Genomic DNA, 72,089 nt, shown 5'->3' with positions numbered 1-72,089 from the left:
GTCCTTCACAACCGCTCCTTCCTGTTCAGCCCACTTCCTCTCTTCTGGGGTATAGTGAGGTTTAACTTCTCCTGGAACTACCTCTGGTATGAGGGCTGCTATAAATCCTCCCACAGGCTTTTGGGCTGCCTCTCGGGCTGCTTTATCAGCAGCATGATTTCCTCTGGTTATTGGATCCCTTCCTCGTCCATGACCTTTGCAGTGCATTACAGCAATCTGTTCTGGAGCCCATACTGCTTCCAACAGGATTTCTACTTCAGGTCCATATTTCAAGGCCTTCCCGTGGGCTCCTATTAGACCTCTTTCTTTCCATAGAGCTCCATGTGCATGCAGGGTTAAGAAGGCATATTTAGAATCAGTATAGATGTTTGCCTTACATCCGGCTGCCAATTGCAGAGCTCTAGTTAAACCTATAAGTTCAGCTTTTTGTGCTGAGGTGCCAGCAGGCAAAGCTTCAGCTTCCACAACTTCCTCATTGGTGACCACAGCATATCCTGCTCGTCTGGCACCTTCATGCAGGTAACTGCTACCATCAGTATAATATACAACATCTGGATTTTTCAATGGTTCATCTTTCAGATCGGGTCTACTGGAATAAACTTCATCCATTATTTGGAGACAATCATGTGATTCTTCATCATCTACCTCTGGTAGGGGCAGCAAAGTTGCTGGATTGAGCATATTCACTACTCGTAGATGAATCCTGGGATTTTCACACAATAGGCCTTGGTATCTAGCCATCCTTGGGTTCGTTAGCCAATAACTACCCTTATATTCCATGAGTGTCAGAACAGCATGAGGTACATTCACATACATCGTCTGGCCGAAGGTAAATTTATCAGCTTCTTTGACAAGGCTTGCAGTGGCCGCTACTGCCCTTAGGCATGGAGGCCATCCTTTTGCTACTGAGTCCAATTGTTTTGACAAATAAGCTACTGGACGATTCCAACTTCCTAATCTCTGGGTCAGGACTGCTGCTGCAATCCCATTCTGTTCATGTACATACAGCTGAAAGGGTTTTTCCGAATTAGGCAGTCCAAGGGCTGGGGCCTCCATAAGTCGTTGTTTGATAACTAAAAAGGCTTGTTGCTGCTCAGGTCCCCATACGAATGGGTACTTTTCTGCACCTCGAGTGCTTTCATGTAAGGGCTTGGCCAGACTGCTGAAATCAGGTATCCATAGTCTACAAAACCCTGCTGTTCCCAGGAATCCTCTGAGTTGTTTCCTTGTGGTAGGTTCCTTGATAAGGCAAATAGCTTCTTTCCTCTCTGGTCTCAATGCTCGTTGTTGGTGTGAGATGTCAAAGCCCAAATATTTGACCTTTTCTAAACATAACTGTGCCTTTTTCTGGGAAACTCGGTAGCCAGCTTCCCAGAGCAAGTGGAGCAGTTCCTCTGTCCCTTCTTTACAAGTATCAAAATCCTTTGCTGCTAATATAAGGTCATCTACATATTGCAGAACCACCTTTTCTCCAGGTATTGAGGGGTAACTTGTTAGATCCTTCGCCAAGGCAGTGCCAAATAAAGTTGGGGAATTTTTGAATCCCTGGGGCAATCTCGTCCAGGTTAGCTGGCCTTTTGTTCCTGTTAAAGGGTCTTCCCACTGGAAGGCAAATATAGGTTGGCTCTGTGGTGCCAGCCGGCAACAGAAGAATGCATCTTTCAAGTCCAATACAGTAAAAAATGTTGCTTCTGGTGGGATCAAACTCAGCAGGGTATATGGGTTTGGTACATTTGGGTGCAAGGTCTCGATAGCCTGGTTTACGAGCCTCAAGTCCTGTACTGGCCTGTATTCATCTGTCCCAGGTTTCCGAACAGGCAAAAGGGGTGTGTTCCATTCTGATTGGCAGGGCTTAAGCAGACCATATTTTAATAGGCGGTCCAAATGTTTCTGGATGCCCTCTGCTGCTCGCCGGGGTAAAGGATATTGCTTTACAGATACAGGGGTAGCCATAGGTTTTAAGGTTACTACAATTGGAGCTATATTCTTAGCCATTCCTGGTGGGCTATTTTCGGCCCATACTCCTGGTGGCACCCGTAGGGTTCGGAGGAGCTTGTTTAACTCTGTATCCAATGTGGGTTGGACTTGCAGGGCTGACATTAGGCGCCATGATTGTTCCTTAGGTACTGAGAGGGAAATTATTCCTGCTGCCTTTGATGGCAGTTTCATTTCTGGACCTCGAGGAGTGAAGGTGATTTGGGCCTGCAATTTGGACAGCATATCTCTACCTAAGAGAGGTATTGGACACTCAGGTATATACAAAAACTGATGGGTTAAACGATGTCCCCCAATCTGGCATTCCAAAGGTTGGAGGAAAGACCTCTTAGCTGACTGACCAGTGGCACTTTTAATGACTACACTTTTGGATGCCTTTTTCTGCAATAGTTCTGGGAGTACTGAGTATTCAGCCCCAGTATCAATCATAAAGTCTATTAAATGGCTCCCTAATTGAATCGTGACCGTGGGCTCCTGGAAGCCTAACTTTATGGAGTCCGGTCGTTCCTAGTCTTGGGTAAAATCCTCCTCTGCCAGTCCAATGAAATTGTCCCTACTCCGTCCTTGTCCAGGTCTCTGATATCTTCCATCTCGGATCATTCCCCGTCCCCGTCCCTGGTTTCTTGGGCCGGAGCCTGGGCCTGGGCCTGGGCCTGGGCGTACTTCTTCCAACCTCAGGGGTTCAGGACACTCCCGCTTCCAATGACCCTCCTTCTTGCAATTTGCACATTGATTCCTTCCCAGTGGTGGATTCCTTCCCCGCCCTCTCCCTCCATTTAAGGGGCGGTAGTCTTGCTTCACTGCTGTGGCTAACATCACCATCTTTTCCTTCTGCCACTTCTTCTTCTCTTGCTTCTCAGCCTCATCCCTATTCCGATAAACTCGGCGTGCAATGGCCATAATTTGGCTCATCAGCATCCCTTCCCATCCTTCTGATTTCTGAATTTTCTTACGAATGTCAGAAGCGCACTGGGCCACAAAAGTAGCAGTAATCATTCTGCTGTTTTCAGGGGCTTCAGGGTCAAAAGGAGTCCATATACGATAGGCTTCCTGCAGCCTCTCTAAAAAGTCTCCTGGACTCTCATTTGGTTTCTGTTCTACTTCTGAGACTTTAGACATATTAGTGGGCTTCTGGCATGCCCTGCGGATACCTTGCACAAGCGTTTGGCGGTAGGTGGTAAGCCTGGCCAGGTGAATTACATTGTTTGGATCCCAATTAGGATCTTCCAAGGGAAAGTTGTCCCGGAGATGACGGTCAACATTTAAAATATTTCCCACTCTGGCCTGCTCACGCAAATATATCTGTGCCTTTTCAATTATGTCTCTCCTTTCCTCAGTGGTGAACAGAGTATTCAGGAGCTGGCGGCAATCTGTCCAAGTAGGACTATGAGTATTTATTATTGAAGTCACCAAGTCCATCATAGCCTGAGGTTTTTCTGCAAAAGATGGGGTGTGTGTTTTCCAATTCATCAGATCCGTAGTTGTGAATGGAATGTACTGGAGGGTTGAAGTTCGAGGTGGCCGTGGTCCGAGTTGCCCGTTAACCAGCACAGGCTCCTCAAGTGCATCAAATACTCTTCTGAGAGGGGCTACTACGTGATCTTTCTCTTCGCTTTGCTCTAGGGGCCTCAAATCATAGGGGATTGTATCTGTCCCAAGGCGTTCTTTTAGCAGCTTTATACGCCTGGCTGTATTGCTTGCTGACCGATTAAGGTCTCCCTGTAACTTCTGTAATAATTCTCTAGGACTTGGATGTACAGGGGTTTGGGGTAGGCAATCAGTTGTTCCACTAAAAGAGACTGTAGATGGAGTTCTACTGGGACTCACAGGTGGAATAACCACTTCTGCTTGGGCTTTATTATAGGCCTCCAATGCCTCCTGAAGATATTTATCATAATCTATCAAGGAATCAAGTTCTGTGACTCCAGCCCCATTATTCATTCCACTTTCTTGCCTTGGGGTTACAACTGGTGGAGTGTTTGGATTAGGCTCCCTTCGATGTGGAGCATAGGGTGGAGGTGGAAGCACCTCTTCCTCTGGTCCCTCAAAAATGGGTTTGAGTTTATTTGGCAATATTCCTTTCCTAGCTTCGGCTTTTACAGCCAATAATTTGCATCGTTTGACTTTGCATTCCCTTATCCATGGAGGATTTTTATTTAATGTGTTCAGCCAAGAATCTATATATGAAAATTGTTCTGGGCACCCTCCAGTTTCTTTGGCGATATTAGACCAAAGTTTGCTTACTAAATTTATATCAAAGGTTCCCTGAGATGGCCATTCAGTATTTTGTTTCGGCCACTCTAATTCACATAACGTTCTCAAGCGCTCTGGCGTCATTTTGACTCCATATGCCCCTGAGAAGGCTTTCTTAAAATTATTTAACATACATTCAAGAGGTGTATTTTCCCCCTTTGAACCCCCAACTCCCATTGTATGGCCCTGTGAAGTATCCACTCAGTCACTCACACACACGCTTCGTGAGATTCCTTGCCCGGGTGAAGTCGCCTTACCGGGAACCGAAGTACTACCCACTCCACACTCAGGTCAGCTACAAATTGTACTTTCTCACACATACAATGCGCTGGATACTTCACCATACTCTACCTCCCAACCTTTCCCTTTCCCTACACCAGATCACCATCTGATGTACCCAACCACCTAGCGTACTCAGTTCCCCTTTACTGAGACGCAGAAGTTTGATCAAGACTTCTCTTCCTCCCAATTAATTGGAGGGCCAAAAACCCCTTAGTGCACTTACCCTTAGTTGGTTGCCTGTTTATTTCTCTGGTTCCCCCCGGTCCGTCGCCGTCGGTGGGCAGGGTATCAGACAGACGAGACTTCTGCGTTCCCCTGGAAAAAAACTTTCCAGTGCGCGCTGGGTAAGCAGTGAGTGGTCCTCTCTCTTGTACCCTGCCCAGTAAGGCGAAGGGGCTGCGTTCCAGCAGACCACTTATCCGAGTCACAGGCACCATAAAATGTAGCACCCTGCTTGTGGTTAACGCTTAGCTGGAATGAAATATTCAACGCAGCAATAGAGAAATTAAAATAATAATTTATTTGTCAGACAAATAAATGAGAGGCACAGTGGTATATGGTTACCAAGCTCTGGCCTGGTCTCCTGCCATTATGGCCAGCACTTATATTCCCTCAGCCCAGCCCCCTTGCTCCTCCTTTGGCTGCCTCTGTCCAATCAGCCTGGTTGAATTTCCTATTGGCTGATTGCTAGAACCAATCATATAAGATACTCCCATTTCCTATTACCTTTTATGGGAGACAAAGAGCTATATTTCCTTCTATTTATAATTGGCAAACAAGTAGCCATTAACCTCTACAAGGCACCTTAATTAACGATCACCTTTGCCCCCTTACCATTAACCTCTACAAGGCACCTTAATTACCAGATAACCCTTTGCCCTAGACAAGGCGCCTTAACTAACATTTCACCTTTTGCCCTATTGCCCTATTCACTCCAGAACAGATGGTGGCTAATGGTTCTATTTTTATCTGAACAGAGATCTTGGGTTCACCAGCTATGAAAGATCGCCTTCTTTGGAGCCATATGTCAGGAGTGCTCTGATGGTTTCCTGCCTGGCAGGGGGCTGGGCTCAATGGCCCTTGTGGTCTATTCCAACTCTAGGATTCTATGATTCTATGAAATAAGAATCTAACATAAGAATCTAAATTTCTAAATCCTTTGCATAATTACATTTAAGCCAATATATTTAATACATAACATATATAGTTTTTTTTATAAGCAAAGACGTTCACAATAAGAAAAAACTTAAAAACACTTTCTTCAGAGAGAAGCCCCCCTTTCCCTAGCCAGCTGCTGTTTCCATTAGCTCTTGCCGTTTGTCCTATTTGTGGCACAATATTCTTACTATTTACCAGCTTACCATTGTGTTTTTGCAACTTGATTATTTGTAAGGTCAGTGACCTCGCTTCCCAGCCTTTTTATGACCGCAATAAACCAATAAACCAAAGGGGCCCTCTGCCTAAGAGGATGAACATCTGCCAAAATCTTAGCCAGCCTAGTTCCTGCCTGGCATGAAACATTTGTGAATTTAAGCTCATTTTTAGAATTATAGGAACCTGATCAAAATATAAGCCTTGATTATAATGCAGGCTCAGATGCCTCAATAGAGCGAAAAATACGGTACTTTTGTTGAGTTTTATTTGTTGTTTACGATTACTTTTGTTATGCTTGTAAACATGTAAACTCTTTTCGTCTTGTAAGTCTCCCTGAACAGGGCTTTAACTACGGAAAAGTGGCAGACAGATAATATGAAGATAGTAAATTCCATTGCTCAGGCCGGAGTTTCAGAACTTCATGTGCCAATCATTAGAGAAAAAGCAATGAATCATTGAATCATAGAACTGGCCTCAACCAGAGCGAGGGCTTTTTCGGCCGTGGCCCCGATCTGGTGGAACGCTCTGTCGCATGAGGCTAGGGCCCTCCAGGACTTGACATCTTTCCGCAGGGCCTGCAAGACGGAGCTGTTCCACCAGGCCTTTGGCCAAGGCAGAGTCTGACCCCCTCTCTCCTTCTGTAATCCTCATAGACCTCTAGCCCAATGGTTGCCATTAATTTGACTCTGAATTGATTTTAGAATGAATTGATTTTGGAATGTATTTCAATTAATTGTTTGTGATTTTATGTAAACTGTGTTACTTTTACTGTTGTTAGCGGCTTCAGCTGGGGAGGGCAGAATATAAATAAATTATTATTATTATTAGTTGGGAGGGACCCGAGGGTCATCTAGTCCACCCCCCTGCAATGCAGGAATCTCAAAGCATCCATGGCAAATGGCCGCCCAACCTCTGCTTAAAATCTACAATGGAGATGAGTCCACCACCTGCATTGGTCACCTGAGCGATCCTAACCAGTTAGAGATCTCGCTAAAACTGGGCATCTCTGAGCCTCTTTGCAATGCCCCCTCTCCCGCCCCGATCTGGCCACAGTGATCCATACGACGGTCATCTCCAGGCTTGATTACTGTAATTCACTCTACGCGGGGCTTCCCTTGAAGCTGACCCAGAAACTCCAGCGGGTGCAGAATGCTGCAGCGAGGCTCCTCACGGGATCTCTGCCATGGGAGCATATTCACCCAGTGCTTTTCAAGCTGCACTGGCTCCCGGTGGAGTACAGGGTCAGATTTAAGGTGCTGCTTTTGACCTTTAAAGCCCTTCACGGCCTAGGACCCTCGTACCTACGGGACCGCCTCTCCCGGTCTGCCCCACGGAGAGCCTCAAGGTCCATAAATAGCAACACCCTAGTGGTCCCGGGCCCTAAGGAAGTTAGATTGGCTTCAACCAGAGCCAGGGCCTTTTCAACACTGGCTCTGGGCTGGTGGAACGCTCTGTCTCATGAGACCAGGGCCCTGCAGGATCTGATTTCTTTCCGCAGGGCCTGTAAGACAGAGTTGTTCCACCTGGCCTTTGGCTTAGAGCCAATTTGATTCCCTCCCTCTCTTTCTTTTTTCTTTTCCTTCTCCTCCTGCGATGAGGCTACATTTTAATATTGTAATGTTTCAATATTTTAATACTGTATTTTAATTTTGTCTTTAAGTTGTAATCATTCAAATTGTTTTTATTATTGCTTGTAAGCCGCTCTGAGCCCGGCCTTGGCTGTGGAGGGCGGGGTATAAAGAAAAATTATTATTATTATTATTATGCCTCACTGAGGGGAGATTGTTGTCTGTAAGCACTATGAAAGCGCATTGCAATGTAGGTGCACTGAATCGGAAATTGCTTTCCAATCGGAATCAGATGCCTGTTGCAAATGTAAAGAAAAAGAAGGTACTTTATCCACATATGGTGGCTATGTAAGACAGTAAAAGCTTTCTGGGAAATGATTTAAAATGAGTTGGAAAAAAAGGATGAAGATAACTTTTGTGAAAAAAGCAGAAGCTTTGCTTTTAGGTATAATTGCTGGAGAAGCAGCTACTGAACGGGAAAAAAATATTTATGTATGCACCATGGTTCCTCAAATGATTTATACCCAAAGATGGAAGGAAGAAACAGTTCCGACAAAGGAAGATTGGCAATTAAAATTAACAGAATATGCAGAAACGGCGAAACTCACCGGAAGAATAAGAAATCAAGAAGAGAGACTTTTAAAAATAGAATGGGGAATATTTATTGGCTATTTGAAGACACATTGTACACAAATTGAAGCATTAGTGGGACTGATATAAAGATAAGGGAAAATTTGTAAACATACTTGAATTGGATATGCAGTAATAAAAAGATATGAAGTAAATAACCACAGAAAGGAGGGAAGTTGAGGGGAAGGTAAATTAGATTTGCACAGATTTTCTTTTTCTCGTTAAAATATTTGTAAAAATGGGAAATAAAAATAAAATTTTATATGTACCGTATATATAAAGAAAGAAACTGCTTTCCAAGTAGAAACAGACTGGGTGTTGGTCCAGGGATCAGAGTGATCCCCTGTGAGATCTCCCCTTTCAGCTCCAAGAACCACCCAGTCCCACAAAGCTCCTGGATCAAAAGAGAGCGGCTGGAATGCTTTCTGCTGTAAGTCTAACTCATCCTGCAAGCTGCCTGGAGCAACGCAGCAACTGCTTACTCTGCACTCTTCCCTCCTCGTTCCGCATCAGACCCTTGTATCCCCAGGGCGCGCGCAGAGGGTGATTCCACCCTCCTCCCAGGTGTTGCGCTCTCACACTCAGCCACCGGCTCCCAATGCGCCTAATTTGCAAAAGATGAAACAACAGAGAAATATCCCAAACCACGCCTGCTGCCTGACACCGCATTGCTCAGTTTTGCAAAATGGTTTTCTAAGGTGTCCTACCGAACATCAAAGCCACACAGATTCTGGCCCCAAAGGATCTTGAATCAGCGATGGGAGCGACTTCCCTGTGCAGAAATGTTGCAGCGTTTAGGAAAAAGGGGAAGAGAAATTTATAAGATTATTCACAGCATGGAGAAAGTGCATAGGGGGGGAAACTTCACTCCTAATGCTAAAGGTAAAGGGACCCCTGACCATTAGGTCCAGTTGTGACCGACTCCGGGGTTGCAGTGCTCATCTCACTTTACTGGCCGAGGGAGCCAGCGTACAGCTTCCGGGTCATGTGGCCAGCAGGACTAACCTGCTTCTGGCGAACCAGAGCAGCGCACAGAAATGCCGTTTACCTTCCCACCAGAGCGGTACCTATTTATCTACTTGCACTTTGACGTGCTTTCGAACTGCTAGGTTGGCAGGAGCAGGGACCAAGCAATGGGAGCTCACCCTGTTGCGTTGTGGGGATTCGAACCGCCGACCTTCTGATCGGCAAGTCCTAGGATCAGTGGTTTAACCCACAGCGCCACCCGCGTCCCTCCCTCCTAATGCTAAAACCTGTGAACGCACCAATGAAGCCAGATTCAGGTAGGTAGCCGTGTTGGTCTGACGCAGTCGAAATAAATAAAAAAATTGTCCAGTAGCACCTTTGTTGTTGTTTAGTCGTTTAGTCGTGTCCGACTCTTCGTGATCCCCTGGACCAGAGCACGCCAGGCCCTCCTGTCTTCCACTGCCTCCCGCAGTTTGGTCAAACTGGTAGCTTCGAGAACACTGTCCAACCATCTCGTCCTCTGTCGTCCCCTTCTCCTTGTGCCCTCCATCTCTCCCAGCACCAGGGTCTTTTCCAGGGAGTCTTCTCTTCTCATGAGGTGGCCAAAGTCTTGGAGCCTCAGCTTCAGGATCTGTCCTTCCAGTGAGCACTCAGGGCTGATTTCCCTCAGAATGGAGAGGTTTGATCTTCTTGCAGTCCATGGGACTCTCAAGAAAGTAAAATCTCTCCCTGCCTCCATGGACAAAGACAACAGGCATATAAAAGTAGCACCTTAGAGACCAACTAAGTTTGATAATCATAATCATAATAAAATTGTATCTATATCCTGCCCTCCCCAGCCAAAGCCGGGCTCAGAGCAGCTTACAACAGTAAAAATAACACTGTTTTCATAAAATCACAATCAATTAATTGAAATACATTCTAAAATCAATTCAATTCAGAGCCAAATTAATGGCATTGGGCTAGAGTTCTATGAGGATTGCCAAAGGAGGGAGTCAGGCTGTGCCTTGGCCAAAGGGCTGGTGGAACAGCTCTGTCTTGCAGGCCCTGCAGAAACATGTCAAGTCCTGCAGGGCCCTAGTCTCATGCGACAGAGCGTTCCACCAGATCGGGGCCATGACCAAAAAAGCCCTGCCTCTGGTTGAGGCCAGCCTAACCCCCCTGTGGCCCTGGATCTCCAAGATGTTTTTATTCGAGGACCGTAAGTTCCTCTGTGGGACATACCAGGAGAGGCGGTCCCGTAGGTATGAGGGTCCTAGGCCGTATAGGGCGTTAAAGGTTCTGGGTATAAGCTTTCGTGTGCATACACACTTCTTCAGAATGTGGGAAGATTCAGGACAAATTGCAGAATCTCAGAATCATAGAATTGTACGGTTGGAAGGGACCCCAGGGGGTCGTCCATTCTGACTCTCCTGCACTGCAGGAATCTCAGCTAAAGCATCCAAGACAGATGGCCATCCAACCTCTACTTAAGAACCTCCAAGGAAGGTTTCAAGGGAGACTATTCCACGGTCAGTCAACTCTTACTGTCAGAAGGTTTTTTCCTAATGTTGAATCGGAATCTCCGATCTTGTAACTTGAAGCCACGGGTTCGAGTCCTACCCTCCGGAGCAGGAGAAAACAAGCTTGCTCCATCTTCCATGTGACAGCCCTTCAGATATTCGAAGACAGCTCTCATATCCCTTCTCTTTCCAGGCTAAACATACCCAGCTCCTTCCACCCTTCCTCATTAGGCTTGGTTTCCAGACCCTAGATAAAAAAAAGCAATTTTTTTATGTTTCAAACTATGGAACTCACTGCCACAGGATGCTGGTATAGATGGGCTATTTGCCTGATCCAGCAGGCAGGCTCCCCTTAGGTTCTCATAGAGCATCCCAGTCCAGATGCAGTCTATTTTGGTTTCTCGGTTCTTAGGGGTATTTGGCCTCTGTGAGTATAGGACGCTGGGATAGATGGGCTGTTTGCCTGATCCAGGAGGCCTCATTTTAGGTTCTTAGGTTCTCCCTCCCACCCCCATCACACGGGAGAAGGTGCCTTTCAGAGGGGTGTCCTGATGCCCTGTGCCAGGGAGGCAAAATTCCCTCCAAAGATGGATGCCCTTTCTCCTCTCCATCCCACTAACTGGCAGTGTTAGGCAGCCTTGGCTTTCCCTTGGAGGATGTAGGTGTTTGCTCTAGGCTACGATGACAGGAGAAATAGTTTTGCAAGGTGAGGCCTGGGCGTAGTTGGGCGTGACGCAGAGGAAGTCAGCACACGGGGATTTGCTTGTGTATGTGTGCTGGAGAGGGAGAAAAATCCTATTCATTTTAATTATACCTGGGCTGGTAACTCGCTGTCTTCTCTTTTATATATTTTGATTATTAATCACTGGTTAACATCTCCTTTCTTGGCTAAGCCAGGGGAGATTTCACCTATAATTTTGCAGAGTCCGGGATTTACGAGAGGCACGTACAAAGGCTGGTAGCCAAGAATACCTGCCAGGAAGGGGCTGGCGTGCGGAACGGGCAGCGAAATTTTACTGGCAATTTGCAGGAGGTGCAAACTGGCAGCCCCAAGAACTTGCTGCCTTCAAGGGCAGATTGCAAATGAGCTTTCCCTAATCTGGTGCAACTTTCAGCTGTTTTGGACCACAATTCCCATCAGCCCAGGAGGGCATCCATTTGCGGTCGTATCCTGACCAGCAACAAGGAGCTTATACTAGTGAAGATCATGGCACTCACACTGAAAGCGAAATTGGGGAATATATATTGCAAACGAGCTTCTTTCCTGCAAGCCGCTTTCCCCCTTTCCCTGTCTAATGTGAAATCTTGAAGCGGGCTTTCTTTCAGAAAGCGGGGGACCATGTGAGACAACTTTGGTAGCTATAGTTCCAAAGCTGGAAAATTCCCCAAAATAAATAAAAAAAGGAACAGCAGCAAATTTCTAGACATGAATGCAAATCTCTTTGGTGCAGAATTCCCTAAATGTTTCAAACTTTTAAAAAAAGAAGACACGAGATATAATATATATATAATGAGTTTTAATCTGTTTTTAGCCTATTGTTATTTGAAGTTTTTGAACATTTTAAATAATTGTATTTTTTTCTTGTTAACTTTATCTGTTCTGTAAACTGCTTTTTAAAAAACAACAACATCCAAGTCAGGCTACAATAAGGCGTGACTGGTTTAGAGAGGTGCTGATACGATTTCTAATAAACTTTAAGAAGTGAAGTAAAGTAAAGTAAAGAAAAGAAAAGAAAAGATCGAGAGAGGGGAATCCTGTTTTCTACTTTGACATTTGGTTGGCCACTATGAGATACCTGGCTGGGTGGATTCCCTATGGTCTGATCCCATAGACCTTTTCTTATTAATGATGTCACCAGGCCAGAAGGCCAGATATGTGGTCATCACGATGACATCATCAACCCATATGACATCCCCCTCTAAGCATGATGGCTTCTCTTTAGGGCTGACAGTCTTATGGAGTCTCTGCACTGTTCAGACCCTTTTGAAGGAACTGTGATGACCGATTTACTCCTGCATTGCAGGGGGCTGGACTACAATTCTATGATTCTGTGTTTGGGCTGGGCTGGGCTGGATATTGCATTGCACCAGGAATGCTACTTCAAAAAAAGAGAAATGTGATCATTAGCATCATCAGCATCAGATCCTTCCTAAAATAGGATGCTGGTGTGCGATAGCCAATAGGCACACCGCACCTCAACTTCCATTAGATCGCCTCAATGGAAGAGATGAGAAGAAGGACAATTTCTTTAGCTTTGCTGAAGGTCCAGCTCCTCTGAACTGGTCAACAGAGCAGCAGCAAATTGTTGCCCGAATTTGGATTCTGATTTTTCCTCTTCCCTCCCTGTCCCCTTTCCCTTGCATGCTGTGTCGTTCTTAGATGATAAGCCTGCAGATGGGGACTTGTTCTGATGGCATGTAAGCTGCTCCAGGAGCCTTTGGGGCTGAACGGTGGGGTACAAATATCCCAAATAAAGACATAAATTTCAGAGGAAACAATATTTTCAGTTCCTCTCAGCTTTCCTGCCCCATTCAAAGGCAGCACTGGGTGAGAATATAAGTATATAAGACACTCCAGTCCTCCTTACACAAGACCCACAGTAGTAGTGGCAGTTGTTGTTGTTGTTGTTGTTGTTGTTGTTGTTGTTGTTGTTTGTATACGGCCCTATATGCACAGTTGGGGTTCCGCACCAATGTAGTACAAAAGAAAAGCAGTTTGCAGCTGTCACTGAGGTGCAGGCAGTAAATGCTTCTTGATTAAGGGGAATAATTTTCAAGCACTCAAATTTGTGTTTGCAACATTCAGAATTAGGTTCTCCTAAGGCGCTGTGGTCTAAACCACAGAGCTGAGGGCTTACCGATCAGAAGGTCGGCGGTTCAAATCCCTGCAATGGGGTGAGCTCCCGTTGCTCGGTCCCAGCTCCTGCCAACCTAGCAGTTCGAAAGCACACCAGTGCAAGTAGATAAATAGGTACCACTCCGGAGGGAAGGTAAACAGTGTTTCCGTGCACTGCTCTGGTTCACCAGAAATGGCTTAGTCATGCTGGCTTTACGCCGGCTCCCTCGGCCAATAAAGCGAGATGAGGGCCACAACCCCAGAGTCGGTCAAGACTGGACCTGATGGTCAGGGGTCCCTTTACCTTTTAATGCCACACTATTATTTTGGCTGTGAGTTGTTGGTGGTGTTGATGGTGCTGTGTATTGAAGAGGGTTTCAAAATTCAGGCTGGTGAAGTTCTGAGTTAAGCTAAAGAATGAATGAATTGAAAACTGGATTTGCACTTTACGAAAACTCACCAGCAGGGCTTTCCGGTCAAATCGAACTTTAAGTAACACCGTTGGATGTTTAAGGCATCAAATGGACTACACCAACTAAATTCAGTTTTTGGTTCACATTTTTAAATCAACCCCACCCCTTACAAATTATGGACTTGTTAACATTTCTGACTGGAAAGGTTTTGGAAACCTGGCCCAAGTTCAGATTTGGTTAAAAGTTCCCTTTCCTTTTGGGTGAGAGCGAAGGGTTCTGCGTGGCTGAGCCAGGAGAACAGCCCAACTCTCCTCCTTGTGCTTTGACATCAGCGCCTGGTGAAGAATCCTTCATCTCCCTGTCACCAGCCTTTGCAAACAATGCTTAAGTCAACACAGACAGCAATGACAGCTAATATAAGCCACGGAGAGCAACTAAAATGGCTGAAACAACCAGCTTTCAAAAGTAACGAGGTTGTGACTCACAGGCTTCTTGGAACCAAAGCTTCCCTTTCTTTCTCTTTCTAAAGGCATACAAAAGAAAGTACTTATTCACACAGAACAACCTGTGGAACCTGTGGCCAGAAGATGGACAGCCTAGGGCTCATCCACATTATTCTTCTGCCTCCCGCCAGGGGGAAAAAATCTCTCTTTAGTTTCAGCTTTCAATCCAGTTTTCTACATTCCCACAGCAAATTACGATTTCAAAAATGAAACGAAAAGTCGCGTATACCCGCCGGCGTTTTAGCGTGAATTTTCCCCATGTGTGCGTATTTTTGCATGCAATTCACCCAAAAGCACATTTTCCCAAAGCAATTCCCCCTAAGACAGTTTGTTGCATATTGTGGTTTTTTTATGCACCTGTTACCCAAGGATTTTGGGGGCACATCACATGACTAGAGAAGAGCACTGCAAAATTCAGAGAAGTGCAGATTTCAGAGGGTCATAGAATCACAGACTGCAAGAGAAATTCAGCACCATTGTTAAGAGGAGAGACATCAAGAAGTTCCTTTTGTGTGTTTTTTCTCCATGCCACCCTGCCTCCAAGGAGCTCAGAGCCGTGTTTCTGATCTTGGCTCACCCCACTTTTCCCCTCCTGACAACCTTGTTAGGTAGGCTGGACACGCAGTGAGTGATAGGCCCAAAGTCACAGAATCTTAAAGTTGGAAGGGGAAGCCAAGGGACATCTAGTAGACCTGAAGGAGCATCTCCACCCCCATCGTTCTACCCGGACACTGAGGTCCAGCTCCGAGGGCCTTCTGGCGGTTCCCTCGCTGCGAGAAGCCAAGTTACAGGGAACCAGGCAGAGGGCCTTCTCGGTAGTGGCACCCGCCCTGTGGAACGCCCTCCCACCTGATGTCAAAGAGAACAACAACTACCAGACTTTTAGAAGTCATCTGAAGGCAGCCCTGTTTAGGGAAGCTTTTAATGTTTAATAGACTATTGTATTTTAATATTCTGTTGGAAGCCGCCCAGAGTGGCAGGGGAAACCCAGCCAGATGGGCGGGGTATACATAATAAGAAGGTTCTATGCCTGGTTCCCTGTAACCTCACTTCTCGCAGTGAGGGAACCACCAGAAGACCCTCGGCGCTGGACCTCCAAGTCCGGGCTGAACGATGGGGGTGGAGACGCTCCTCCAGGTATACTGGACCGAGGCTGTTTAGGGCTTTCAAGGTCAGCACCAACACTTTGAACTGTGCTCGGAAACGTACTGGGAGCCAATAGGATGATGGACTCCTAAGCCAGATTCTGGAAAGGCTCAGGTCTCGTGTAGCCCATGGATCTTAAGAAAAAGCTACACAGCAAACCATAGATGCATAGTGTACAGGAAAGCAAAGTACAGAAACTTTATTATTGTTGTTGTTGTTAAGTCATTTAGTCATGTCCGACTCTTCGTGATGATGATGATGAAGATGATGATGATTATACTGCCCTATACAAGCAGGTCTCAAGGTGGCTCACATGGTGAAATTGCAATATAAAAGCACGGAATACATAATCAAAATAAAAGCAGAAATAACAAAATAACCTTCCCCCCCCCAAAAAAACATTTTAAAAGGGCACTGGGTGACAATAGAGCAGCACAAGGCTTCGTGGGGGGGGGGTCTGCTGTGAGTCAGGATGCTTTGCTTACATTGCTTTCTGATATGCCGAACAGTACCTTGAACCACCCCATTTCCCCTTATAATTTAGTTAATTCGGGCCAGATTCAACTGAATCACAGGGCTGTAGAGGCAGAGGGCTCCCCAAAGGGTTGGTCATTTAGTCCAACCCCCTTCAGTGATGAAAAGAGGAGGGCAAGTCCTGCTGGTGCAACGAGGCAAAGGTTTAAGGCACAATCCTGTACACATTTACTGACTCCAAGAAGCAAATCCCATTCAGTGGGTTTACTCGCAGGTAAATTAGCCATACTTCCAACCTTCCGCTGCAATTCTCTGCTGTTATTCGGAAGCACGTTCTGCTCTATTTTGCAGATCTGGCTCTTTTTAAAAAAACTGCAGCTAGTAAAGCAGAATGAATATAATACTAAAGGGAAATTTTATGATAGCCAGACACTCCTGCTAACCTGTAGGAATTAAATCACATAGTTTTTTGCCATTAGTAGTAGTAGTAATAATAATAATAATAATAATAATAATAATAATAATTTATTATTTATACCCCGCCCATCTGGCTGGGTTTCCCCAGCCACTCTGGGCGGCTTTCAACAGAATATTAAAATACAATAATATTTTATATAACAATTTAATAATTGATTAAACATTAAAACCTTCCTTAATATATTTGCATAAATGCCCACCAACACAGCACAGAAGTTTGACTCGGGCTTTTCATGGTTTTCGACAGACCTGCAGCAAACAATACGAAACAACATACATTATACTTACCAGTATTGAAAAATGTGCCTACTTTTGTGTGTGTGTGTGTAGTTCTGCTGAGTTATACATTAAGCTGCATATTCGGGGTGGGGGGGGGGACTATATTGCAAACCAATAAAGGATATATATATGAATAACTCCTTCCTGGGTCTTCCCGCTCATTCTTGTTTGAGCACCTGGTCTTAAGCGAATATTGGGATTTAAGGCTCTGAAGATGACAAACCGACCTCAGGCTCACTTCAGAAAACGTCTTAAGCAAAGAAAGGCGGAGATTAGGCTTTCATCGTTCTGCGGCTTGACTCAGAGAGGCAAAGGGCCGGTGTGAGTGTGTGCGCACCGTTTTCCGTGACCTCGGCGATGACTCCAGGTGAATTCCAGAGAAGTGGCTCATATCACGGATGCATTAAATCTGCCACTGTCAAATGTGCTCTGGCTCCGGGGCAAAAGGAGGGGAGGCGATCTTACCCCACCGTGGCAAGAACAGTCCTACAGGCACACCCTAGCTCCCATTTAAGACAGTGGAGCTTACTCCTGAGTATCTGGTTGCAAGACTACATTGTGGATAAACATAAAGGTAAAGGGACCCCTGACCATTAGGTCCAGTCGTGACTGACTCTGGGGTTGTGGCGCTCATCTCACTTTATTGGCCGAGGGAGCCGGCGTACAGCTTCCGGGTCATGTGGCCAGCATGACTAAGCCGGTTCTGGCGAACCAGAGCAGCACATGGAAACGGCGTATACCTTCCCGCCAGAGCGGTACCTATTTATCTCCTTGCACTTTGACGTGCTTTCAAACTGCTGGGTTGGCAGGAGCAGGGACCGAGCAACAGGAGCTCATCCCGTTGCGGGGATTCGAACCGCTGACCTTCTGATCGGCAAGTCCTAGGCTCTGTGGTTTAACCCACAGCGCCACCCACGTCCCTCGGATAACATAGTAAATAATAATAAATAATACATTTTAATTTGTATCCTGCCCTCCCCGGCCGGGCTCAGAGCGGCTAACATCATATAAATAATACAATATGCATAAAAGCAAGCATAAATCGATTTCCCGCACCCTCCATTGGAAAAATACCATCAGAGTTGGAGTGGCAACAAACATTAATGGAATACGCAGAGCTGGCTAAATTAACAGAAAGAATGAGAGACCATACAGAACAAACATTTATTAATAAATGGGGTTTGCTTAAAAGGCACCTGAAAGATTGTTGTAACAGCATGATGTCTGCGGCAGCCTTCGAGTAACTTCTGCAATATAGTGGATAAGTATAAGAAAGTACAATCTTTCTGATAATTAACAACCAAAAACTGCACTAGGTAAATGAACATTTTAAGGCATAAGGAGTAGGCGAGAAGTTGTTGGAACCTTAAGAAGACTGTGACAAGGTGGTAACAGATATTAGTAATTTTTTTTTGTTTTTCTATGGATAACTCTGATTTTATGTTACATTTTTCTAAGTGCAAGAAAGCATTAAAAAAAATTTAAAAAAAGGATTTCCCCCACTCTCCAGGCTGAAGACGGAGGACTTTGGCCAGGGGTGCAAGACACTCCTATGAACATGATTTATGTCTTTGACTGTAGGAAAACGATAAAGAGAGAACGAGGGTGATTTAGGCTGCATTCCAAGTGCTGAACATCCCCACCCTTTCCAGGAAGGCTCCACCTTCCTGACTCATACTGAAAGCGAAATTAGGGAACATGTATTGCAAACGAGCGTCTTTCCTGCAAGCCGCTTTGCCCCTCTCACTGTCTGATGTGAAATCTCAAAGCGGCCTTCCTTTCAGAAAGAGAGGGACCATGTGAAACAACTTTGTTATCTATATTTCCAAAGTTGAAAAGTTTCCCAAAATAATGGGGGGGGGGGGAGGAACAGCAGCACATTTCTACACATGAATGCAAATTTATTTGGTGCAAAATTCCCCAAACGTCTCAAACGTTAAAAAAGATACGAGATTTCATACATATAATGAGTTTTAATATGTTTTTAGCCTATTGTTATTTGAAGTTTTTGAACATTTTAAATAGTTGTCATTTTCTCTTGTTGATTTTCTCTTGTTCTGTGAACTGCTTTGAGGTTATTTTCTTTTTCATGCAATCAAGCGGTATATAAGGTTTTATGAAATAAATTAAAGAAATAAAAGGCTTCCTGCAGGGATGAATCACATGCTTTAAAAAAATTACTCTATAAAGGCAGCGGGGACTGAGAGTTGTCATGGCTCCTGGGGCTCAAACTTTGAAAGACTAAAGGGGAGGAGCCTAATTGCTAAGGGGCGGTGCCTGTCAGATGAGGGTGGTGCCTTGTGGGGTGGGTGGAGCCTAGTTCAGAGGTCTCCCTGCACCCTGAGATTCCCCCAAGCCCTTATCCTGCCACTTTTTTTACACTAGTTTCTGAGGAAAAAGAGGATCTTGTCTATGTACAGCTGAAGGCATCTGAAGGCAGCCCTGTTTAGGGAAGTTTTTAATGTCTAATGCTGTATTGTGTTTTTAATGTTTGGTTGGTTGCTGCCCAGAGTGGATGGGGAAACCCAGCCAGATGGGCGGGGTATAAATTATTATTATTATTATTATTATTATTATTATTATTATTATTATCTGGCGTTTGATGGGAAATACAGTAGCGCCCCCTGGAGCCAGTACAATTACCTGGGGGTGCTAAAAGTAAAGGGGTGGCAAGGGGTGTAAATGAATATAGGACTTTGAAAGGCTGGTTTCCCTGGATCAAATTCATCCATTTGTGGAATTAGAGGAAATGCCTCTCATTGGATTTTGAATGAATGCGCAACCGATTGTCACTGTTTTGAATTTTGTCGTGTTTTATCTTCCTAAGCGGGTTATTCTGAATAACACTTTTTATAGAGTGGACAGCACTGTGGATGACTTCGTGGAACCAAGGGGCCTGTGACTCAAAAGAGTTGGGGAACCCCTGGTTTAAATCAGAACGAACCCTTCTAAATTTGCATCTATACATATGCATTAGGAAATGTGAATTTTATGCAGATCAGAGCCTCCTGCAATGGCCACCCTACTGATCCATCACTCCTGCCCTAAGTAAATCTCCATTTCAGGCTCTTTCTTTCTTTCTTTCTTTCTTTCTTTCTTTCTTTCTTTCTTTCAACATCTTTATTGAAAGTTCAAAAAGTACATAACCATACACGCAGCAAACACGGTGAGACGCAAACCAAAAAGAGAAAAAGTGCCGAAGGGAAAACAAAGGGGGAGGGGACCCAAAACTGTATATTTTACAAAGTTGTTATTGTACAACTTCACCAGATCTTAACCTATTGCAGTGTTTGTAAGAATGGATTCCAAATATCATTGAATTTGTCCATGGCAGGTCTGCGTTTATATGCAAATTGTTCGTATGTTGTGAGTTTGTATTTGCATGATCAGACTCAGAAACCTCCCCCCTAAATAAATTCACACTTGACTCAAATTTTGGTTTTGGTTTTTGGCAGAATTTAGTCCACAACTTTATTGATTACAGAAAATGATTGGTTGCATAGGCTCTGGTTCGACTAGCTCCCTGCACCGTTGCAGGTAGCGCTGAGCCAGGGTTCCAGCATAGGTCAGCCAAGGGTGAATACCTGGATAAGTGGAAAGCCCGGAACAGGCTACCTCCGCCACCCAAATGTCCCCCTGGACTCTGGCATGGGCACAACCCCCTCACAGGGGTTGACCAAACCATTGAGTCCCTGGATTCCTTTAACGGAATACCCTTCACATAGGGATGGCGAGAGCATTCTCCCATCCCTGCCACCTGAATCAGAGCCTTTCCGCAACCTTACAAGTTGTGACAATTTGCTACGCAGCAAGCGAAACCCAAATGGCAACAGCCAATCAGCCAAGTGGGGAAAATTCCTGCCGTGCCCCTGTCCCAACGACAGACGACACAGGACGGCATAGCAAGGTCAAGCGCAAAGCCCTAAAAGTAGGGAGAGGTGGGCGGGGGTTCCAATGCACGCGCTGAAAGAGGAAGCTCTGGGTCACGTGCATGGGCATAAATAGGTCCCTCAAACTATTTGAACTGTGTCCCATTGGCCAAATTGCACCCCGCTTCGAGGGACCTACCAATTGGGTGTTGTGGCTGACCAACAGAACCCACCCACAACACAGGGTGTGGGCTATCCAGGTTTCACCGCAATACATGCCCTCTTTAAGGGAGGACCCGATAAGTCTTCAATCCAGTTGTGGAAGGGAGCCAGCACATTTTTTTCCCCCCAATTCATCAGTATCATGAATTATTGTATTTTAACATTTTGCTGGAAGCCGCCCAGAGTGGCTGGGGAAACCCAGTCAGATGGGTGGGGTATAAATAAATTATTATTATTATTATTATTGTTGTTGTTGTTGTTGTTGTTGTTGTTGTCTTTTTGCTGCATAAAGGGCGTGGAGAGTCCACTCGTATTGTCCTTTCATAAGGTTCCATATGCTGGGTATGTAATTCAAGAGGACATTTTGGTCTGTAAATGTGAGGTTCTTCCATACAGTTCTGCTGATGGTTTCAGTTACCTGCTGATAATATACCCAAATTTCAGGCAGTTTCTTAATACAGTAAAATCAGTATTAATCAGCCGCTCCCAGCACCGTCACCGAATGCTAATGAACACTGTGGCTTCTTCCCTGTTGGTGGATTCCAGACGTATTGAAATGGTGTTTTCTGCTGCACCAGCAAAAGCTGCCAGGCACCTGGTGAACTGTTGACTCAGAGAGAGGTGACTCAGTTTCCCCCCAACCTCTTGACAACAAATCCATCTCGGAAGCAGGCAGGGGGAACGATCCGAGGGATGGACTGACTGCTCCACGAGGAAAGAAGTCAGTGGAAAAAAAGACAATCACGGAACCAAGAAATTATTTAAAGGAGCCAAGCAGTAGTAATAAGAAATTGAGGACTCGGCTGTAAAAACTCTAGTATTGCCTTTACAAAAAGGTTTAAAAAGAACCTACAAAGGAAAAAGAGATAAGCTGTTTTAGATTTTAAACAAACTCAAAAACAGGGCTGAAGTGCTCCTGATGCTGATGTTCAAGACTGATCATCTTGAATAGGGCTATGTCTAAAACTTGAGGTTTTCATACCTTTTTTGTAAACTCAGGAAAGCGTTTCAGCCCTGCTCTTGAGTTTGTTTAAAATCATTTAAGGTTTATGATTTCTTTATTTCCTTCTGAGGAAACCGATTAGCTCAGTGAAACGAGTTTTGTAGCCGGCATCTCGTTAATTCTAGGTTAATTTTTTCCCCTTAAACTTTTTGATTTTTGTTATTTAGTTTAACTCTATAGTCGATTACTTCTCGTTTCAGGGATTTTCACGGCTTTTCATTTGTTTTGTGTAATTCCACGAGGAAAGATGGCGGAGTTTGGGACCTTCACCTTCAGAGAAAGGACAAGAGGTGATGGGATAGAAGGTTATAAAATTATGGCACTGATAAAAGAGAATAAATTTAGAATATTTTAAAGAAGACTAGAAATCTAGACTAGAAAGAAGTCTGCCTCTTCGTGAGTATTGGAGTATTGGAAAGTATTGGAGCCTCAGCTTCAGGATCTGTCCTTCCAGTGAGCACTCAGGACTGATTTCCTTCAGAATGGAGAGGCTGGATCTTCTTGAAAGTCCTTCATGGATCACTGCCTTGCCATGGCGAAGGGGCTTGAATAACTCAGAGAAGCTATGAGCTATGCCGTGCAGGGCCACCCAAGATGGACAGGTCATAGTGGAGAGTTTTGACTAAATGTGATCCACCTGCAGCAGGAACCGGCAAGCCACTCCAGTATCCCTGCCAAGAAAACTCCATGGACAAAGACAACAGGCATATGAGGTCCATAAATTACCATATAGAATATATTCAACACAAAAAAACAGTGACAATTTGTTGTTGGCAAAGGACAGCTGGACATAGAAAGGGCCCCATTACCTTCAGGAGCTGAGGGCCTCATCAAACCTCAATCCGGCCCTGACTGTGAGGACAGGAAGCTGGACTAGGTGGGGCTGTGGCCTGATCTAGTAGGACTCTTCTTGTCTTCTCTCCCCCGCCTTCCTCAACCATGGGCTTTCCTGGCTCTGGATAAATGTTCATGGCCACCCATGAACCCATGTTCCCATGAACCACCCAGGAACCCAGGAACCCATGTTCAAGACACCATCCCTTTGAGTCTCAGGGCTGAGTCATTCCAGCTACTCTCAGTATTAATACAAGACTCGGCTGCATCATGGTCTCCTCGCACAGGAAAAACCCAGAAAACCTGCAGAGAGGAAATGTGTGCGAAGCGTCATCAGCTTCCGAAAGCAACTCCACGTTGTCAGAAAGAGAAGGATTTTGCACCAGACTTCAAGACTGCTGCATTGCTCTTTAAAAACTATCAAAAATAAATTGCCAGAACCGCTTTTAGATCATGCAAAGTTTAATTGGGAAATACAGAAGACTGTTATTCTGGCTCACGCAATGCAGAATGACTGACAGAATATAATTCAAGGCACTTATACTTTGGAACTCCCTGCCTGCTGACATCAAACAGTATCCTTTTCCGTGCTAGTTAAAAACATCCTTTTTTAGATGAGCCAAACCAGATGCTTAGAAAGTCCAAGTGAATTTAACTTTTTGTACGTTTTAAAGCATTGCTGTGATTCCCTCCCCTTTGATATTCTTTTTTTAAAAAAACTTTTTAAAATTTATTTCTGATACATTTCAGCACAAGGAAAACAACAACAACCCCCCAAAAAGTAATAGGAAATAGGAAAAAGAAAATTACATATTACATATTCTATGACATTCAGAACAACAACAACAACAACAACAATGGCATTGAAGGACTTCCCTTCTTCTCCTTGCATGGGTCCTTTTATCTTCCACTTCCTCTCGCGTCTTCTTAGTTTCCCCAATCTTCTTGTTTTACCTTTCTATATATCACTTTGAGGTTTTCTTTTTACCATCAAGCGGTGCATAAGTTTAATGAAATAACGGAAGTGAATAAAGGAAACCCTCTAAAGGTCTCCAAGTTGGTGAGGTTTCTCTTTAGACAATCAATCAGGATATAGATTGCATGAAATAAATAAATGAACCGTTTTAAAGCTCTCCAGGTTGATGCCCATAGCTGCCTCCTTTTCATTTTCTCTCGGCCCTAATGGAAAGAAGTCATTTCCGTGACTTGCCCTCTAGCCAGGAGATTCCTAAGCAATTGACTACTGGTGCTCCTTACAGAAAGGAGCTTTGAATCATTGAACTGTAATGTCAGAAAAGACCACAAGGGTCATCTAGTCCAACCCCCCGGAATGCCGGAATCTTTCGCCCAACATGGGGCTCAAACCCTTGACCCTCAGGTAATTTATTTTTAATCTCCTGTTGGAAGCCGCCCAGAGTGGCTGGGGAAACCAAGCCAGATTGGTGGGGTATAAGTAAAAAATTATTATTATTATTATTATTATTATTATTATTATTATTATTGTCTCATGCTCTGCCAACTGAGCTGTAAGCCTTCCCTAAACTGTTGCCTGTTTGGTGCTTTCCCCCCCCCCCCCAATTTTTTTATTAGTTTTCCACATTTATAACAGAAATAACATACAAAATATACAAAAGAAAACACATTACAATACTAAATAAAAAGAAAGAAAAAAGAAATAAAGACACGTCTTACTTCTAAAACCTAATTTAACTTTCATTGTTAACTGACTTCCTCACATCCCCCTTAACTGAATTTTATTGTATCACTTTGTAACAGTTCTCCAAAATCATATTTCTAATATAATTTACTTCTTCAGTTTACTATCCTCTTCTCTTTTCTCGGTATTCTAATCCTTAATACTTTACAATAAATTCTTATTCTAATCCTAAGCCTATTTGATACTTCCAAGTTAATTCTAATTATCTTATGTTATAATATTTGGCTAAATAATCTTTAAATTTCTTCCAGTCTTCTTGATACTCCTCCTCTTTCTGGTTGCGGATTCTATCAGCCAGGTCGGCCAACTCCAAAAAGTCCAACATCTTCATTTGCCATTCTTGCTTGGTGCTTTTCAGCTACAACTTCCATTAGCCAAAGCCGGTACGTGTTGTCCGTGGCTGATGGGAGTTGTAGTTCATAACATCTGGAAAGTACCAAATTCGAGGAAGGCTTGGTCAGTTTTTACTCTGCCCTTCAGCACAAAATGTTTGTAGAGCATCATAAAGGTAAAGGTAAAGGGACCCCTGACCATTAGGTCCAGTCTTAGCCGACTCTGGGGTTGCGGCGCTCATCTCGCTTTATTGGCCGAGGGAGCCGGCGTACAGCTTCTAGGTCATGTGGCCAGCAGGACTAAGCCACTTCTGGTGAACCAGAGCAGCGCACGGAAACACCGTTTACCTTCCCGCCGGAGTGATACCTGTTTATCTACTTGCACTTTGACGTGCTTTCAAACTGCTAGGTTGGCAGGAGCAGGGACTCAGCAACGGGAGCTCACCCCGTCACGGGGATTCGAACCGCCAACCTTCTGATCAGCAAGTCCTAGGCTCTGTGGTTTAACCCACAGCGCCACCCGCGTCGAGGCAGTGCCTCCCTACCCTCAGAATTACACTCCCAAAGGTGCAGCAGGAAAGGAAATAGGTTTGGGGAGGGAAAAGAAAAATGAGCAAACCCAGGCACCAGTTCTTAAAGAGATACAGCTTGGGATGGAAGATCTCCAGGACCACTGAGGTGACGCTGGTTAACAGAAGCAATTTGTTGCTGTTTATTATTGCAGAGTGTCCTGATCTCAAAAAAAAAATCCTGTCTCTCTTTCTATAACCAGCGCTACCTCTCAGCCCAGTTATAAATAACCTGCAGATGCTTAATTTTTTATCAATTTTTAAAAAACATGAAGTGGAAGGGTCATGTTGTCCAACCGCCTTCAATGCAGGAATCACAGAAGGAAAAAGGGGGTGGAAAGGAGAAAAAAAGGGGGGGGGGGGAGAAGAGAAAATGGGAAAAGAGGGGAAGGGGGGTACAGAAAAAAAATGTGTGTGTGTATTTTGCCGAGGAGAGATAGCCAGATAATTGAAAATAGTTTATAAGGGTAGATGTTCCCCATTTGACTCTTCCATTCCAATAGCTTATGAAAAGCTCCCATCATTCTACGAACTTGTTCTGTTGCTTGTCTACTGACTAGTGGGTGGTGGATTCGAGTCCCATGTTGGGTAAAAGATTCCTGTGTTGCAGGGGGTTGGTCTGGATGACCCTCGTGGTCCCTTCCAGCTCTACGATTCTCTTCTTGAGTATGTCATATTTTTTTTTTAAATCCAACCTGCTTCACTGCTGGGCGCTTGGGATTTCCCCCCAGCAGTTTCAAGAGCAGCAGGTCAGTGGGAAATTCCTGAGAGCCCTCCTCAAAGACAACGCGTGCTGGGCAGGAACAGAGAAGTTTCGGTGGCGTCTTTCGAACTGGTCGCAGTTGTCTGTGTGCCAATGCGAGGCAGAGAAACCCCTCACTGGTTTGCACTGCTTGGTCAAACTCTTGATCCCTGGGTTCTTCAAATGAGAGGTCGCAGCCCAGATCCAGCGAGGAAAAGCAGATAGGACAAAGCACTCTCCAATTATGTTTGTGGTGTGAATAGAGAAAAGGGCTTTGCCTCCTTCTCCAGCCCAGAAGGAGAAGGGGGGGTGTTTTTTTACTGAGACCCAAACCCACTTTCAGTGGCCCTGATTTCAACAGGCTCTCCTCAGCCTGGATTGATATGAAATGTTGTTGTTGTTGTTGTTGAGTCGTTTAGTCATGTCCGCCTCTTCGTGACCCCCTGGACCAGAGCACGCCAGGCACTCCTGTCTTCCACTGCCTCCCACAGTTTGGTCAAACTCATGTTGGTAGCTTGTAAGGGGTGGGGTTGGCTTAAAAATGTGAACCGGAAACTGAATTTAGTTTTTGTAGTCCATTTGATGCCTTAAACATCCAACAGTGTTATTTAAAGTTCAATTTGACCGGAAAGCCCTGCTGGTGAGTTTTTGTAATGTGCAAATCCAGTTTTCAATTCATTTATTCTTTAGCCGAACTCAGAACTTCACCAGCCTGAATTTTGAAACCCTCTTCGCTCCAATACACAGCACCATCAACATCACCAACTCACAGCCAAAATAATAGTGTGGCATTGTTGTTGTTGTTTAGTTGTTTTGTCGCGTCCGATTCTTCGTGACCCCCTGGACCAGAGCACACCAGGCACTCCTGTCTTCCACTGCCTCCCGCAGTTTGGTCAAACTCATGCTGGTAGCTTCGAGAACACTGTCCCACCATCTCGTCCTCTGTTGTTCCCTTCTCCTTGTGCCCTCCATCTTTCCCAACATCAGGGTCTTTTCCAGGGAGTCTTCTCTTCTTATGAGGTGGCCAAAGTCTTGGAGCCTCAGCTTCAGGATCTGTCCTTCCAGTGAGCACTCAGGGCTGATCTCCTTCAGAATGGATAGGCTTGACCTTCTTGCAGTCCATGGGACTCTCAAGAGTCTCCTCCAGCACCATAATTCAAAAGCATCAATTCTTCAGGGACCAGCCTTCTTTATGGTCCAGCTCTCACTTACATACATCACTACTTCTTTACATCAGTTCCATACATCACTACGAAATAGGTCACGACTTTTCTTTCTTTTTGTCCCCTTTCCCATTTCAAGTGTGCAGATCAAAAGACATAAACCACTTCCTCATGTGTAATGAAACCTATTCAACTCCCTGCCACAAGACGTGGTGATAAATAGCAGCTCGGGTGGCTTTAAAAAGAAATTGGGCAAATTTGGAAAAGCTTAGGTATGCTTACTGACCATGATCGCAAATGCCATTTGTAAGACATCTGGTCTGTGCAAACCAGCAGTTGAGGTTTTACAATGTTCATTTTATGAACTTGCAAAGGAACGGAGGACTCCATGCGACCCTCTGACCTATCCTAGCAACTCCAGTTTCGCAATGCCCATTTTGAAGTGAGAGAGTCTTACAGATTGTTTTGCTTTGCAAAAGCTGGAGTCTGATGGGGTGACATCTTCAATCATGAGGATTTTTGTTGTTGTTGTTTTTCAGCGGCAAAACATTTGCACTGGATATCCCCTCCATTGCATTTGTGTAGTCCAAATTTCTGCAAAATATATTGACACAATTCCAGGAGGGGGATTTATCAGACCCCTTTGGGGTTCCGGGTCAGGCCCCACTTTGTTACACCCCCCTTAAACTTCTTCGGATGGGAGGACGCAAACCAATGGATTCAAATTTCAGGAAAGAAGATTCCTATTAGGGAGAATTTACTGAGAGTAAGAGCTGTTCAACAGCCGAACAGACCAGTTCAGGAGGTGATGGACTCTCCTTCATTGGAGATTTTCAAACAGATGTTGGATGGGCATCTGTCTGCTGTGATTCCTGCATTGAGAGGTTGGCCTTGATGACCCTTGGGGTCCCACCCAACTACAAATCTGTGGTTTGGTATGGAAGCCTCTTCAGAACTGGGAAGACTAAATGCTTTCCACCAGCAAAATGGTGGGGCGAGCCATAGCCTTCCCTGCTTGCCAAAGCTCAGACCTCTCCTCAATTCCATGCAAGTTAGCAGCGGAGGTGTCAAGGTTTGTTGAGATCTCGGGGAAGCGTAATCCGCAGATCGCCATTATTTGCCCCCAAGGGGTAGGGAGAGACTGTGGAATGGGGTAACTGCCCCAACCGACTTTGGATGACAGGGATGCTTAGGCTAGCAAGGAAGAGGAGGACAGCTGCTTGGTCCTGCGAGAAGATTTCAGAGGTTGAGCCATGGGGCAGGGGGAAGGCGGATGCTGCAAGCTCCAGTCTAGTGGGTAGGGTGGCAAAGGCAGTAAAGGGACCCCTGACCATTAGGTCCAGTCGTGACCGACTCTGGGGTTGCGGCGCTCATCTTGCTTTATTGGCCGAGGGAGCCAGCGTACAGCTTCTGGGTCACGTGGCCAGCATGACTAAGCCGCTTCTGGCGAACCAGAGCAGCACACGGAAATGCCGTTTACCTTCCCGCCGGAGTGGTACCTATTTATCTACTTGCACTTTGAGGTGCTTTCAAACTGCTAGCTGGGCAGGAGCTGGGACCGAGCAACGGGAGCTCACCCTGTCGTGGGGATTTGAACTGCTGACCTTCTGATTGGCAAGTCCTAGGCTCTGTGGTTTAACCCACAGTGCCACCCGCATCCCGGCAAAGGCAGTGGGGGGTGGCAATTTCAGCTGGGGAGTGGATATCAGTGAGTTAACCAGCAACAAATCACATAGAGTACAGGAACTCTTTATTAGCAGAAACAAGGTCTGGCCAGAGGAGTCACAACAACCTTCTCAGTAGGCCTTGCCCCTTTGAGGCAGTTGTGGAGACCAAAGGTCCCCACCTTCCTACAGCTGCGTAAATCTCCTCCTCCCCAAGGTCTTCCTCAAGCAATCTGAGACGCTGTCTCCTTGTCTGTCTTTGCTCCACCCTCTTCATACCTCTTCTGGTTCTGGAAGGCCAGTGGGGAGGGGATCTGGTGGCAGCAGGAGCAGAAGACCCCCTGGGTCCCTCGCCAGCTTGACTCATCTCTGCCTCTTGGCGACCCTCCTCTCCTGCATCAGCTCCAGCTCTTGCTTCCGGACTTCTCTCTGCCACAGACTCTCCCTGCTCACTAAACCATGTTACCCTCTTCAACTTCTGTCACCTCCTCTTCTGCCTGTGACCGCTCATCGTTGTCCCACTACCAATCCCCGGGCTCTGAGCCAACCACTGAACAGAACAGCAGCCCTAAAGGCAACAAGAACACCAAGCAGCTCTCGATATTTTGCCGAAACAGCCTAAAACAATCCCATTCAGTTTAAGGCCAAGCGTGTGTTTCTATCTAAGGCCTGCAGTCAATTGCTTTGCAGAGTATTTTTGGCTGAAGAGACTTAAAGACCTAAGGAGCGGCTGTGACGCTCAATCCCGTCCTCATTTGCATCTTATTTCACAAGTGTTTTTGGAACTAATTGATTTGCTGCCGTAGCTGTTTTGTACTCTTGCTTTTGCTCTATCTCCTTGCGATCTGAACACCCAGTACTGGTTCTGCTGGTCTTGTATAAGATGGTTCACACCTGCCTCTTAAACGGCTGAACTTCCCCTCCTTTGCACCATCCGTGATTAATCCGAACCTCTATTTTGTCCATCTACCCCAACGTTTTAAGAAGGCGTCAGTAATCGCATTCGCTTCAGTTAAAATCTTATAAAGCTTCTGGCTGTACCGCAGCATTCATCAGGGGTGCAATCATGCGCCCCCAGGTAAAGAAAAAAGCAAAAAAGAATCTCAACCAGAGACACAGCCACGCTCAATGCGACCTGGATTCCTGATTCTATGGGAGTTTCCCATTGCTGGCATCTGGCAAGCCACTGAGGTCAGGATTCTGGACTTAATGGGCCATTGGGCCTCAGGACTGATGAGGGCGGGGTGGGGGGAAGCTGGGGGCCCCAGTCAGTAAGGGGCCCCGGGCCCCAATTATCTTGCGTATGTTTTCATCTTTCTTAGTACTACGATTACTTCTCTACTGTAAAAGTCAGTGAATTCCACCAAGTGCTTCTGACTCCCTGCAAAAGCTATTTCATAAAAGTTATGCACTGTTTGGTTGTAAAAACAGCCAGCACCTCAAAGTGGTTTAAAAAAATATAAAATGGGAAAATTGAGAAAAAACGTGCAAGAATAGTTTAAAGCATACAAGAAGTCAACACAGTAATACAGGTTAAAATTCACGTCCATTTTCAAAGTACCTGAACGGGGCAGAACAGGAATTATTTTAGTGGGTGCTGCAAAGAATACATGGAAAGCGCTTGACTGATTTCAATAGGCAGGGAGTTCCAAAGTGCGGGTGCTGCCGCACTAAAAGATTGGTTTCTTACAAATTAGCTCAGCCAGTAGAGCATGAGACTCTTAAGCTCAGGGTCGTGTGTTCGAAATCCACGTTGGGAAAAAGATTCCTGCATTGCAGGGGGTTGGACTGGATGACCCTCAGGGCCCCTTCCAACTCTACAGTTTTATGATTCTATGAAATGTAGAATGGGTACCCTGTGTGGCACCTGTAGCAGTGGCAATTCTGCCAGTCAAAGTGGTCGAGTGGGCGCATGTGGAATAAGGCAGTCTTCTGAGACACTGCCATCTCCTCGTATGATGCACGGCTGCATTTGTGAACACCGTGCGAAAACAACAACAACAACTAATAATAATAATAATAATTTATTATTTATACCCCACCCATCTGGCTGGGTTTCCCCAGTGGTTGTGCAGTGCCCATTCCTTTGTGTTACACAGACAAGTTCAACGTTCAACGTTCAAAATGTCCTCTTCTTCTTCTTTGGTTATCCCTTGTAGCAGAGTAACATTGTCTTCCATAAACACGGTTTTAACAGTGAGTCCATAAGTGACTGTGGAGACCAAATCTGGATCCACACATCCTTCCACAGTGGGGACATTGGTTTCTGGGGTGGTGGGAGTCAATCACGTTGTGGATTTGCCAAGTGTTTCTTAGCATGTTTCTCCCTTGCGTCCTGAATTCGAGTGTCTTCAAAGCCCATGACACCTTTGGCAAAGGCTGTTCTCCAACTGGAGCGCTCGCAGACAAGTGTTTCCCAGTTGTTGGTGTTTATACTACCTTTTTTTTAACCGCCTTGAGATAGTCTTTAAACCTCTTTTGTTGACCACCAGCATTACACTTTCCATTTTTAAGTTGAGAATAGAGTAGTTGCTTTGGAAGATGATCATCAGGCATCCACACAACATGACCAGTCCAACAAAGTTGATGTTGAAGAATCATTCCTTCGACACTGGGGATCTTTGCTTCTTCCAGTACACTGGTATTAGTTCCCCAAAATGTATGCTTAGTTCAGTAGTAATCGTGGGGCTGATTATATTATCAAAATTAGCCATTTGGATCTTAACCTTCTCAACAGGAACTAACATTTACATATTTATCATTAACATAAAAGTGAGATCATACATCTATTTGATATCCTGTGTAAATAATTTTAGCTGCTCCGTGCTTGCTGGGGGAAGACCCTGCTTTCTCCACTGGGACTTGAATCTGTTCTTGGCATCCCTGTGGGCCTGATTCTGCTGCAGATCTTTCATTAGGTTCTTTGATGCATGGCAAATGGTGTCACCAACAGGACACAGAAGCCCAGAGTAGGAACAGTTCAGTTTTTCAAGTTTTGTTTTCAAAGGAACACAGTGAGAGATATAATTTGACGCTTGATCTATTAGCTGTTCTGTTTGGTGGTATTAAAACAGGCAGCCTTGGAGAATGGTAAAGAAATTATCATTTCTTTAGGATGGCAGCTAGGATGGGAACCAGCCATTAATCAGAGATTGGACTGTCCTCTGTCATGTTTGATGTAGTCGAGATCTTTGCATTGCTGGGGGTTGGTTCTAGAAAACCCTCAGGAACCCTGCCAGGTCTACAGTTCTGTTTTTCTAACCATTTACTGGGAATTGACATTTGTTTATATCATATTTCTATCCCACCTTTCCCCCCAAAGGAGCTCCCTATTTAATCCCTACACAACAACCCTACCAGGTAGGTTAGGCTGAGAGGCTGCACCTGTCACTCAAGGTCACCCAGTGAGCTCAGGTGTGGCCGAGTGGGGAGATTCGAACCCTGGCCTCTCCCAGCTCCTGGTCCGACTCTCTAACCACTACACCACCGCTGCCTCTTTTTACGCACACTCTTCTCTGGCCCAGTTCCATCACCTCTCTCTCCTCTTCCTCTAGCACAACTAGAGAATCGACTGCATTGAGCGTGGGGGGGGGGGTTATTTTCAATCGCCCGGATTCCCCTCCCAGGAAATATTCACCATGAAGATGGAGACGGCGTTGCGTGGGAACAGTTAGGCCACCATAACGCCCCTTCCAACTTGCCGCCCTGCTTTTGTCTGCTTCCCCCGGACTTAAAAACGGCAACGGCAAATGAGTCATTGCATTTTGAGACCACCTACACAAATTCTCCAGACATAGCTGCTGGAGCCACCTGAATATTGTGGGTCCCCAGAGTCCCTGAGCTCTAAATCCTCCTGCTCAGATGTTTGTGGTCGGGACATCTCTGCCCTCAGCTGTCAGGGGGATCCCCAAACCCCACAGCCAGGTGGAGAGGCTCAGACCTCACTGAATAGCTCTCGCGCCGTATAAGGATTGCAATTCCACTTTGATCGGTGGAACGGGCACCCATACAGGTGCCATGTAATACCCATTGCACGTTTTAAAGAACTGCGGGACTCCCTGCCACTTGACATCAACCAGGCAGCTTCACTGTGCTCTGTCCGGTCCATGCTCAAAACATCTTTATTTAGACAAGCCTGTCCAGGGACTTAAGAAAGTTGAGTTTAATCATCATCATCATCATTTTTTATTTATACCCCGCCCTCCCTGGCCAGGGCCGGGCTCAGGGCGGCTAACACCAAATATAAATTACAATAAAATGTAACAGAAAAAAAGAAGAAGAAAACCAGTTAATTAAAATACAGCCTCATTCTAGTAGTAGCCCATAAATCAAGAACATAAAGGGAGGAAACATCAGATATTCACCCAAGCCAGCTATCCATGCTGGTCCTACATGGGCCAGCAAAAAAGGCAAGGGGAAATTTATATACCAAATCCCGTATAAGGCCAGGCGGAACAGCTCTGCCTTGCAGGCCCTGCGGAAAAATGTCAAGTCCCGCAGGGCCCTGGTCTCTTGGGACAGAGCGTTCCACCAAGTCGGGGCCAGTACTGAAAAGGCCCTGGCTCTAGTTGAGAGTTTCAATCTGTTTTTAGTCTATTGCTGTTTTAACCTTTCAAATGTATTCAATCATTGTTGCTCATTCTTCTTAGTAATAATTTTATTGTTTCATCTTTCATGTAATCTGCTATTTTATTTGTTTGTTTGTTTGTTAAAATCAAGCGGAATATAAATTTCACGAAATGAAATGAAATGAAATGAAATAAGCAACAAAATGAATTGCCTTTCTGCACACAAGGACCTAAGCTAACCTCAGCATGGTCAAGGATTGAAGAGGGTTGTGTAACATCAGCCCCTGTCATTGGCGGGTAGTATAAAGTGTCTTGATTGGCCAGGCCTGTTGTCACTCCAAGGGAATCTTGCCTTACTCCGGTTAACATTGGGAGGGATGGAGGAGAAGGATGGAGGAGAATTTTCATCTGATCTACCTATTGAAGCAAAACCTACTTTTAAAAACTTTTTTTTTTTTTTTTACACCAACCAGCCTAATAGACCGACTGGAAATGAATCATCCTTCAGAGTTCGCGCTTTATCTGAATTTTGTGATGCATTCCTTGGCTCTGAAAAATGCACCCTGTGAGGTCCCTGCCAGGATTTGCGGGGAGGGAGCCCAAAGGACGATCTTCTCCGTTAGAGGTGCATCTGTCTCTGTTATGTACTGAGTTGAATAGGATCCAAATGCAGCAGTCTGATTGGTCCTAGAACAACAGGATTCAGAATGCAGCAGTCTGATTGGTCCTAGAATGATAGGATTCAGAATGCAGCAGTCTGATTGGTCCTAGAACAACAGGATTCAGAATGCAGCAGTCTGATTGGTCCTAGAATGATAGGATTCAGAATGCAGCAGTCTGATTGGTCCTAGAACAACAGGATTCAAAATGCAGCAGTCTGATTGGTCCTAGAACAACAGGATTCAGAATGCAGCAGTCTGATTGGTCCTAGAATGATAGGATTCAGAATGCAGCAGTCTGATTGGTCCTAGAACAACAGGATTCAGAATGCAGCAGTCTGATTGGTCCTAGAACAACAGGATTCAGAATGCAGCAGTCTGATTGGTCCTAGAATGATAGGATTCAGAATGCAGCGGTCTGATTGGTCCACAGGAGCCACCCAATCCAGCTCCAGGTGGAAGTGAATCCACAACCTGATTGGCTTACAGGAGAATCCCAGAATTAGCCAATCACGTGGGGCCCATTGTGTAAATAATGTATATAAGGCAGACATTCTGGGGGAACTTCCATTCCTCCTCACCACTATGAGCTGAATAAAGAGCATGAAATCCACTCTCGACTCCGAGTATATTTCAGTCTCATATTTCAGTCTCCAACATGATTGGTTTTCTGGTGTCGGATGTAGTTTTTTTTATGCTCCCAGGTTTTCAGGGATAATCACTCTCCTGGGGGAAATAACAGCAAAATTGAAATGAACAAAAGGAATGAAAACATGAGGACACTTTTGCCGGAGCATGGATGGAACTTTATAATGTACACCAGCATCCGAGGAAATGAAAGGCCAGCCCCAGAGGTAAGTGCCAACTTGTGGATTTGAGTAACAAATAGTAATTTGCTTGTAAATGATGATGATTGATGATATGAACTTACTACCTGCCTTTCTTCACCAACAGCTTCAATGAATTTGTCCAATCCTCTTTTAAAGCCATCTAAGTTGGTGGTTGGGAGGGACGCGGGTGGCGCTGTGGGTTAAACCACAGAGCCTAGGACTTGCCGATCAGAAGGTCGGTGGTTCGAATCCCCACGACGGGGTGAGCTCCCGTTGCTCGGTCCCTGCTCCTGCCAACCTAGCAGTTCGAAAGCATGTCAAAGGGCAAGTAGATAAATAGGTACTGCTCCAGCGAGAAGGTAAACGGCGTTTCTGTGCACTGCTCTGGTTTGCCAGAAGCGGCTTAGTCATACTGGCCACATGACCTGGAAGCTGTACGCCGGCTCCCTTGGACAATAAAGCAAGATGAGCACTGCAACCCCAGAGTCGGTCACGACTGGACCTAATGGTTTAAGTTGGTGGTCAAGATTGCTTCCTGCAGAAGTGAGTTCCACAGTATAACAATGCACTCTCCTGATTCCCTTTGCCCCCTCCTAATTACTACTTAAAACAAATATTCATATATATCTAGCTGGACCCTTAAAAGAGATTGTTCTGGATTTGGTTTTTGTTTGTTGCAATGGTATGCGTTCCTTTGTTTTTATATTGTGAATCACCCTGTGATCCTTGGAAGAAGAGCAATACAGAAATAGAATAAATAATAACAATAAATAATATATATAATAATACATAATTTATTATTTATACCCCACCCATCTGGCTGGGTTCCCCCAGCCACTCTATACAGTGGTACCTCGGTTTCAGAACAGCCCTGTTTGCGAACGATTCGGTTTACGAACTCCACAAAACCGGAAGTAGTGTCCTGGTTTGCAAACTTTATCTCGGTCTAAGAACGGAATCCGAACGGTGGAAGGCCACTGCTGGTGGGAGGACTCATTTGGGAAAGCGCTTCTCAGTTTAAGAACAGTTTCAGTTTAAGAACGGACTTCTGGAACAGATTAAGTTCGTAAACCGAGGTACCACTGTAATAACAATTCAAAACCACATTTTGGACCAAGATATGGAACAGAATGCTAACATCCATTGGCTCAGAAGGGGCCTCTTTAATAAATCAGTAATTATTTTTGGGGAGGAATAGGGATGTGTTTGTCCGAATGTTGACTTGGGGGTGCTTTTTGATGGAAAGCCCCCCTGCACGCTGCTGTGATACTTCCCAGTTAGTGCAAACGTTTTCTCCAGCCACTGCTCTCCATGTTTGCAGCCAAGTCTTCCTTGCTTCTTGGACCCGGACCAAAAGAGAAAGCATTTTTCTCCCCCTCCTCTCTCCTTCCTTGAGTCCACAATTCACAGATGCTGAGGACTCATCAGAGACAGGGGTGGGCGGTGGAGAATGTCAAGTTTTTAAATAGCTTCCTCCTGCCACTCAGGCGCAAGCGGCAGAGGGTATTTTATTCCACGCCACGGCCTTCCAAGCAAGGAACCAGGCAGATACCTCCTCTCCTGGTGCTTCCACAGAAAGAGAGAGTAGAGGGATGATGGGTTGCTGGAAACATCATGTGCCATGTTGACATAGGCTTTAATCTGTTTTCAGTTGATTGCTGATTTTATTTTTCATCCTTTAACCATAGGTAAAAAGGTAAAGGGACCCCTGACCATTAGGTCCAGTCGTGGCCGACTCTGGGGTTGCGGCGCTCATCTCGCTGTATTGGCCGAGGGAGCCGGCGTGCAGCTTCCGGGTCATGTGGCCAGCATGACTAAGCCGCTTCTGGTGAACCAGAGCAGCGCATGGAAACGCCATTTACCTTCCCGCTGGAACAGTACCTATTTATCTTCTTGCACTTTGACGTGCTTTCAAACTGCTAGGTTGGCAGGAGCAGGGACCGAGCAACGGGAGCTCACCCTGTTGCGGGGATTCAAACCGCTGACTTTCTGATCGGCAAGCCCTAGGCTCTGTGGTTTAACCCACAGCGCCACTCGCGTCCTTCCTTTAACCATACCAGCTGGTAATTTTATAATGTTATTCCCTTTGCAAACTGCTTTGGGTTATTTTTTTTCATTTGCGTATAACCAAGCGGTGTATAAATTTTAGGAAATAAAAGTTCTCGGGTGGCGCATGAGTGTGCGAGCAAAGGACTTGCAGGCCTGCATGGCATTGTCTTCTGTGGAGCGTAGGCACGTAGTCACCATCTGGCTACGCCCCCCCCCCCCGGAATCCATTTTAATTTAGCTCCTGATTAATACCCCGTTCATTCCCCAAAACCACAAAGTAGTCTAGGTTTGCAGCCTGCCCTACTGAGCGAGACGAAGAGGAACTTAATCGGTTACATCTGCCCTGAGAAAGGGGCATTGTAAAACTTGTTTTCTTCTTGATGTTGATCGGATCTATTTATATCTCTCTCTCCTTCTCTCTCTCTCTCTCTCTCTCTCTCTCTCTCTCTCTCTCTCTCTCTAGGCTCAGTTTTCTACTGCAGAGGTTGGTGGCGTCTCAGCTGCCCCTCTGATAACCAGGGAGATCACGTCCGCTGAGGGACTGGTTCTCCTCTCTGCAGTCACAGTTCTCTCCTTGGGAATTGCTTTAAAAATATCTGCGTATCAAAAGTGGAATCATGTTTCCAGCAAGGGCTGATTCACAAGCAGAGACTGCAAGGTGGTGCCAAACCCTCCTTCTCTCCTTCCTTCCCCTTATCTCGTATTCAGAGGTATAGTGCTTAGGTGGCTGGAGGTTCCATTTTGCTGTGAAGGATGAGCAGAAAAAATGGGCTATAGAGACCTCCTTGAGATCTTTCTAACAGGTAAAAGGTAAAGGGACCCCTGACCATTAGGTCCAGTCGTGGCCGACTCTGGGGTTGCGGTGCTCATCTCGCTTTACTGGCCAAAGGAGCCGGCGTACAGCTTCTGGGTCATGTGGCAAGCATGACTAAGCCGCTTCTGGCAAACCAGAGCAGCGCACGGAAACGCCGTTTACCTTCCCGCCGGAGAGGTACCTATTTATCTACTTGCACTTTGACGTGCTTTCGAACTGCTAGGTTGGCAGGAGTTCTAACAGGTGCTTGGGTCTAATAGATGATTAAGATGGATCAGGTTTGTTTCCTCCTGCTCTAGAGGGTAGGACTCGAACCCATGGCTTCAAGTTACAAGAAAGGAGATTCTGACTCAACATCAGGACTTTCTGACGGTGAGAGCTGTTTGACAGTGAAACAAACTCCCTTGGGAGGTGATGGACTCTCCTTCCCTGGAGGTTTGTAAACAGAGGTTGGGTGGCCATCTGCCATGGATGCTTGAGCTGAGATTCCTGCATTCTTTGAGTCTATGGTTCTATGGCAGACTGGTGGTGCTTGAGTCCCTGGGCTTTTTATAAGAGAGAGAGAGAGAGAGAGAAACCACCCAGAGGGATTTCCCTAAGTTTGCTTTTAAAACCACTGTCTGTAACTGCAAAATAACGGGCCACCGATATTAGAAAGAAAGATCGTTTAGCTCAGAGTTTCCTGCCGAGGCAGCTGAACCTGAAAGCTGCAAAGAGGCCTTACCTCTGTGGGGGACTGATTTGAGGTGCAGTTGCTCCGTATTTCCAGGATTACGCCTTGATGTCATCTGGCGGAAAAACAGCCAACCAGCGTCGAGATCAGAAGTTCAGCGATGGTCTGGACCACTTCCCAAAATCCCCGGTCTTGTGGTCTGCCAGTGGCTATTCTGTGTCCTGCAGGCAGAAGGGAGGGAGGGAGGGTGAGAAACTTTTGCAGAGAGAGAGAGAGAGGAGAGATGCTTGGTTTGGGGAGAGTGACACTTTGCAAGGCTGGTGGCGGGGGGTTGCCACTGGACGGATCCCATTGGCCAGCCCCCCGGACGGCCCCACCCCTTTGCAAGTGTAAAAGAAACCTTCGGAAAACCCTATCTCCAAATGCCTCTTGACCCCATCGCGCTTTGCCGGCTGACCTTATTATACGCCCAGAGATATTTATTTATTTGGCTTGGTTGACACCCAGAGAGGACATCCTGGGAGGAAATGACTTTTGAAGCGGCCCCCTATCCCACCTTGCCATGCTGCCCTGACACCTACCTCCAGCGGTGAGTCTCCTTCTCTCCTTTCTTCTTCTTTTCAGCCTGCATTTGCTGTGCAAATTTTTTTTATCTCTTCTGCTATCAGATGGTGGCAGCTGGCTGGGCCGGGCTCCCCGCACGCCTGTCTGTGCTGTGTGTCTCCGAAGAAATATACCACTTGCTTCACGCTCTGCAAGGCTGATTATTATTTTTGGCCGCCCGGTTAGTTATTGTTCCATTGGAGGCAACCCTCTGTTTTGGCAGTAAATAAAGAGGGGAGGATAGGCAGAAAAGCCTGCCCGGAGGACAGATCGCTTGACAAGTGTCACGCAGAGTGACTGAAGACGAGAAAGGACCTTGGGTCCTGCCAGCAGAGTAAAAGAAATAATAATATCTATATCTGTGTCAATCTGCATGTTGACATCTGCAGGAGACCCAGAGAAGATGCAGCAAGCAAGTGTAGCTGAGTGTGTTCCTAGCTAAATAAATAGTTCCAGAATTCCATGTGCATTCCAGCATGTGGGTACACTGAAAGAGAGCGCCCTGAGCATCTCATTCAGGGGAGAAAAAGGCAATCTTTGGATGCAAAGGAATGTGTGTGCATCAGAATGAACAGGGCAGGTCCCAATATCTGAGATGCTTGAATGCTGTGGATAGTTCCTAAGAGCCTCAGGATTGCTGGGCTGCATCAGAACAGCTCCCAGGGTTAAACTACTATGAAACTAATGGAGCTTAACCTTCGGGGACCCTAATCCCAGAGGGACCCCAAAAGTGCCTTTTATCCACATTGCAGACCCTCCAAGAGTCCCTATTTTCCAGGGAGAGTCCCAGATTTACAAAAGCCGTCCCAGTTTCTGATTTTTGCTCCTGGAATGCCCTGCTTTTCCTTAGGACATCCTTAGAATCATAGAATCATAGAATCATAGAATCATAGAGTTGGAAGAGACCACAAGGGCCATCGAGTCCAACCCCCTGCCAAGCAGGAAACACCATCAGAAGCAGGAAACACCATCAGAATTTATTTTCACCAGAGAAATGTTGGAGGGCATGGCATGGCTTTAAAATTTTGGGTCTAGTAGAATCAATCTGTGTCGCATGACTCAAACTGATAACTTTTTTTGTTGTATATTTCAACAAGCCCAAAGTTCGAGATGTTGTAAATGTAGGGAAATTCCTGACATGGCCTGGTTTTGGGGTGTAAAAATGGCGCGGGGGGGGGGGGATTTTGCTGAATTGGCAAAATGTAAGGGAAAACTCGGGTGTATGGCGACGCGATGGAAAAAACAACGATGTGGGGAGGGAAATCACTATGGGGGGGGGCTTCCTAAAAAAGAAGATAACAGTGGTTACCCGGACCTCTTTGCTGGTTGTGAAGGAGCCCCCATAACAGTTCAAGCTTCAGGGCCCCCCAAATGTAGGTCTGCCACCTCCCATCATCTGTGAAGAATTTTGTTTCCAAGAAGGGATGGTTCACAAGCAGAGCATGCTAAATGCTGGTAATCCTTCTTCTCTTCTTTGTTTCACATACCTGGCATTCAGAGATATGTTGCATGGGTACCATTTTGCTCCAATGGCCATTGCCCGCACGCTCCACCTTGCCCGCTATCCTGTTTTCAAACCATCTAGTCGCCTCTGTCCCCCACATCTCGTGCCTGTGGGTTGCAGAAGTTAATGGCCCACTGCTTGAACAATCGCTTGCTCAGCTTTCAGTGTTTTAGCTTAATCGCATCACACGAGGACAGTTGGATAGACATAGGCTTTGGTTCCGATGGCTTTTCCAGATGTGCAGGTTGTGGTGAGCTGGGGATGACGGAAGACAGTTCACACATGGTCAGAGGCAGCACTACTTATAATGGCTGAAATCCCAATCCCGCTTACCTGGGAGGAAGCCCCGCTGAATTCTGTGGGTTTCAGCTTTGCGTGCACGTGGCTAGGATTGCAGTCCCTATTATCCAGCCCTGGATTTGAACTAGGTCTCAGTTCCTAGGAAACCACCTGCTTCTGATTTTATATATTGGTCCTTGCCATTTCTGATGGATGTCTGGTTGTGTCAAGCTCTCAGTTTCTAAAATAAGTTATTGGGTTCTGATTTGCTTGGAAATCTGATCTTCGGAGACTGTGGTTCAGTGATCGAGCGTTTGCGCTGCATGCAGAAGATCTCAGGTTCAGCTTCCGATGGCATCTCAAGGCACGGCTGGAAGACAACCCTGCCTGAAATCTCAGAGAGCTGCCACCAGTCCATTTATACAACACAAAGTTGACTTACTATAAGGCAGCTTCCAATGTTTGTTTTGACCCGGAAGGCATTCTCCACCCAGAGGCTGGGAAGCATGAGGAAGAAAAGGACTCGGCATATGCTCAGAGGTGGGCTGTTCTGTGCTACCCTTGTTGCAAAGCTTTAGTCTGAGATTGGGAGGGGGAAATGGTTTGGGAACATGCAGAGCCAAGACGAGTTCCGCTATAGGGTTAATACTACTAAAGAAAGTGTGCCTCTGAGTATGTACAGTGTATATTCTTTTTTGCTATTTGGTATGTGGCATTGGGGACGCGGGTGGCGCTGTGGGTTAAACCACAGAGCCTAGGACTTGCCGATCAGAAAGTCGGCGGTTCGAATCCCCGCGACGGAGTGAGCTCCCGTTGCTCGGTCCCTGCTCCTGCCAAGCTAGCAGTTTGAAAGCACCTCAAAGTGCAAGTAGATAAATAGGTACCGCTCCGGCGGAAAGGTAAATGGCATTTCCGTGCGCTGCTCTGGTTCGCCAGAAGTGGCTTAGTCATGCTGGCCACATGACCCGGAAGCTGTACGCTGGCTCCCTTGGCCAATAAAGCGAGATGAGCGCCGCAACCCCAGAGTCGGCCACGACTGGACCTAATGGTCAGGGGTCCCTTTACCTTTACCTATGTGGCATTAGTGAGCAGAGCTTCCCAGCTAGATGAAATGTGATGTTAAAGCTGATTTTTGGAATTTCACCCATCCATGGCAAAGTCAGGTTTCCTTTCAAGACCTCTTGCATTGCCTAAGAAATGGACTGAGGCTGAAATCATAACCACGTTGACCCATAAATAAGTCCTATTGAGGGGCTTGCTGCCAGGTTAGGTGGTGGACTCCCTTTCAGTGGAGGTTTTCAAGTAGAGGTTAGATGGTCATCTGTCCGGGATTCTTGAACTGTGATTACTTCATTGCAGGGGGTTAGGCTAGATGACCCTTGGGGGTCCCTTCCAACTCTACAATTCTGTGATTCTCAGTGTGGTTATGACTGCAGTCTTGGGCACTTCATTGTGCCTGGGTCTCTTTCGTCGCTGGTGCAAATATCACAGGCTGTACAGACATATAGCATTTGACTGGGTAGGGTGGTCATGCTGCTTAAGGTAGATAGGAAGATTCAAGGTACCTGCACCAAATCTCTGTTGTCCATATGATATTATCCTCCAAATCTCTGTGTTTCCACACTTTCCCCTCCCTAAATCTGAGGTTTTTTCCATACAGTTTCTCCCTTTTGGAGTTCCTTTGCTCTGAAAATGTTGGACTGAGAGGGGAGAATTGTGGGAAGGCACTGATTTTGAGAAGAGCCAGTGTGGTGTAGTGGTTAGAGTATCAGACTGGTGGACCGGGGTTCAAATCCTCCACTCCGCCATGAAGCTCTCTGGGTGACCTTGGGCCACTCACTGCCTCTCAGCCGAACCTACCTCACAGGGTTGTTGTTTGGGGGATTAAATGAGGACAGGGAGAAAACCACGTACGCCACCTTGAGCTCCTTGGGGAGAAAAGTGGAACAGAAATGCAATATAAATAAGATAAGATAAATACGGACAATGGAGAATTAATGGATGTATATAAAAAAGTGTAGGCGAACCCCCTCTTTCTTTAGCTTAATGGGATTTGTTCTTGCATGGTGGTCTTCTTTAATCTGCTCGGCTCTCTTTGCTATGTTCCTCTTCGCTGCCCCATTTGGCAGGCCTGTGCAAAAAGGAGAGGGCCCAGCTCCATCTAGCAGGGAACTTGCGGTGTGAAATTGCAACCAGCTCTTGTACTTCAGCTGGCAAGGCTTGGGGAATGTGGAATCCAGCCCAGGAAAGGGGTAGCATAGAGGAGATAAGATGGGAGTAGAAGGCAGGTCTGTTTTCCTTCTGAAATCATCCACCGCAACAGACGGTACCTTACCAGTTTCTGGGTGTAAGGAAATCTCAGCTGCGCAGCTGCCCGACTGAAGGGGGCTCTGTGGGTTTGGACAGTGATGGGAAATGGAGAGGGGGGCAGTTGAGATTCCTGCATCGCAGCGGGTTGGGCTAGATGACCCCTGGGATCCCTTCCAACGCTACAATTCTATGATTCTATGACATATTACCATAAAATTATGTGCCTTCCCAGAAATGTCTCTTTCCCACCGCTGAGACGGAAAGCAACCACCGCCGAGTCCACGATGGCTCTGTAATTGCGATCAAAGGCTCAATGCTCCCAGCTATGCAATTACACCCCCTGCCCCCCCAGAGATTAGACAGGGGGAGGGTTGTTTGCAGATCAGCCACTCCCATTTTGGAAATGACAGCCAGACGGTGCTGGAGATCCGAGGTGTAGGGGCTCGGATTAAGGGCGGCTTTGAAATTGCTGCACCTGTTCCCTCTAAAACACGGCGCTTTCTGCTCCATCCTTCCCTGCCCCCAGCGCCGTCGCCCTGTGCTAAAAGTCCTCAACACAAAACCGCCCTCAGCCACGAACGTCTGTATAATTCTTCCCACCACATTGGTTGCCAAGTGGGTCGCGCGAAGAGGCCTGTAGAACCGCTGGCAGCAGGTGGCTCGAGCGAGCGAGCCTGGCCGCAGGGCAACAGAAAGGGGGAGCAGGCTCTGAGTTCAAAACTTTCCTATTAGTATATTATAGCTCTTAACAACTTACGACCAGCATCCCTGTGAAATTGCCATCCCTGTCGATGCCTATTCGACCCCTTTGATCAGCAGAACTGGCAAAGTTACAGATACCACATAATGCCCCTTCCACATTTGTAAGAAATAAATATTTTAGGGCAACAGCACCTAAACTTTGGAACTCCCTGCTTATTGACATCAGGTAGTCACTTTTGCTGCACTCTTTTCAGTGCTTCCTAAAAATATTTTGCCTACCCAGACTACTGATATTTCAAAATAATTTTGCTTATTGTTTGGGTTTCTTTAAAAACAAAACAATAAAAACACACCACTTTGAGGATTGGTGTTGTTGTTTAGTCGTTTAGTCATGTCCACCTCTTTGTCACCCCCTAGACCAGAGCACGCCAGGCACTCCTGTCTTCCACTGCCTCCCCCAGTTTGGTCAAACTCATGCTGGTAGCTTCAAGAACACTGTCCCACCATCTCATCCTCTGTCGTCCCCTTCTCCTTGTGCCCTCCATCTTTCCCAACATCAGGGTCTTTTCCAGGGAGTCTTCTCTTCTCATGAGGTGGCCCAAGTATTGGAGCCTCAGCTTCAGGATCTGTCCTTCCAGTGAGCACTCAGGGCTGATTTCCTTCAGAATGGATAGGTTGGATCTTAAACAACCGTAAAATCATACAAACATAGAGTTGAAAGGGATCCCGGTGGTCATCTAGTCCAACCACCTGCAATGCAGGAATCTCAACGAAGGCATCCAGGACAGATAGTTATCCAACCTCTGGTTCAAAACTTCTGAAGGAGAGTCAACACCAATCAATCAATCAATCAATCAGTCAGTCAGTCAGTCAATCAGTCAATCAATCAATGTATAGCCAATGTATGTACACAGCTTTGTCCCTATGTTCAGTGCAACATGTGAACAAGCCTGTGTGGTGTAGTAGTAGTAGTAGTAGTAGTAGTAATAATAATAATAATAATAATAATAATTTATTATTTATACCCTGCCCATCTGGCTGGGTCCCCCCAGCCACTCTGGGCGGCTTCCAAATACAGTAGTCTGTTAAACATTAAAAGCTTCCCTAAACAGGGCTGCCTTCAGATATCTTCCAAATGTCTGGTAGTTGTTTTTCTCTTTGACATCTGGTGGAAGGGCATTCCACAGGACGGGCGCCACCACCGAGAAGGCCCTCTGCCTTGTACCCTGTGACTTCGCTTCTCGCAGGTAGGGAATCACCAGAAGGCCCTCGGAGCTGGACCTCAGTGTCCGGGCAGAACGATGGGGGTGGAGACGTACCTTCAGATATACTGGGCCGAAGCCGTTTAGGAAAGACCAGAGTTTGAATCCCCCCTCATCCGGTGAATTTGGGCCGGCCTCTGACTCTCAGCATCGCCTACCTCACAGGATTGTTGTGATGATAAAATGGGGAGGGAGAGAAGCCATGTACGCCACCTTGAGCCCCCTGGAGGAAAGGTGTGGCATGGATGCAATGAATCAAACACACAGATCCCCCGGGCTCCAGCAGGCAGCCTGCAGCGGTCGGCACTGGGAAGAGCATTGCCACCTCTTTCTGCTGCCTCACCCTGTTCTTCCTCCCTCCTTCCTCACAGGGATCTCACCTGCCTCCTCTTTGAGCCATCCAGGCGGCTTTAGATGTTCTAAAGGAGATTTGGAAGGAGAATAGGCTCCTAAGCTGCCTGTCTGAGAGAAGCCCAGATCAAGTCTTTTAAAGGATTACACAGGAGCTGATTCCCCCATTACTACTCTGGCTTCTTTTCTCTCCCCCCCACCCCGCCAACAAAAACCACCCCCACCTATGCCCTAAAGGGGGAGGCAAGCTAAATATTCCTGATCTTTCATGTGGTCCCTGCCTTGGAGAAAGCTGGGAATGGGAATTAAGGGCTCAATAGCCGGGTTCTTCAGATGTGCTTTGTGTTTGCGGGAAACGCTCTAAAATGGATTTCTCCCGTATCAGCCTACGGGTTCCTTCCTTAAAAGTGAAATTGCTGTGCCCATTTTGTACGCCTCTGCAGGATTTGGTCGGGTTCTGTTTGTTTGTTTGTTTGTTTGTCAAAAAGCAACAACAGCAGATTTCCCCATGTTGTTGTTGTTTAGTCGTTTAGTCGTGTCCGACTCTTCGTGACTCCCTGGACCAGAGCACACCAGGCCCTCCTGTCTTCCACTGCCTCCCGCAGTTTGGTCAAACTCATGCTGGTCTCTTAGAGAACACTGTCCCACCATCTCGTCCTCTGTCATCCCCTTCTCCTTGTGCCCTCCATCTTTCCCAACATCAGGGTCTTTTCCAGGCAGTCTTCTCTTCTCATGAGGTGGCCAAAGTCTTGGAGCCTCAGCTTCAGGATCTGTCCTTCCAGTGAGCACTCAGGGCTGATTTCCTTCAGAATGGAGAGGTTTGATCTTCTTGCAGTCCGTGGGACTCTCAAGAGTCTCCTCTAGCACCAGAATTCAAAAGCATCAATTCTTCGGCGATCAGCCTTCTTTACGGTCCAGCTCTCACTTCCATACATCACTACTGGGAAAACCATAGCTTTCACTATACGGATCTTTGCTGGCAAGGGGATGTCTCTGCTTTTTAAGATGCTGTCTAGGTTTCTCATTGCTTTTCTCCCAAGAAGCAGGCGTCTTTTAATTTTGTGACTGTTGTCACCATCTGCAGTGATCATGGAGCCCAAGAAAGTAAAATCTCCCACTGCCTCCATTTCTTCCCCTTCTATTTGCCAGGAGGGATTTCTCCATGGATCGCCACAATTATGGCTCCAAGTGCCTTGGAAGTCAAACAGCTTAGTTCCCAAACGTTTTGGCTCCCAAACATTGTAAACCCAGAACTGAATGTTCTTTTGGAAGCCGCATGTCCGATGGGTCTTCTGATTGGCTCCGGGAGCTTCCTGTAGCCAATCAGAAGCTGCGCTTCGGAAGTCGAACATTTTGGAAGTTGAACGGACTTCTGGAATGGATTCCGTTCGACTTCCAAGGTACGACTATATGTAAAGAGATGAGGTCTGCTTCACATGGAGAAATTTGGAGCAAGGTGGCAAATTACCGATGGAGAGAAAAAGGGCTGGCGTGAGATATTTGGATGGCTGAGGCAAAGGACAAGGTGGTTCAAAAATGAATCTTACTTCAACATTGGAGACAGGCTGCTAAGAGTCCTTGTTACAGCACAGCAGCATGTCTGAGGACTTAGGAAGAGAAGCCAGAGGGTGCCATTGCTGGCCCTGAGCATCTGTTATAGAATTGTAGAGTTGGAAGTTACCCCCAAAGGTCATCTAGTCCAACCCCCTGCATTGCCGGAATCTCAGCTAAAGCATCCATAATAATAATAATAATAATAATAATAATAATAATAATAATAATTTTATTTATACCCCACCCTCCCCAGCCAGAGCCAGGCTCAGGGCGGCTAACACCAGTAAAATTACATTTTTAAAAAACCCAATTTAAAATACAGGTTAAAATGCAATTTAAAATGCAGTTTCATTTTAAAAGTAGCCCATAGATCAAAACCGTATGGGGAGGGAAACATAAGAGAGTCAGACTGAGTCCAAACCAAAGGCCAGGCGGAACAGCTCTGTCTTGCAGGCCCTGCGGAAAGGTGTCAAGTCCCGCAGGGCTCTAGTCTCTTGTGACAGAGCGTTCCACCAAGTCGGGGCCAGTACTGAAAAGGCCCTGGCCCTAGTTGAGACCAACCTAACCACTTTGTGACTTGGGACCCCCAGAACGTTGTCATTTGTGGACCTTAAGGTCCTCCACGGGGCGTACCAGGAGAGGCGGTCCCGTAGGTACGGGGGTCCTAGGCTGCATAGGCAGATGGCAGATGGCCACCCAACCTCTGATTAAAAACCTCCAAGGAAGGAGAGTCTGCCACCGCCTGAGGGAATTTGCTCTATTGTCGAACGACTCTTACCATCAGAAAGTTCCCCCTAACGTTTGGATGGAATCTCCTTTCTTGTAACTTGAATCCATTGGTTCGAGTCCTACCTGTCAAACGCCTGGACATTTCAGTTTATTTTAAAGGTGGGTGAACTCATCCAGGTCACCTTGGATTCACTTGGAAATGATGGGAAGACTTCCACACAGGGAAAAATCAGAAAATTCAGATCCAGCAAAATTCAGATCCAGCAAAATTCAGATGCAGCAAAATTCAGCTCAAGAAACAGGGTTCAAGCTTATAACTGCTGCTAAGATTATAATGGCTAAAAATTGAAGTGTATCTCCTACTATATCTGAATGGATGGGGGGAAATTGGCCTAAACTAATTAGGACTGGGCTAATTTATTACAAAAGAATGCATATAAATCAGCCTAACAGGTTTATGGGGAATGGATGCTTTTTGTAATAGTTTGAACATGATCTGTGATAATGTCCAGACATAGGCTGTTTTCAACCTGCTCTGTGGTATTTCTTTATGTTCTTTATCATTGGTTTATTTTGTCTATAAATTAATTAATATCAGGAGATATCAGAATCTTTTTTGGAGATGAATAATAATATTCATCTTCAGTCTTGTGAAACTCCCTGAGACCTGTGGGTACAGGGTTGTATATAAATTTTAATAATAATAATAAGTTCATGGAAAGCGGATAATTAGCTAGCAACAGGTCCCTTCCAACTCTATAATTCTATCATTCTATAGTGAAATGCCTCTGCAGACTTGCCTAAAGGGAAAGAAATCTTTTAGCAGGCATCAAAAGCAGTACAATGAAGATATCTGCCCGAAGAGCAGGACCTGCGAAACTAAAATATTGATTTCTTGCAAGAGCAGAACAAAAACTATGTGGCACTTGCAAAGGAGCTGGTTTTGGAGTCAAAGCGGTCTGGTGAGCCCAGAGTAGCAAGGTGACCTTCCTTTAGTTACCTCCCTTTGGTCTTGGGCTTCCGAGGGCTTTGTACCCCGATAGAAACACAGCGTAGCACCAGTGCGAATCCTGCCAGGGTTGTTTTTATTATGTTTTCAACAGCCTCCTCGATTTCATGCCTGGGTTGTGTGGTCACAATCCCACTCCTCTGAGGCTAGCTTTCTAAATTTGAGCTCCCTGTCATTTCGTCCAGGAGGCGTCAGTTTCTGCGACAGCCTTTCTCTCTCTTTCTGAGATGGGGGGGTCCCCTCTTTAATTCCCTCCCCCCCAGGGAATGATGTCACCTCAGCTGGCTGTCACTCTTGCTTCTCTCACCGCTCCTGAATCTGGGGAATGTCTGCCTTGCCTGACCTGTGAGAGCAACCCTTCGGCACCTGCTCTCTCCAAAGCACTGCAACCCTTAGTACATTCATACCTCGGGTTACAGACGCTTCAGGTTGTGCGTTTTTGGGTTATGGCCGCACCGAAACCTTGGAAGTACCGGAACAGGTTACTTCTGGGTTTTGATGCTCTCGAATGCACAGAAGCACTAAATCGCGCTTTGTGCATGCGCAGAAGCACCGAATTGCAACTTGCGCATGCGCAAACGCGGTACTGTGGGTTGCGGGTGCTGTGGGTAGCGAACGTGCATCCCGCACGGATCATGTTTGCAACCCGAGCGTCCACTGTACTCTCACCAGGCTGACCATCTCCAGGACCTCAAGATTTCTCGCAAGGTGGGACCGGGGGGGGGGAGAAATAGAGACATTGGAGATGGGTCTGTCAAATGTTTCGAGATCAGCTTGTTGCCAGCACTTTTTGGCGAGGTCCTGTCTCCTGGCCCTGGCCCTGGCCAATTGAAAAGGTACGGTCTGTGACTCCTGTAAGAGGTGGTTATTATGCATTTGATCGTGGCATTGCGCCATGCCTGCAAGGCAGGCCACAGACCCATCCCTACATCTGGATAAATGACAAGACATTGTTGTTTAGTTGTTTAGTCATATCCGCCTCTTCGTGACCCCCTGGACCAGAGCACGCCAGGCACTCCTGTCTTCCACTGCCTCCCGCAGTTTGGTCAAACTCATGCTGGTAGCTTCGAGAACACTGTCCCACCATCTCGTCCTCCGTCGTCCCCTTCTCTTTGCACTCTCCATCTTTCCCCACACCAGGGTCTTTTCCAGGGAGTCTTCTCTTCTCGTGAGGTGGCCAAAGTGCTGGAGCCTCAGCTTCAGGATCTGTCCTTCCAGTGAGCACTCAGGGCTGATTTCCTTCAGAATGGAGAGGTTTGATCTTCTTGCAGTCCATGGGACTCTCCAGAGTCTCCTCCAGCACCAGAATTCAAAAGCATCAATTCTTCGGCGATCAGCCTTCTTTATGTACACAGCTCTCACTTCCATACATCACTACTGGGAAAACCATAGCTTTAACTATACGGGACATTAGGTGGCCATATTTCAAAAAGTGAAAACCAGGACACAAAAGTTGCCGTTTCTGAGCTATTTTTTAGGGAAATCAGCAAAAACGACACTGCCGACATGATGTTTTGTGTGTCCGGATTCTGCTGGACATTTTTTCCATTTCCGCCCAGATGTATGGCAACCCTACTGGATATATATGATATAAATAGGATAAAGGGCCTTATGGGTTATTTCTGGTGCCAAGACTCTGCTGACAAATTGAGTCACCTTAAACACAGTCAGAAAGAGAGATCCCCTCAAAGTGAAAGCCAAATTGCAGCAACTCTTCTCTCCCCCACTAGACACACATACAAATGCATTCAGAAACAGAATAGTCTCTAGCACAAACTATTCTCCATTTACCAGGGACAGTCCCTGTAACATCACAATCAGGGTTTGTGGGTTTGGGGGCTGCCCTGTGAAAATGTTTCCATTCCTCAAGTTTCAGCCCTTTCCCAGGGTCCTTAGAAGCTAAGACTGTGCCTGCAAATCTGACCCCTTTCCCTGGGAGTAAGTGCCACTGAGCTCAATGGGGCTGTCTTCCAAGTAGAACTATACAGGATTACACTGCAAATTTTCCCATGCATGTGATCTTGCTGCTTTCAAACCAGGGCCTCTTTTGGACAGAGTTGTTTTGGCCACTGTATTCTGAGTTCTGGTAACTTCCAGATTAGATTACTGAGATGCGCTCCCTGTGGGGCTGCTCTCAAAGACGACTCAGATACTTCAGTCGGTCCAAAGCTGCAGCCGCCGGATCACTGGCTGGGGTTCAACTAAGACCCCATGGAACCCTTGCTTGAAAAAAAAGCAGACTTTAGATAATAAAAAGACAGGCTAATAAAAAGAAGTAAAGAACAAACATCAGGAAAGGAGGGTTGGGAAGCCAAGAAGAAGCTTTGAATGTTTTAAAAAAGGTATATGATGCTGAATGCTTTGAAATATTGTTGGAGACTGAACAAAAGTGACGTGGGGAAAAGGAAGAAAAACGCTGCACTGGTTGCTGGTTTGTTTTTGAGCCCAATTCAAGGCTGCCTCAGTCCAGTATATCTGAAGAAGCATCTCCACCCCCATCGTTCTACCCGGACACTGAGGTCCAGCGCCGAGGGCCTTCTGGCGATTCCCTTGCTGCGAGAAGCCAAGATACAGTGAACCAGGCAGAGGGCCTTCTTGGTGGTGGCGCCCGCCCTGTGGAACGCCCTCCCACCAGATGTCAAAGAGAACAACAGCTACCAAACTTTTAGAAGACATCTGAAGGCAGCCCTGTTTAGGGAAGCTTTTAATGTTTGATGTATTACTGTATTTTAATATTTGGTTGAAAGCCACCCAGAGTGCTATTATTATTATTATTATTATTATTATTCTCAGATTGATGTTTAAAGCACTTGGACTACTGCAATGCGCTCTACGTGGGGCTACCTTTGAAGGTGACCCGGAAACTACAACTAATCCAGAATGCAGCAGCCAGACTGGTGACTGGGAACAGCCGCCGAGACCATATAACACCGGTCTTGAAAGACCTACATTGGCTCCCAGTACGTTTCCGAGCACAATTCAAAGTGTTGGTGCTGACCTTTAAAGCCCTAAACGGCCTCGGTCCAGTATACCTGAAGGAGCGTCTCCACCTCCATCGTTCTACCCGGACACTGAGGTCCAGCACCGAGGGCCTTCTGGCGGTTCCCTCACTGCGAGAAGCCAAGTTACAGGGAACCAGGCAGAGGGCCTTCTCGGTAGTGGCGCCCTCCCTGTGGAACGCCCTCCCACCAGATGTCAAAGAGAACAACAACTACCAGACTTTTAGAAGACATCTGAAGGCAGCCCTGTTTAGGGAAGCTTTTAATGTTTGATGTATCATAGTATTTTAATATTCTTTGGAAGCCGCCCAGAGTGGCTGGGGAAACCCAGCCAGATGGGCGGGGTATAAATAATAAATTATTATTATTATTATTATCAATGACAGGCCCCAAATATCTGAAAGACTGCCTCCTTTCCTATAGACCCTCTCAGGTGCTGAGATCCACGGAGGAGACCCTCCGACCTCAGTGGCTCGGGGTGAGGCAGGGCAGTGGCGGAGTAAGGGGGTGTGGGGTATGTGTGTGCGGTCCACCCCAGGTGTCATCACTGAGGGGTGTGTGTGACAAAATAAGGTTTTTTTTGTTTTTGTTTTTAAATGGGCTCACGAAACGTTTTAGGAGTGAAGTGATGGCTTAAACGCCTGCAGGTTTTGCACTGCCTGAAATGGCAGCGTGAAACTTGTGTCTGCCTACTGCCTCTCCCTCAGCTGCCCTCCAGCTGAGGGGGAGGCAGCGGAGAGGCTCTAAACGTCGGAGAGACTTGCCCCGCCCCATGGGTGGATCGCCCCGCCCCTGGCTGCAGGACACGCCCCCGCGCCAGGCATCCGAGCGGCAGGGCCTGCTCTGCGGTGGCCCCTAAGCTGTGGGCTTCCCTCTGCACAGATGTATGCCTGGTGCCTGCATTGTCCAGCTTTCGGAGGATGTTGAAGACGCAGCTCTTTTGACAACTGAAATGCATATTTTCCGGCCCCACCTTATCTCTGTGATTGAAAGCTGTTTAAAAGTGATTTTAATTATGTGATTTAAAGGTTGTAACCTGCCTTTATATGCTACCTTTGTTTCCAAAGAGCTCAAGGTTCTGCTCTCCCTCTGCATTTCATACTCAGAAAAACAACCCTTTGAGGTAGTTTAGGCTGAGAGGGAGTGACTGCCCCCCCCCAAGGTCGCTCAGTGGCTGAGTGGAGAGATTCGAACCCTGATCTCCCAGGTCATAGTCTGACACGCTGAGCAGTCCCTTCATGTCACTTGCCCCGAATCTTCAAACTTTTGCTTCCATGGGATTCCCATGAGTTCAAATGCAAGAGCACTATCCCCTCCTGGGGATTCTAGCAACAGAAAATATTAAAATGGAAAACATCGTCGTTGTCCCCCAATGCCATTATTGCAAGTCCCTTGGAGCTCAACCTTTGTCGTTGGGAGAGCAGAATGCAAATACTTAATCAAATTAAAATCTGTTTCCTCCCAGGGCAGATATGGGAGGGTGGGCTCCCAGCCTGTTTTTGAGTCCCTGACTCCGTTGTCCCGGATGGCGATAGGAAGGCAGAGTCAGGGGTATGTGGGGAATAAATGGGACCCTGCAGAATTAGGGGAATTCCAGATGACGGGATGCCTTGCTGGAAACTGGTTGGCCCATCCAGAAAAATCCTCTCTCTCCCTCCCTCCTTCTCCCCTCGCACAGCTGCGTGCTCCGTTTCATAGCCTGCCTGCTGTCTACAAATCACCCGCGTGTTAAAATGCGGCAGAGGGGAATTCCAGCACACTGGGCGCTGCCAAGACCCTCAAGCTCTGACGTGCCTTCGCCCCCCCCTTCCCCACCCCCTGTCAAGGGCTAAAAATACAGGGACAGAGTCCAGGGCTTGGCTGGCAATCGTGGCCAAATGGACACCCACCATCTCCCTAAGCAGCAATGGAACAAGAGGCCAGCTTCAAACTGGGAGCAGTGCCGTGCAGTGGTTAGAATAATAATAATAATAATAATAATAATAATTTATTTATACCCCACCCATCTGAATATTAAAAAACACGCTAAAACAGAATGTTGGGACTCAGACCTGGGAGAGAGAACCGGGTTCAAATCCCTACTCAGCCTCAAAGCTCTCACTGGGTGGCCTTGGGCCAGTCATCTCTCAGCCTAACCTACATAGCTGTCAACTGTCCCTTATTTGTTGGGAAACTCCCTTATCCCAGCGCCGTGGCCCGCTGCTGTCCCTTATTGATGATGTCCCTTAAATTTCCCGGGTTTCATGCTCGCCTGGCTCGGGAGGGAAGCAGCAGTTCGGGGTCCTCCACCGCGTGAGAGCGCACATGCACGAGCTGCCATGGCTCCGTCTCTCCCAGTTTCCCCTCGGGCTCATCGTGAGAAGACGGGTGGCGGCGGGCGGGCAGGAAGCCCCTCTCTTGCGAGACTTCTGCCGCGCTGCCAGGGGAAGCTGGAGGTGGTGGCGGCCTGAGGGAGGAGGAAGAGGAGGGGATGGGGAGGGACGCAGAAGGACAGTGCTTCAGCGGCCGTGCCGCCACCACAAACGCCTTATGCTGGGCTCGCAGGCAGCGTGGGCGAGAGTCTCTGTCCCTCCCTCCCTTTCTCTCGGGTGGGGAAGGGCCGATGGAACTCCTCATGCCAGGACAACGGCAGCCCCGACGTGCTGCTTAGCATACTCTCCAACCAGTGCAGCAGCTTAATGTAGTGATTTCTCCCTCTGCATCCCTTTCCTAACTCTATTTTTATAAATCATTTGTCCATCCATAGTTCAAATTTTTACTACAAGTTTTCTGTCAATCCTACCAATGTATGTAACTCTTGACAATAGCTTTTCAAATTAATTATTAACTTTCCCCATTCTTTATTAAAGAGGTCCTCTTCCTGGTTTCTAATTCTGCCTGTAAGCTTTGCCATCTCAACGTCGTTCATCAGTTTTGTCTGCCACTCTTCTTTGGTCGGAGTTGTAGACCCTTAGGATCATTTAGTCCAACCCCCTGCAAAACACAGTCAGTGGCAGCCAAAGCAGCCTGGCTCCATCAGTGGCAGACTTCTGTATAAGCTAAGCAAAATCCCTTATTTTGGCTGCTGATCCCTTATTTTCAAATCTGTAAGTTGACAGCTATGCTTTTTTAAAATAATAATAATAATAATGTTTATTATTTTTCCAGAAACTTAAACACTAAAAAAAAGACAATGCAAAACATTAAGTTAACAAAACAAAACAAAAACAATAAAATAAATCAAACAGTTTCATTATCCCATCTTTCACTCACTTATTTCTGCGACCTCCTCACACCTCCCTTTTTGTATTCCAGTTCTGTTAATTATTTCAGCAATTCCTTTCCATCTTCCTCTGTTTTCTATCCTGTAATTGTCTTAACTCATTCTAACCTTATTTTTTTCCTTTAATGCTCTATTAACCTATCTGTACTTAATTCCTTATAACATTTCTACTAAAGCCATATAACTTCATTCCAACATTTTTCTAACATTCATTAATTTTACAATATTTCTGTAAATAGTCTTTAAATTTTTTCCAATCTTCTTCCACCGACTCTTCTCCCTGGTCTCGGATTCTGCCAGTCATTTCCACCAGTTCCATATAGTCCATCAACTTCATCTGCCATTCTTCCCGGGTGGGCAAATCTTGTGTCTTCCAATACTTCGCGATGAGTATTCTTGCTGCTGTTGTTGCATACATAAAAAAGGTTCTATCCTTCTTTGGCACCAATTGGCCGACCATGCCCAGGAGAAAGGCCCCTGGTTTCTTCAGAAAGGTATGACAGCTATGCTAACCTACCTCATAGGGTTCTTGTGGGGGGGGGTGAATGAGGAAGGTAGATAAATGCAATAAACAATCATTACAACCATTTCGCCTGGGGGGGGCTGGTCCTGAAAGCTTCGGAAATCCTGTGGCTGAGCTGCTCGAACCGCAGCTAGCAAGCAGGGACTTAGATTGCTCTCCCCAAGTCTGCAGCCTCTAACTGGGGTGCTAGGAACAGCCATAGAATAATGGAATTGTTGAGCTGGAAGGGACCCTGGGGGTCATCTAGTCCAACCCCCTGCAATGCAGGAATCTCAGCTGAAGAATCCAGGACAGATGGCCATCCAGCCTCTGCTTAAAAACGTACAAGGAAGGAGAGACCACCACCTTCCAAGGCAGTCCGGTTCTTACTGTCAAGAAGTTCTTCCTGATGTTGTGTCAGAATCTCCTTTGTAACTTGAAGCCCTTGGTTCAAGTTTTGCCCTATTGCTATCCTACCTATAACCCCGTACTGCCATTGCCAACTGCAGTCCTGCTGACACAGAACTCTTTTGCAATCTTCTTCTCTTCTTTGGCAATCCCTCGTAGCTGAGTAAGTTTGTCTTCCATAAACACAGTTTTAAAAGTGAGTCTGTAAGTGACTGTGGAGGCCAATTCTGGATCCACATGTCCTTCCACAGTGGGGACATTGGTTTCTGGGCGAGAGTTGATCACGGTGAGGGTTTGCCAAACGTGCCTTCCTCTTAGCAAGTTTCTCCCTTGTGTCCTGAGTTCAAGTGTCTTCAAAGGCCATGACTCCTTTGGTAAAGGCTGTTCTCCAACTGGAGCGCTCACAGGCCAGTGTTTCCCAATTGTTGGTGCTCCCTGGAAAAGACCCTGATGTTGGGAAAGATGGAGGGCACAAGGAGAAGGAGACGACAGAGGACGAGGTGGTTGGACAGTGTTCTTGAAGCTACCAGCATGAGTTTGACCAAACTGTGGGAGGCAGTGGAAGACAGGAGGGCCTGACTTGCTTTGGTCCGTGGGATCATGAAGAGTCGGACACGACTAAATGACTAAACAACAACAACAATACTACATTTATTTAGGCTTGCCTTGAGAGAGTCTTTCAACCTCTTTTGTTGACCACCAGCATTACACTTTCCATTTTTAAGTTGGAAATAGAGTAGTTGCTTTGGAAGACAATAATCAGGCATCCGCATAATGTGACCAGTCCAACGAAGTTGATGTTGAAGAATCATTGCTTCAGCACCGGTGATCTTTGCTTCTTCCAGTACACTGGCACTAGTTCGCCTGTCTTCCCAAGTGATGTGTAAAATTTTTTGGAGACAGCATTGATGGTATCTTTCGAGGAGCTGGAGATGGCGTTTATAAGTGGTCCATGTTTCACAGGCATACAGTAAGGTTGGAAGTACAATAGCTTTGTAAACAAGCATTTTGGTTTCCCTGCCAATGTCCCGGTCCTCAAACACTCTGCACTTCAATTGGGAGAAAGCCACACTCGCAGAGCTCAGGTGATGCTGGATTTCGGCATCAATTTCGGCCCTTGTGGAAAGATAACTGCCTAGGTAGGAGAAGTGATCAACATTTTCCAGCATTACACCATTGAGTTGGATTTGTGGCACTGCAGAGAGGTTATTTTGTACATGTTGGTGCCAACATAGCACTCTTTTGCAATAAAATGATACAGTCACAAAGACTAGTATGTTGTGTTCCGATTTCATAAACCTATAGATCTGCTTAACTGGCAATATGTTCAGATTGGGATCACTGCCAACTTCTAGGGGCTGAGGGATCTTTGCCCCCACCCCAAAATAAAATATTTGAGGGGGCCAGGCCCACCCCCATGTTGATGGGCATTGCCATTGAAATCGGTCAGGTGACCAATTATGTGTGGAAGGAGCCAATTTTGTACACTCTGACCCCCTCCCAGAGCGGAGTTTGGGCGAGGAAGCTAACGGGGAATTCCAAGTCTGCAAACAGTTTAAATGAATTCGGAATATGTAAATAAACTCCAATGGAAGAGATGACAAAACGTGAAGGCAGTAAATCTATTGCCCCAGCAAGTAAATAGGAAAGTCCGTTTAGTAAGCTTATTTCCATTATACATGTGGAAAAACTGAGGTTCGTTTATAAATGGTTGCATCTGGGGGTTTTTTTTTGGGGGGTAGAAAAGGAAGCAAGGCATTTTACATATTTTTAAGCAGCTGTTTAGACAAGGTTTGTTTGCTGTTTAATAATAATAATAATAATAATAATAATAATAATAATACAGTGGTGCCTCGCAAGACGAAATTAATTGGTTCCGCAAGTTTTTTCTTCTTGCGAGTTTTTCGTCTTGTGAAGCACGGTTTCCCATAGGAATGCATTGAAAATCAATTAATGCGTTCCTAGGGAAACCGCTTGCTAGGCTGGCGGTGCGGAGAAGGGCTTTTCTCCCCACCGCAAGCCTTCAGGACAGGTACGGGAACAGAGGGGAAGGCGCGCAGCTTCGTTCCGATGCCGGGCGGGGGGAGGAGGCGTTCCTCCCCCCCCGCCCGGCATCGGAGCTTCGTTCCGATGCCGGGCGGGGGAGGAGGTCCGAGGACAGTGGGGAAGACGCGCTGCGCTTCCCCGCTGTCCCGGAGATTTCCCTATGGGCTGTCGTCTTGCGAAGCAAGCCCATAGGGAAATTCGTTTTGCGAAGCGCCTCCAAAACGGAAAACCCTTTCGTCTAGCGGGTTTTCCGTCTTGCGAGGCGTTCGTCTTGCGGGGCACCACTGTAATAATATATTTATTTATTATTTATACGTCACCCATCTGGCTGGGTTTCCCCAGCCACTCTGGGCTGCTTCCAACAAAATATTCAATATCCCTCCTTCCCTCTGTGGGTCCTTTGAATATTTTAATGAACTGCATATTGTAGTTCATCCCAATTATAGTAATCCAAAATGTCCAAAGTCCTTGTAACATCTCAAGAGTTATTCAAAGCCTGCCAAAGACTTCAAGTGTTTACAGTGTTCTTTCAAATACAATCTGTATTTATCCCATTCTCTGCTGAGGTTTTGGTCCTCCTGATTCCTGATTTTCCCAGTCAGTCTAGCCATCTCTGCATAGTCTAGTAGTATCATCTGCCAATCCGTTTCCCCAGGCACTCTGGGCAGCTCCCAACAGATTAAAAACACAATAAAACATCAGACATTAAAAGCTTCCCTAAACAGGGCTGCCTTCAGATGTCTTCTAAATGTCATATAGTTCTTTATTTCCTTGACATCTGGTGGGAGGGCGTTCCACAGGGCAGGCGCCACCACCGAGAAGGCCCTCTGTCTGGTTCCTTGTAGCTTCACTTCTCGCAAGAAGGGAACCGCAAGGAGCCCCTCGGAGCTGGACCTCAGTGTCTGGGCAGAATGATGGGGGTGATCAGGTTCTCCAACTACAGTTCCCAGGAATACTTTGGGTGGGGAGAGCCAAGACTGTGAGAAGGCTGCTAGGGCGCTTCAAACTTATCGTAATGGATGTGGCCTCAGTCGGTTTGGGAATCTGTCTGGGAAGAGTTGAAGAAGGAAGGAGAAGGAAGACGCAGCCCTGAGAAAAGAGAGTTTGGTTTATTTCATAAACTAATAAAGCTTGGGCTCCATGAGCACTGCAGATGGTGACAGCAGCCACGAGATTAAAAGACACCTGCTTCATGGGAGAAAAGCAATGACAAACCTAGGCAGCATCTTAAAAAGCAGAGACATCACCTTGCCAGCAAAGGTCCGTATAGTTCAAGCTATGGTTTTCCCAGTAGTAATGTATGGAAGTGAGAGCTGGAAGTCCTGCTGGCCACATGACTCGGAAGCTGTACGCCAGCTCCCTCGGCCAATAAAGCGAGATGAGCACCGCAACCCCAGAAGTCGGTCACGACTGGACCTAATGGTCAGGGGCCTTTACTAAATGAATATTTTAACAAGTAAAACAGAAAATTTAATAAAAAATATACACACGAAAAAGAAAAACAACTTTGCCTCCAAACTCCATCAAGGGCCATCTTCTCATGATACTCACAGCACAGAATCTCTGCAATGCCGTCTACGGCTGGAATGGCAGCTGATAAATGAGCGTCATCATCATCATCATCATTTACCGTAGTTTTCGCTCTATAAGACGCACCAGACCACAAGACACACCTAGTTTTTGGAGGAGGAAAACAAGAAAAAAAATATTCTGAATCTCAGAAGCCAGAACAGCAAGAGGGATTGCTGCGCAGCGAAAGCAGCGATCCCTCTTGCTGTTCTGGCTTCTGGGATAGCTGCGCAGCCTGCATTCACTCCATAAGACGCACACACATTTCCCCTTACTTTTTAGGAGGGAAAAGGTGAGTCTTATAGAGCAAAAAATACGGTAATTTGTATGCCCCCTTTCCATAGTTAAAACAATGCTCGTTCTGCGCAGGCAAAGGGCTTCTCTCGCCTACTAATAAACCTGTTTAATCACCACTTCCCACCCCAACGACGAAGCACAGCTCTTTTCTCTCAGTTCCCCGACAGCCTTTAGCTGCATCCTGTTTTGCAGGAGCCTCTCAAATTTCGCAAATAGGCTAACGGGCCCAGAGCAAGAGGAGGGCATGCAACTCCCGGCACCGTGCAGAAATAAGGAGGGCCCTGTGCAATTTAAGCCACCCCCTTTGCAACCTCTCTTCGGTTCATCTACAGGTCAGCGCCTTCCTGCAGGCTCCAGCACCCCAATCCTGCCAGAGGTCATCGGCTCTCAGTGCGCCTCCCAGAATGACATTTGCTTGCTTGCTTGCTTGCTTAAGTTGTGTGGCCTTCAGTGCTAGTCAGCGGCCAGGGGGAGAATGAAATTGATGGATTGATTTCATTTATCTTCTTTGGCGATCCCTCCTAGCCAAGTAATATTGTCTTCCATGAACATGGTTTTAAAAGTGAGTCCATAAGTGACTGTGGAGGCCAATTCTGGATCCACACGTCCTTCCACAGTGGGGACAGAGGTTTCTGGGTGTGAGTTGATCCCAGTGAGGGTTTGCCAAGCATATCTTCCTCTTAGCACATTTCTCCCTTGCGTCCTGAGTTCGAGTGTCTTCAAAGCCTATGGCACCTTTGGTAAAGGCTGTTCTTCAGCTGGAGCACTCGCAGGCCGGTGTTTCCCAATTATTGATGTTTATACTACATTTTTTTATATTTGCCTTGAGTCTTTAAACCATTTTTGTTGACCACCAGCATTACGCTTTCCATTTTTATGTTGGAAATAGAGTAGTTGCTTTGGAAGATGATAATCAGGCATCCGCACAATAAGACCAGTGCGACAAAGTTGATGTTGAAGAATCATTACTTCAACAATGGCGATCTTTGCTTCTTCCAGTACACTGGTATTAGTTCTCCTGTCTTCCCAAGTCATGTGTGGAAATTTTCAGAGACCCCGTTGATGGAATCTTTTGAGGAGTTGGAAATGGGGTTTATAAGTGGTCCATGTTTCACAAGCATACAGTAAGGTTGGTAGTACAATAGCTTCTCTCATTCTCTGCAAAGAGGGACTGGTTGTTAAATCACTGTGGGAACTGCAACCCTCAGAGGAGAATAGGGGGGTTCCTCACGACTCTCAACTACAGTTCCCGGGATAATCTGTAAGAAGACATTGCTCCACATGTGATATGTGGTGGACTTGTAAAAGGGTACAAGAGTATTGGGAAATAATTTGTCATAAATTGAAAAAAATGTTTAAAAGTTCTTTTCCAAAAAAAACCCCAGAGTCCTTTTCCTGGGGGATAATTCAGATGGAAATCCCCAGGTGTCAAAAAAGGTTATTTATCTATGCCAATACCATGGCCCATGTTTTGTTTGCCCCCCAATGGAAAACAAGCGAGGTCCGAACCAAAGAACAATGGCAACTAAAACTGATGGAATAAGCGCAGATTGCAGACCTAACTCATAGACTAAGAGAACAGGAAGAACATACATTTAAAGAAGATTGGGAAAATGTTTATTGAATATATGGCGGGGGGCAATTGTGTACACTTGAAAACATTGGCAGCATTAAGATCAATTCAACATTGTAAATAAGTTTTGATGGATGCAATGATGGAATACTGAATTGTTTAGTTTATGTAAAATATGCAGGGATTTATGTTATGCAAAATGGAAAGAGAAGAATAAGGGAAGTCGTTGATATTTTAAGGTTGTTTAAATGAATATTCTAAAATGTAAAACAGAAAAGTTTAATAAAGAATTATACCCCAAAAAAGCGAAAAGGAAGAAGGCATTGATGCTTAAAAGTGGTATGATAGTGCTCTAAGTGCATGGTGTGATTGTAGCTTTATTGTTGTTGTTGTTCAGTCATTTAGTCGTGTCCGCCTCTTCGTGACCCCCTGGACCAGAGCACGCCAGGCCCTCCTGTCTTCCACTGCCTCCTGCAGTTTGGTCAATCTCATTCTGGTAGCTTCGAGAACACTGTCCCACCATCTCGTCCTCTGTCGTCCCCTTCTCCTTGCGCCCTCCATCTTTCCCAACATCAGGGTTTTTCCAGGAAGTCTTCTCTTCTCATGAGGTGGCCAAAGTCTTGGAGCCTCAGCTTCTGGATCTGTCCTTCCAGTGAGCACTCAGGGCCGATTTCCTTCAGAATGGAGAGGTTTGTTCTTCTTGCAGTCCATGGGACTCTCCAGAGTCTCCTCCAGCACCAGAATTCAAAAGCATCAATTCTTCGGCGATCAGCCTTCTTTATGGTCCAGCTCTCACTTCCATACATCACTACTGGGAAAACCATAGCTTGAACTATACGGACCTTTGTTAGGAAGGTGATGTCTCTGCTTTTTAAGATGCTGTCTAGGTTTGTCATGGACTTACTTCTGAGCAAATATGTTTAAGATTGCTCCGCTAGATTTGTGCCTGCATGTGTTTAATCCTACCACTGTGTCTTAGGTTTTAAAACTTTTAAATTACAATTCAATCATTATTGTTTAAAATACTTTACTGATTGCCTTTTCTTTCGCCATCCACTTTGGGGGAAAGGTGGTAAAATCTGTGTGTATATATTTAAAAATACAATTTGGACCTTTTGTGTAGGTTTGTGGACACCCCAGGCCATTTCTCCTGGACGGAGAGTTATTACCGCTCTACCATGCCTCAAGGCTCGCAGGCGAGAGAATATGGCCGTCCGGAAGTTTTCCAGCAAATCTGGGATATCCTCGATCATCAGTGAGTAGCAAGATGGATGAATCGGACGGGGGATTGTCTGGTGTGGGGGTGTGTTATGTTCAACTTCTTGAACTGGAAGGGCCTTGGAGTCCCACCCAACAGTTGCTCAATATGCCGAAAGTCAGAGGCAGCCAGTTGATTTCTCCATCTAGCCTAATAGTGTCTACTCAGACTGGCAGCACCTTAACTGAAGGTGCTCGGATCGTAACTCAGTGGTGGCCACACCTGCCTTGCGTCTCCAAGTAGCAGACTCTCCAGGTGTCCCTATTTTCCAGCAACAGTCCTGGATTTACCGATGCCATCTCGGTTTCTGGTTTGAGGACGCTGGGCGAGATGGGCCTTTGGCCTTTGGCCTGATCCAGCAACCAGACTCTCCTTGTGTGGGCTTCCATCTTTGATGTCCAGTGAAACACTTTTCAGACCCCTCTCCTATTCCGCAGGCCCATCTGCTCGGTCCAGCCCATTGACTTGAATTTCCTGGAGGAGCAAATGGAAAATGGCCCGGCGAACAAAATTGAGATCAGCATGGATTGCATTCGGATGCAGGATTCGGAGATCAGAGACCCAATGTGGGTGAGTAGCCAATGTCGGGATGCTGCGGTTAGGATGTTGGGCTAGGACCTGGGACGCTTGGGCCAATCACGGACGCTTATCTTAACCCGCCTCGCAGGGATGTTGTGAAAATAAGATGAGTGTCTGTGTGTTGAGGAGAGAACCACACACTCTGCCTTGAACTCCTGGCACAAAAGGTGGGATATAAATCAACCGTAGTCCAGGGCATATGTGGAAAGAAAGGTTGGGTTTTTTTAAAGTACCAGTTTATCATAGAAGGTAAACCTGGGTCAAAGTGGTGGTTGCATGGAAAATATCGTATGTGTGGATGTGCAATGCTTGCTCCCTGCCAAAGGTTTTGGCAAGCTGTACTTGATCATGCATTATTTTTTGGCTTTTAATTATCTGCGGCCTCTTTGAATGGGAGGGATGTTCTTATTGTGCGTCTCAAAAATAGGATCGCGCTTTAGATCTTCCTTTGTTTTCTTTCATGCTGGTTTTAACGTATGTGTTTCTTGGTTGTAAGTCATGACGAGTTCCCTTGGTGAAAAAGTGATTCTTAAACTTAATAAAGCGAGAATAACACCGTGGCGGAGTTCTGTGCATCGCAGAAGCTTGCACGCGTCCTTTCAAACTTGGGTCCTAATCAAGAGGACCCCACCGCTTTTTTTTTATCCCAACCTCAGGAGAGCTGTCTTGTTGCCCCAAACCCAAAGTCCTGCTCAGGTTGCGGGAGAGAACGACCTTTCCCTCCCCCCCCCGCATTGCCGTGGGTTGGACTAGATGACCCTCGGATCCCTTCCGACTCCTTTCCTCTCCTTTTTAGTTGAAGTTAAATCCTTCGAAGACAGAGGTCCTTTGGTTGGGTTGGGACGATATGGGATTGGGGGGGCAACTCCCATCTCTTGTGGGGGCGCAATTAGTGCCAGCACCGTCCGTTAAAAGTTTGGGTGTACTCTTTGACACCTCCCTTTCCATGGAGGCGCAGATTGCAGCTATAACAAAGGCGGCATTTTTTCATCTCCGCCAAGCTAAGCAGTTGGCTCCTTACCTCTCTCGCCCTGACCTAGCCACTGTGATCCACACGACGGTCACCTCCAGACTGGATTATTGTAACTCGCTCTACGTGGGGCTGCCCCTGAGACTGACCCAGAAACTCCAGCGGGTGCAGAATGCTGCGGCGAGACTCCTTATGGGGTCCTCGCTGCGAGATCACATTCACCCGGTGCTATACCAGCTGCACTGGCTCCTGGTGGGGTACAGGATCAGGTTCAAGTTGCTGGTTTAAACCTTTAAAGCCCTATACTGCCTAGGACCCTAGAACGTACAGGACCACTTCTCCTGGTATGTCCCATGGAGGACCTTACGGTCTTCAAACAAAAACACCTTGGAGGTCCCAGGCCACAGGGAGTTTAGGCTGGCCTCAACCAGAGCCAGGGCTTTTTCGGCTGTGGCCCCAATATGGTGGAACACTCTGTCCCAAGAGACTAGGGTCCTGAGGGACTCGACATTTTTTCACAGGGCCTGCAAGACGGAGCTGTTCCACCAAGCCTTTGGCCAAGGCACAGTCTGACCCCCTCCTTTGGTGATCCACATAGAACTCTAGCCCAATGGTTGCCATTAATTTGATTTGAACTGATTTTATAATGAACTGATTTTAGAATGCTGTATTATTTAACTGTTGTTAGCCGCCCTGAGCCCGGCTTCGGCTGGGGAGGGCGGGATATAAATAAAATATTATTATTATTATTATTATTATTATTATTATTATTATTATTATTTTTCGTGAACATTTGCTCAGCTGCTGGGAGACGTGCTCTTCCCCAGCTCTGTGCCCTGGGCGGGCTGCCTGCTGCTGCCGCTGTCCTCCTGGGAGCGTGGGGCCTGCTCCTTCCAGGCCGCTGCCTCCGAGGCATGCCGCTCTTGCGATTCAGAGCAACTCTGGCGTGTGGCTCTAATCTGCTGTTGACTCAAGGCCCGCCGCTAAGTGCTCTCTGCCCCCGTCTTCCCTGCAGAAATATGCTGCTCTCCCGGCCCTCTGGCTCACGCCCCCTGCACCCATCCATCCAATTCATTCAGTCGCTCATTCATTCACAAAAGGCTTTTGGCGGCCACCACGGTCTCGTTCCTCCTCCCGGGACTCTGTGCAAACAGTTTGTTCTGGAAACAGGGGAAAGTTTGTCTCTCTGCCCCCGCTCCCACTCCCCTCTTTTTTATTTATTTAATAAATTGTCAAACATCACTTGACAGGTGGCAGCCCAGCCTGGCGGAGGAGTCGGCTGTTTGCTTTGCAGTTCCCCAGGAAGGCAGCGAGAGGAACCTGTCGCCCCAGGCGAGGTGTTTTGCTGCGTTTAATCAGAAATGCAGCCCTCGCCTCGGCCCTTTCTCCCCCTCCTGCTTTTCCTTCTGCGTCGCCCCAGGCCAGGCGGACGCCCAGCACCTGCCACCGGTCTCACCCTGCGGTGCCACTTCAGAAGAGGCAACGGCCTCCCTCTCTCCCTCTCCCTCCCTCTCTCTCTCTGCCTAAAACTCTCTGCCAGGGCAAGGGAGGGTTGGGAAATGGGGGCAGGTAAATATATAAAGGAATGTGGAGGTGCAAAACCTTCAGGGACAGAGCTAGCGGTAAGAAAGCAATGGGATAGCTCAGTCGGTAGGAGATCGAGACTCTTAATCGCGGGGTCAAGGGTTCGAGCCCCACATTGGGCAAAAAGATTCCTGCATTGCAGGGGGTTGGCCTAGATGACCCTTGGGGTCCCTTCCAACTCTACATTTCAATGATGATGATGATTTATTGTTTAAACCCTGCCCATCTGGCCAGTTTTCCACAGCCACTCTGGGTGGCTCCCAACAGAATTGATGATAATGATTATGATAAAACGATAAAACATCAGGCATTAAAAACTTCCCTAAACAGGTCTGCCTTCAGATGTCTTCTAAAAGTCAGATACAGTGGTACCTCAGGTTACATAGGCTTCAGGTTACATACGCATCAGGTTACAGACTCCGCTAACCCAGAAATAGTGCTTCAGGTTAAGAACTTTGCTTCAGGATGAGAACAGAAATCGTGCTCTGGTGGTGCAGCGGCAGCGGGAGGCCCCATTAGCTAAAGTGGTGCTTCAGGTTAAGAACAGTTTCAGGTTAAGAACGGACCTCCGGAACGAATTAGTAAGTACTTAACCCAAGGTACCACTGTAGTTCTTTATCTCCTTGACATCTGATGGGAACATGTTCCACAGGGCGGGCGCCACCACCCAGAAGGCCCTCTGCCTGGTTCCCTGTAACCTCACTTCTCACAAGGTTCGGAACTGCCAGAAAGCCCTTGGAGCTGGACCTCAGTGTCCGGACTGAGCAATGGGGGTGGAGACGCTCCTTTGGGTATACTATGCTATGATTCCATGGAAGAGAGGGCTGTTGAAGGCAACCAGCCACGATGGCTTTGCTCCCATGCTGGACAACATAAGAAGAATCTGCTGGCTCAGGCCAATGACCCATCTAGTCCAGCCAAACAGTTGCCAGTGGGAAACCTGCAAGCAGGATTCGAACACAAGAGCAACTCTCCCCTCCTGCGGTTTCCAGCAGCTGGCATTCAGAAGCATCGCTGCCTCCAACCATGGAGCAGGACCATCCTGCATAGCTGTCAACCGTCCCTTATTCGGCGGGAAAGTCCCTTATCCCAGCGCTGTGTCCGGCTGCTGTCCCTTATTGATGACGTCCCTTAAATTTCCCGGGTTTCAAAGGAAGCAGCTCCTCTCCCTCCCTCCCTCCCTGCTGGCCAGGGAGGAGGGAGGCTCCAACTGTGTTGCTTGGCTGCGTTGCTCACCCGATAAGGAGTCTAAGAACGACTGGGGGGTGGAGCTTGCATGCCTTGTGCCGATCAAATCGGCCGCATTGCCTGGGGAGTCGCCTTTGCTCAGCGCTTCCCAGCGGAGAGGTGACGGTGGTTTTCCTTGCTGCATCCCCTTTGCCGGGTTGCTGCACTGTGGGAACCACCGCTTGAGGCTTCGTTTGGCTGCTGGCTGGGCTTTCTGCCTTTGACTCGGAGGGGCTCAGAAGTTGAACATACCTGTGCTTGGAAAATCCCTTATTTTGGCTGCTGATCCCTTATTTTCGAGGCTGCTGGTCCCTTATTTTCAAATCTGTAAGTTGACAGCTATGCCATCCTGGCCAGGAGACAGCCACTAATAGCCCTCTCCTCCTCCAGGAATTTGCCCAATCCTCTTTGAAAGGCATCCAGGCAGCAACACTTTTGACCGCCAGTTGCTTGCAGGCTTGTGCTTGCAGCTTTCCCACTGGTTGGGCAACTTGGACGTTGGCCGGATCCAGTAGGCTCTCCTGATGTTCTTGGATGTCCCAGGCGGCCCACCATGTTGTTGTTGTTTCCCCCCCAAAATTTTTTATTCATTTTATAACACAAATAAAAAACACAAACAGAAAAGACAAGCAATACGAACAAATTCTTGTCATATCCTTAATTTTCTAAACATTGTTAAGTGGGCTTCCCCAAGTCCCACCTATCTGATTTTCATTTTACTTCCTCTTTAGCAGATTTCATATATCATAATTTCTAACCATCGTTTTTTTAAAAATCACACTTAAAATAACTTCACATTTTATCACTTACAAATAATACTAAATAATAATACTAAATAATACTAATAATACTAAAACTTCACATTTTATCACTTACAAATAATACTATTTTAAAATACCCTATCTTCTACTTCTAACCCTACAGCCTATATCCACTTCCAAAGCTTATTCTAAGGTTTAAATATTAACATATTTTTTTCAGATATTCCTTAAACTTCTTCCAGTCTTCTTCCACCGTCTCTTCTATCTGGTGGCCCACCATGTTGTTGTTGGTGACTGAGACGTCGGAAGCTGCCGTCCACTGACTGAGACCATTGGTTTGCCCAGTTCCATATTGCCTGCATATTGCTGCCCAGGGTGTTCCTGGTAGGAAACCCTCCCAGCCCTACCTGACGGTTCCGGGAATTGAACCTGGAGCTCTCTGCATGCAAAGCAGGTGTTTCCCCCTTGCTTCCGTCTTCCCTGGTGTTGCCTGACAGCAGTGGGTGTCTCCCAGTCCTGTGACCTGAGATCATTTCCCTGGAGGCTGAGCTTCTGCTCTCCCTGGGACACAGGAAGCTCCCATCACCCTGCCCAACGCCAGCTCTGCAACAAGGGCTAAGAGCATCTGACTCCTAATCTCAAGGCTGTGGCTTCGAACAGAGTGCCTCTGAGCATATGCAGAGTTTTTACCTTCCAGGTAAAAAGGAACATTGCCAGATGCTTCATACCAATGCAGACCAGTTGGTGCATCTGATCCAGTGGTGTATGCACTAACTGGCAGCCGCTCCCCCTCCGTCCTTCCCAGCCCTGCTCTAAGGTGCTGGGGAGCTGAGCCTTCTGAATGCCAAGCAGATGCTCTGTTGCCGCTGGCTGGTGGCTTTTCCCTTGCCCTCCTCCAGCTATAAACTGGGGGGTTCTGCATTCGAATCTCGCTTCCTCCACAAAGTGGCTTGAGGTAAGCCATGCACAGCCAGGCTCCATTCCCCTCCGAAATGCAAGGATAAAGTGCTTTTCTGTTGTTGTTCTATCAAGCGGTATTTAAATATTATGAGATATAAACAAATATGGACAATGACACGGAATAATAAAAATAAACACTTCAGTGTGTTGCAGCAGAGGAAATGTCTTTTGACTTGACAAATTGCATCCTAAGCTTAAATGTGCACTGCAGCTACAAAGTCTGGCAAAATAGTTTATTCCTTCAAGGCAGTCTCCCCCAACCCGGCACCCTCTGAAATTTCGGATTACACTGAGAAGTGAAATGAAGGCCATCTTCTAAGATCTGAAGGCCTGTCCCGTGAAAGATGGAGCAAGCTGGCTTCCGGCTGCTCCCAAGGGAAGGACCTGAACCAATGGACTCAAAGGACAAGAAAGGAGAGTCCAATGGAACATTAGGAAAACCTTTCTGATGGGAAGAGCTGTTTTGATAGTGGAATGGGTCCCCTCAGGAGATGGTGGACTCTCTTCCATTAGAGCAGCGGTTCTCAACCTGTGGGTCCCCAGATGTTGTTGGACTACAACTCCCATCATCCCTGAGCTCTGGCCTTGCTGTTGTTGTTTAGTCATTTAGTCATGTCTGCCTCTTCGTGACCCCCTGGACCAGAGCACGCCAGGCACTCCTGTCTTCCACTGCCTCCCGCAGTTTGGTCAGACTCATGCTGGTAGCTTCGAGAACACTGTCCCACCATCTCATCCTCTGCTGTCCCCGTCTCCTTGTGCCCTCCATCTTTCCCAACATCAGGGTCTTTTCCAGGGAGTCCTCTCTTCTCATGAGTATTGGTGACTCAGCTTCAGGATCTGTCCTTCCAGTGAGCACTCAGGGCTGATTTCCTTCAGAATGGAGAGGTTTGATCTTCTTGCAGTCCATGGGACTCTCAAGAGTCTCCTCCAGCACCATAACTCAAAAGCATCAATTCTTCAGCGATCAGCCTTCTGGATGGTCCAGCTCTCACTTCCATACATCACTGGCCTTGCTAGCTAGGGGTGATGGGAGTTGTAGTTCAACAACATGTGGGGACCCACAGGTTGAGAAAGGCTGATCTACTCCAACCCTCTGCAATGTAGGACTCTTTTGCTCAACGTGATGCTCGAACCCGTGACTCGTGAGTCTCATGCTCTACCTAGAGATGTTCCTGAAGAGCTCCCACAAACATTGGCTCACTATTCCTTGCAGAGCTGAACCTCGTGGACCTTGCCATCACTGGCATGGCGACGTTCCTCACGTTGCTGTCAGTCATCATCTGGGTGATGGGAGTTGTAGTCTGTTATGTACTGAGTTGAATAGGATCCAAAATGCAGCAGTCTGATTGGTCCTAGAACAATAGGATCCAGAATGCAGCAGTCTGATTGGTCCACAGGAGCCACCCAATCCAGCTCCAGGTGGAAGTGAATCCGCAACCTGATTGGCCTACAGGAGAATCCCGGAATTAGCCAATCACGTGGGGCCCATTGTGTAAATAATGTATATAAAGCAGACATTCTGGGGGAACTTCCATTCCTCCTCACCACTATGAGCTGAATAAAGAGCATGAAATCGACTCTCGACTCCGAGTATATTTCATAGTCCAACAACATCTGGGGACCCACAGGTTGAGAAAGGCTGTGTTAGAGGCTTCCAAACAGAGGTTGGGTGGCCATCTGTCAGGGATGCTTTGCTGAGATTCCTGCATTGCAGGGGGTTGGACTGGATGACCTCTGGGGGTCCCTCCCAACTCTTATGATTCTGCTTTTTTAGGGAGTGGAAGCTCTGCTTTGCTCTTTGCAGCATATGAAAAAGCCCTTCCTTTCACCTCCCCTGGATCTTCCTACGTTCATATTCCCCGGAGTTTTCACGTTAGGAGAGAGGAAGAAAAAAAACATCTGCACGCCCCAAAGTGAGGGGTTCATGGCTGCCTGCCTTTGAGTAGCCCTTGCTAAGCTACCCTTGAACCCTGAGCTCCCAGGAATCGCTTAGCCAAACACTTCATTGTGAGGTCTCTGAGTTGGGAGCAAGAGGGAACGAAACTCAATTCTGTCTCTCCCCCAGCCATCCTTTCACTAGGGATTTTTGGGGGGGAGGTTGGGGGAGGCCTTCCTCTCCCTACCTGCTCATCTTCCCTGCTGCCCTGGGGCGTCTAGCCTGGTCGAACCAGTTTGACAAAATGCCTTCTTGTGGTGGAAAAAAAAATAAAAGAAAAATCTGCCTCCTCCTCCTCCAGATCCCTTCTGATGTAGCTTTGCTGTTTTAATCAAGTATATGCATTTTGAAAGCTTTTCTCCTTAAAAGGAGATGGGTTTTTTTTCTCTTCTACTTGCCCCTCATTTGTTAAAAGCTCTTTGTCCTGTCATGGGGCGGAAGGCTGGATCCGGAGCGAAGGGGGGCTTTCTGCCATTTTAAATTGCATTTTAACCTGTATTTTGAATTGTTTTTTTCTTTTTCTTTTTTCTTATTATGCTTTTACTGAAATTTTATTGATGTTAGCTGCCCTGAGCCTGGCTCTGGCTGGGGAGGTAAAGGTAAAGGGACCCCTGACCATTAGGTCCAGTCGTGGCCGACTCTGGGGTCTCACTTTATTGGCCGAGGGAGCCGGCGTACAGCTTCCGGGTCATGTGGCCAGCAGGACGAAGCCGCTTCTGGCGAACCAGAGCAGTGCATGGAAACGCCGTTTACCTTCCCGCTGGAGCGGTACCTATTGATCTACTTGCACTTTGACATGCTTTCGAACTGCTAGGTTGGCAGGAGCAGGGACTGAGCAATGGGAGCTCACCCTGTCACGGGGATTCGAACCGCCGACCTTCTGATCAGCAAGTCCTAGGCTCTGTGGTTTAACCCACAGCGCCACCCATGTCCCGGGGAGAGCTGGGTATAAATAATATTTATTATTATTGTTCCAGTTACAGATAGGTAGCCATGTTGGTCTGCCATAGTCAAAATAAAAAAAATTCTTCCAGTAGCACCTTTAAGACCAACTAAGTTAGTTCTAGGTATGAGCTTTCGTGTGCAAGCACACTTCTTCAGATACACTGAAACAGAAGTTGCCAGATCCTTCTAAGTAATACCCCTCCCCACCTTCTCACTATATAGAAGGATCTGGCAACTTCTGTTTCAGTGTATCTGAAGAAGTGTGCTTGCACACGAAAGCTCATACCTAGAACTAACTTAGTTGGTCTTAAAGGTGCTACTGGAAGAATTTATTATTATTATTATTATTATTATTGTTATTATTATTATTATTACTCTTGCTTAACTCCATCCCCCACCCCACCCTCACTCCTCTGCAAAGACTCCTAGGGTGGAATTCATAAGGAGAAAGAGGAGGAGGGATCCATTGAAGTGAATGGATAGGGCACCATTCACTTCAATGGG

General features: G+C 46.6%; 1 protein-coding gene across 1 annotated transcript; it reads left to right on the top strand.

The window, feature by feature from the left end:
- Positions 1 to 38,706: 38,706 nt before the first annotated feature.
- Positions 38,707 to 67,498, top strand: LOC308477632 (tumor protein 63-like; the record flags this gene model as incomplete). The annotated part of the gene is made up of 5 exons (XM_081006363.1): positions 38,707 to 38,995; positions 62,489 to 62,620; positions 63,061 to 63,193; positions 65,593 to 65,651; positions 67,399 to 67,498. The coding sequence occupies exons 1-5, from the start codon at positions 38,934 to 38,936 to the stop codon at positions 67,496 to 67,498; spliced, it is 486 nt and encodes a 161-aa protein (XP_080862489.1). The 5' UTR covers positions 38,707 to 38,933.
- Positions 67,499 to 72,089: the final 4,591 nt, after the last annotated feature.

This window comes from Podarcis pityusensis (assembly GCF_964106645.2).
Source record: "Podarcis pityusensis genome assembly, chromosome: 5".
Lineage (NCBI taxonomy): Eukaryota > Metazoa > Chordata > Lepidosauria > Squamata > Lacertidae > Podarcis > Podarcis pityusensis.
This window is presented reverse-complemented; position numbering and strand designations above follow the sequence as displayed.